The 72,089-nt window shown below is 44.5% G+C and overlaps 1 protein-coding gene and 1 pseudogene across 3 annotated transcripts in view; one reads left to right on the top strand and one right to left on the bottom strand.

The window, feature by feature from the left end:
* The window catches only part of LOC110771062 (ABC transporter A family member 1-like), a 27,335-nt gene extending 12,925 nt beyond the window's left edge, over nucleotides 1-14,410 (top strand). For all 3 annotated transcript variants that reach the window (XR_015837078.1, XR_015837077.1, XM_088255963.1), the window contains one exon: nucleotides 13,374-14,410. The gene's annotated coding sequence lies outside the window, so the exon portion shown is untranslated. The remainder of the gene's footprint in view (nucleotides 1-13,373) is intronic.
* Nucleotides 14,411-61,955: 47,545 nt separating this feature from the next.
* Nucleotides 61,956-64,505, bottom strand: LOC110745190 (receptor-like protein EIX2; annotated as a pseudogene).
* Between the last annotated feature and the right edge of the window lie 7,584 nt (nucleotides 64,506-72,089).

The raw sequence follows: 72,089 nt of genomic DNA, 5'->3' as shown, positions 1-72,089 counted from the left end.
CTGCCCGATTTGTCTGCACAGGTGGTTGGCCAGTTTCCCTGTTCCTGGTTGCCTTCAAATCTTTGCATGTACCTGTGTTTTGTATACAAGTGTTCAATCAAGATTTCTGTATCCACCTGCCCGATTTGTCTACATATGTGGTTGGCCAGTTTCCCTTTTCCTAGTTGCCTTTAGATTTTTGCATGTACATATGTTTAGTAGATAGTTGTCTGACCAAGATTTCCGTAGCCACCTGCCCGACATGTCTACACAGGTGGTTGGCCAGTTTCCCATTTCTCCAGTTACCTTTCAATTTTTGCAGGTAGTTGTGTTCAATGTAGAGCTGTCTTACTAAGATTTCCCAACCCACCTGCCCGATTTGTCTACACAGGTGTTTGGCCAGTTTCCTTGTTCCTAGTTTCCTTCAAATCTTTGCATTTACCGTTGTTTTGTGTACATGTGTCCAGTTAGGATTTGTCTATCCACCTGCCTGATTTGTGTGCATATGTGGTTTGCCAGTTTCCCTTTTCCTAGTTGCCTTTAGATGTTTGCATGTACATGTACTTAGGAGATGGTTCTTTGAGCAAGCATTCCTCAGCCACCTGCCCGATTTGACTACACAGGTGGTCTGCCAAGATTTGCTCATCCACTTGCCCGATTTGCCTGCACAGGTGGTTGACTAGTTTCCTTGTTCCAAATTGCCTTCCAATGAATTCAAGTACCTGTGTTTTGTATACAACCGTCCATCCAAGATTTGTCTATCCACCTGCCCGATTTGTCTGCACAGGTGGTTGTCCAGTTTCCCTGTTCCTGGTTGCCTTCAAATCTTTGCATGTACCTGTAATTTGTACACAAGTGTTCCGTCAAGATTTGTGTATCCACCTGCCCGATTTGTCTACATAAGTGGTTGGCCAGTTTCCCTTTTCCTAGTTGCCTTTATATTTTTGCATGTATATGTGTTTAGTAGATAGTTGTCTGAACCAAGATTTCCTCAGCCACCTGCCCGACATGTCTACATAGGTGGTTGGCCAGTTTCCCCTTTCTCCGGTTACCTTTCAATTTTTGCAGGTAGTTGTGTTCAATGTAGAGCTGTCTGACTAAGATTTCCCAACCCACCTGCCCGATTTGTCTACACAGGTGGTTGGCCAGTTTCCATGTTCCCAGTTTCCTTCAAATCTTTGCATTTACCGGTGTTTTGTGTACTTGTGTCCAGTTAGGATTTGTCTATCCACCTGCCTGATTTGTGTGCATAGGTGGTTTGCCAGTTTCCCTTTTCCTAGTTGCCTTTAGATGTTTGCATGTACATGTACTTAGGAGATATTTCTCCGAGTAAGAATTCCTCAGCCACCTGCCCGATTTGACTGCACAGGTGGTCTACCAAGATTTGCTCATCCACTTGCCCGATTTGCCTGCACAGGTGGTTGACTAGTTTCATTGTTCCTAATTGCCTTCCAATGAATTCATGTACTTGTGTTTTGTATACAACCGTCCATCCAAGATTTGTCTATCCACCTGCCTGATTTGTCTGCACAGGTGGTTGGCCAGTTTCCCTGTTCAGGGTTGCTTTCAAATCTTTGCATGTACCTGTGTTTTGTATACAAGTGTTCAGCCAAGATTTGTGTATCCACCTGCCCGATTTGTCTGCATAGGTGGTTGAACAGTTTCCCTTTTTCTAGTTGCCTTTATATCTTTGCATGTGCATGTGTTTAGTAGATAGTTGTCTGACCTAGATTTCCTCAGCCACCTGCCCGACATGTCTACATAGGTGGTTGGCCAGTTTCCCCTTTCTCCTGTTACCTTTCAATTTTTGCAGGTAGTTGAGTTCAACGTAGAGCTGTCTGACTAAGATTTCCCAACCCACCTGCCGATTTGTCTACACAGGTGGTTGGCTAGTTTCCTTGTTCCTAGTTTCCTTCAAATCTTTGCATTTACCGGTGTTTTGTGTACATGTGTCCAGTTAGGATTTGTCTATCCACGTGCTTGATTTGTGTGCATAGCTGGTTTGCCATTTCCCTTTTCGAAGTTGCCTTTAGATGTTTGCATGTACATGTACTTTAGAGATAGTTCTCCGAGCAAGCATTCCTCAGCCACCTGCCCGATATGACTACACAGGTGGTCTGCCAAGATTTGCTCATCCACTTGCCCGATTTGCCTGCACAGGTGGTTCACTAGTTTCCTTGTTCCTAATTGCCTTCCAATGAATTCATGTGCCTGTGTTTTGTATACAACCGTCCATCCAAGATTTGTCTATCCACCTGCCCGATTTGTCTGCATAGGTGGTTGGCCAGTTTCCCTGTTCCTAGTTGCCATCAAATCTTTGCATGTACCTGTGCTTTGTATAAAAGTGTTCTGTCAAGATTTGTGTATCCACCTGCCCAATTTGTCTGCACAGGTGGTTGGCCAGTTTCCTTGTTCCTGGTTGCCTTCAAATCTTTGCATGTACCTGTGTTTTGTATACAAGTGTTCAGTCAAGATTTGTGTATCCACCTGCCCGATTTGTCTGCATAGGTGGTTTGCCAGTTTCCTATTTCCTAGTTGCCTTTAGATTTTTGCATTACATGTGCTTAGTTGATAGTTCTCCGACCAAGATTTCTTCAGCTACCTGCCCGACTTGTCTACACAGGTGGTTGGCCAGTTTCGCCTTTCTCCAGTTACCTTTCAACTGTTGCAGGTAGTTGTGTTCAATGTAGAGCTGGCTGACTACGATTTCCCAACCCACCTACCCGATTTGTCTACACAGGTGGTTGGCCAGTTTCCCTGTTCCTAGTTTCCTTCAAATCTTTGCTTGTACCTGTGTTTTGAGTACATGTGTCCAGTTAGGAGTTGTCTATCCACCTGCCTGATTTGTTTGCATAGGTTGTTTGCCAGTTTCCCTTTTCCTAGTTGCCTTCAGATAATTGCATGTACATGTACGTTGGGGATAGTTCTCCAACCAAGATTTCCTCAGCCACCTGCCCGATTTGACTGCGCAGGTGGTCTGCCAAGATTTGCTCATCCACTTGCCCGATTTGTCTGCACAGGTGGTTGACTAGTTTCTATTTTCCTAAGTGCCTTCCAATCAATTCATGCACCTGTGTTTTTTATACAACCGTCCATCCAAGATTTGTCTATCTACCTGCCCGACTTGTCTGCACAGGTGGTTGGCCAGTTTCCTTGTTCCTGGTTGCCTTCAAATATTTGCTTGTACCTGTGTTTTGTATACAAGTGTTCAGCCAAGATTTGCGTATCCACCTGCCCGATTTGTCTGCATAGGTGGTTGGCCAGTTTCCCTTTTCCTAGTTGCCTTTATATTTTGGCATGTACTTATGTTTAGTAGATAGTTGTATGACCAAGATTTCCTCAGCCACCTGCCCGACATGTCTACACTGGTGGTTGACCAGTTTCCCCTTTCTCCGGTTACCTTTCAATTTTTGCATATAGTTGTGTTCAATGTAGAGCTGTCTTACTAAGATTTCCCAACCCACCTGCCTGCTTTGTCTGCACAGGTGGTTGGCCAATTTCCCTGTTCCTAGTTTCCCTCAAATCTTTGCATTTACCGGTGTTTTGTGTCCATGTGGCCAGTTAGGATTTGTCTATCCACCTGCCTGATTTGTGTGCATAGGTGGTTTTCCAGTTTCCCTTTTCCTAGTTGCCTTTAGATGTTTGCATGTACATGTACTTAGGAGATAGTTCTCCGAGCAAGCATTCCTCAGCCACCTGCCCGATTTGACTACACAGGTGGTCTGCCAAGATTTGCTCATCCACTTGCCCGATTTGCCTGCACAGGTGGTTGACTAGTTTCCTTGTTCCAAATTGCCTTCCAATGAATTCAAGTACCTGTGTTGTGTATACAACCGTCCATCCAAGATTTGTCTATCCCCCTGCCCGATTTGTCTGCACAGGTGGTTGGCCAGTTTCCCTGTTCCTGGTTGCCTTCAAATCTTTGCATGTTCCTGTGTTTTGTATACAAGTGTTTAGTCAAGATTTGTGTATCCACCTGCCCGATTTGTCTGCATAGGTGGTTTGCCAATTTCCCGTTTCCTAGTTGCCTTCAGATGTTTGCATGTACATGTACTTAGGAGATAGTTCTCCGAGCAAGAATTACTCAGCCACCTGCCTGATTTGACTGCACAGGTGGTCTGCCAAGATTTGCTCATCCACTTGCCCGATTTGTCTGCACATGCGGTTGACTAGTTTCCATGTTCCTAATTGCCTTCCAATCAATTCATGCACCTGTGTTTTTTATACAACCGTCCATCCAAGATTTGTCTATCCACCTGCCCGATTTGTCTGCACATGTGGTTGGCCAGTTTCCCTGTTCTTGGTTGCCTTCATATTTTTGCATGTACCTGTGTTTTGTATACAAGTGTTCAGCCAAGATTTGTGTATCCACCTGCCCGATTCGTCTGCATAAGTGGTTGGCCAGTTTCCCTTTTTCGAGTTGCCGTTAGAATTTTTCATGTACATGTGCTTAGTAGATAGTTCTCCGACCAAGATTTCCTCAACCACCTGCCCGACATGTCTTCACATGCGGTTGGCCAGTTTCCCCATCCCCCAGTTACCTTTCAATTTTTGCAGGTAGTTGTGTACAATGTAGAGCTGTCTGACTAAGATTTTCCAACCCACCTGCCCGATTTGTCTACACAGGTGGTTGGCCAGTTTCCCTGTTCCTAGTTCCTTTCAAATCTTTGCATTTACCGGTGTTTTGTGTACATGTGTCCAGTTAGGAGTTGTCTATCCACCTGCCCGATTTGTCTGCATAGGTGGTTTGCCAGTTTCCCTTTTCCTAGTTGCCTTTAGATGTTTGCATGTGCATGTACTCTGGGGATAGTTCTCCAACCAAGATTTCCTCAGCCACCTGCCCGATTTGACTGCACAGGTGGTCTGCCAAGATTTGCTCATCCACTTGCCCGATTTACCTGCACATGTGGTTGACTAGTTTCCTTGTCCTTAATTTCCTTCCAATGAATTCATGTACCTGTGTTTTGTATACAACCATCCATCCAAGATTTGTCTATCCACCTGCCCGATTTGACTGCACAGGTGGTCTGCCAAGATTTGCTCATCCACTAGCCGGATTTGTCTGCACAGGTGGTTGACTAGTTTCCATGTTCCTAGTTGCCTTCCAATCAATTCATGCACCTGTGTTTTTTATACAACCGTCCATCCAAGATTTGTCTATCCACCTACCCGATTTGTCTGCACAGGTGGTTGTCCGGTTTCCCTATTCCTGGTTGCCTTCAAATCTTTGCATGTACCTGTGTTTTGTATACAAGTGTTCAGCCAAGATTTGTGTATCCACCTGCCCGATTCGTCTGCATAAGTGGTTGGCCAGTTTCCCTTTTTCGAGTTGCCGTTAGAATTTTTCATGTACATGTGCTTAGTAGATAGTTCTCCGACCAAGATTTCCTCAACCACCTGCCCGACATGTCTTCACATGCGGTTGGCCAGTTTCCCCATCCCCCAGTTACCTTTCAATTTTTGCAGGTAGTTGTGTACAATGTAGAGCTGTCTGACTAAGATTTCCCAACCCACCTGCCCGATTTGTCTACACAGGTGGTTGGCCAGTTTCCTTGTTCTTAGTTTCCTTCAAATCTTTGCACGTACCTGTGTTTTGTGTACATGTGTCCAGTTAGGATTTGTCTATCCACCTGCCCGATTTGTCTGCATAGGTGGTTTTCCAGTTTCCTTTTTCCTAGTTGCCTTTAGATGTTTGCATGTACATATACTTTGGGGATATTTCTTCGACCAAGATTTCCTCAGCCACCTGCCCAATTTGACTGCACAGGTAGTCTGCCAAGATTTGCTCATCCACTTGCCTGATTTGTCTGCGCAGGTGGTTGACTAGTTTCCATGTTCCTAAATGCCTCCCAATCAATTCATGTACCTGTGTTTTGTATACAACCGTCCATCTAAGATTTGTCTATCCACCTGCCCGATTTGTTTGCACAGTTGGTTGGCCAGTTTCCCTGTTCCTGGTTGCCTTCAAATCTTTGCATGTACCTGTGTTTTGTATACAAGTGTTCAATCAAGATTTGTGTATCCACCTGCCCGATTTGTCTGCATAGGTGGTTGGCCAGTTTCCCTTTTTCGAGTTGCCTTTAGATTTTTTCATGTACATGTGCTTAGTAGATAGTTCTCCGACCAAGATTTCCTCAGCCACCTGCCCGACATGTCTACACATGCGGTTGGCCAGTTTCCCCTTTCTCCAGTTAACTTTCAATTTTTGCATGTAGTTGTGTTCAATGTAGGGCTGTTTGACTAAGATTTCCCGACCCACCTGCCCGATTTGTCTACACAGGTGGTTGGCCAGTTTCCCTGTTCCTAATTTCCTTCAAATCTTTGCATTTACCGGTGTTTTGTGTACATGTGTCCAGTTAGGATTTGTCTATCTACTTGCTTGATTTGTCTTTATAGGTGGTTGGCAAGTTTCTCTTTTCCTAGTTGCCTGTGGCTGTTTGCATGTACACGTGCTTAGTAGATTGTTATCCGACCAATATTTCCTCAGCCACCTGCCCGACATGTCTACACAGGTGGTCTGCCAGGATTTGCCTCTCCACTTGCCCGACTTGTCTGCACAAGTGGTTGGTCAGTTTTCATGTTCCTAGGTGCCTTCCATCTTTGCATGTACCTGTGTTTTGCGTATAGGTGTTCGGCCAAAATTTGTCTATTCACCTACTGATTTGTTTGCACAGAAGATTGGCTAGTTTTCATGGTCCCAATTTCCTTTAGATGTTTGTATGTACCTGTGCTTAGTGCACAGTTATCCGACCAAGATTTTCTATGCCACTTGCCCGACATGTCTGCACAGGTGGTTGGCCAGTTTTCCCCTTCTCAAGTTACCTTCCGATGTTTGCATGTAAACGTGCTTAGTAGATAGCTCTCCGACTAAGATTTCTTCAGCCACCTGCCCGAGATGACTAGCTAGGATTTGTCGATCCACTTGCCCGATTTGTCTGCATAGGTGGTTTGCGAGTTTCCCTTTTCCTAGTTGCCTTTAGATGTTTGCATGTACATGTGCTTTGGAGATAGTTCTTCGACCAAGATTTCCTCAGCTACCTATCCGATTTGACTAAATAGGTGGTCTGCCAGGATTTGCCTATCCACTTGCCCGATTTGTCTGCACAAGTGGTTCGCCAGTTTCCATGTTCCTAGTTCCATCCAAATCTTTGCATGTACCTGTGTTTTGTATATAGGTGTCCAGTCAAGATTTATCTATCCTCCTGCCCGATTTGTCTGCACATGTGGTTGGCCAGTTTCCCTATTCCTAGTTGCCTTCAAATCTTTGCATGTACCTGTGTTTTGTATACAGGTGTCCAGCCAAGATTTGTGTATCCACCTACCCCAATTGTCTGCATATATGGTTGGTCAGTTTCCCTTTATCGAGTTTGTTGGCTGCGCAAATCTCACGGCCTGGTGCTCCGGGCCGAGGGGATATGCGTCAACACATGACGTCCTTCTTTTGGATGTGGTGCGGTTGTGCGCGGGCGTGCCAACACGGCATACCGTGCGTCGAGATGGTGATGCGGTTTGGATGAAATGGGTAAGTGGTGCGCCTGTTTGAGTTCGACTCCTAATCAAACGATTGTGGCCAAGAGAGGAACTGATCTCGGCCGTCAGGTTCACGGCCTGAGCTACAAGGCCGTTTAGTGGTGGTGTTGATGGTGGGTTTTGGGCGGTGCTCCGGCGCGTTGAAAGTGCATTACATGAAAATATAATTTGCTCCGTGGGAGGCTTTTCGTTTGGTGTTTGAACCCTTTGAATGTAGTTTGAGCTTGGTATTTATAGGAGGAGCTCTGGAGGAGTAATCGAGGCTGAAAATCTGCATGGTGGAGCCTGATTAGAGCAAGTGGGTAGTCCAATCGACATTTGGGATCGTGAAGCACGGTGGTGTGACCCCATAAATCCCGGTAAATCTCGGCTGCTGCCCTGATCGTGGGTTCTGCACCTTTGGCCGTGGGAACGCATTAAATGCCCTGGTATGGTGGTTGATGACCTAACCTCTCAAGTTGTAAGAATATTTGAGAGAATGTTTGGGCCTAACTACTCTGATTCCCATCACCAAACCCTGACTTCAGTCACTTCCCATCTTCCCTCGTGCATTAAATGCTTTTTTGCGGCCAGTGGGTTTGCTGCAATAAACAGAGGCGTTATTTCATTAAATGAAGTGTGGGACCCTGCTGCCATGTGGCGATGTGACCTTAATATCTTTGGCCGTGGCTCTTGTGGCCTTCGGCCTCGGCCGATAATACCGCGGTCGAGAGGCTGAGAGGATTCTGCCTTCGCAGCTTTTCTTTTGTCTTTTAGGGAAGCAAATGCCTAACGAAACGCCACGTTTTAATTCATGGGCAGGTGCTAGGGCCGAAAGGAAGTCCCTTCGGTCAGTTTTACGACTGAGATTTATTAGGCACAAACATTGCCCCCCCATCCCCGGATTCTTCGGTCGCGGCATGGGTAGAGGCCGAATGGATTCCAAGGGATGGACCCTTTGCATTCCTTCTGAAGTGATTGATAGTTGGTGCCTTAAATGCGCAGGTCGGTCGGCGCATTTAATGCGCAAGCACGTCGTGCAGGCTATCATTGCCTTGATTTGCGCGAGCCATCGTTTTGCCTCGTCAATCGAAACGTCGGCCCCCAAGTTTCTGACATGTCTTCGCGTGCTCCGAGTATGTTGTCAGGCCGTTACGTCTCTCGAGAGCCATGCCCCGTTTTGAATTCTAGCGCCAGTATTAAAACCCTGCCCTCTTCATTTTTCTTCACGCTTTCAGAGTCCTTTCTCTTCCATTTTAATCTGCTCTAATGGCCCCCATCGTGGCCTGTCCAAAAATCGGGGTCGAGAACCACCTGCTGAACCTCGCGGTGTGGCAGTTTGGCCTGATCCAGATGGCCTTTCTTCCCCCGCTGTCCACCAATTGTCTCTCGTCTTGGAAAGCCGATGTGTGACAAGGCCATGATGTGGCCGAGATTTCTTTCCAGGCCTGGAGGTGGATGACCTTCCTCCCCTTAAGGCAGGGGAGAAACTGCAATGCGATTGATGAAGATGGGAGGGTTTGGTATAATGATTTCATCTTGGCCATATCTATTTGGCTGAGGACCCCGGCCGTACCCATGGCCGGAATGACGGCCTTGGTTTCACCCGGCTGCACACGTGTCTGGAGTGACGACCTTGGCCATGCTATGACCCCAATTCCCAGAGTAAAGGCCGTGGCGGGGCCGCGGTCAGTGAAGATATGGACGGCGAAGACATCGCCTAGGGAAGAATCATCTGCCAGTTCAGCGAGGGGATCAAGAAGCCGTTGTTCATAGACTTAGGATACAATCTGTTTTTCACATATGTACGTTTATATGTTTTAATCGGCCATGACCAGCCGTTCCTTTGTAAACGCGACCCCTTTCCTTTAATCTAAATGAAGTTTAACTTCCTTTTTCCTACTGACTGAATGCATGCTCTTCCTTTCATCTTCGTCGTGTTGTTTACTTCATTTATTTGTTAATTGTAAATCTCACAACTCGTTCTCGGCCGTCTCCCATAATGACGGAGTATATTTCTTTAAGTACTGGCCGTTTATCGGCAAGTTGTGCCGTTCTCCATCCCTATCTCTTAACTGAAATGCACCTCGCCTGAGAATTCGTTCGATAATAAACGGCCCCTCCTAGTTGGGTGAGAATTTGCCGAACCGAGGGTCCTTAGTCCCGATAGGAAGCACGGCTCGCCATACCAGGTTGCCTTCGGCGAAAGTCTTTTGCTTGACCTTTCTGTTGTAGGCCCTCGCCGCAATCTGCTTTAGTACCTGCATTAGGTTATAAGCGTCGAGTCTGGACTGCTCCAAATCTTCTAACTCCCGAGCCATGGCTTGCGCATAGTCCTTCCTTTCTTGCCCAGGCCGTTCGGTCACACGGAGGAACCGAACCTTTAACTCCATTGGAACGATGGCGTCATGACAGTAGGTTAAGGCATAAGGGGATGTGCCAGTAGCCGATCATTCTGAGACTCGGTAAGCCTAAAGGGCTTCAGGGAGTAAGTCGTGCCATGCCCTAGGTTTTTCCTCAATCATTTTCTCAAGGATGCCCTTGATTACCTTGTTGCTCGCCTCGGCCTGTTCGTTAGACTAGGGGTCGTAAGGTGTTGAGTGAACCAATTTGATCCCCATCCTTTCGGCGTACTCCCGAGTCTCGGCCGATGCGAAAACTGGGCCGTTATCGGCCGTGATAGTTTCAGGTATACCAAATCTGTGGACGATGTGATTTTCAAAGAATTTGATCATCTGTGCGCTAGAAATTGACCGATAGGACTCCGCCTCGACCCATTTAGTAAAATAGTCGGTTGCCACTAAAATCCATGCGTGTTGGTTGGACGCAGCCGGATAGATTTTGCCGATGATATCCACGGCCCATCCTCTGAACGGCCATGGTTAAGTAACCGGGTGGAGGGCTTCGGCCGGTACCCTTTGTATGGGGCCGTAGATTTGACACTTGATACACCCTTTCAAATATTCTATGCAGTCCTTTAAAATGGTCGCCCAATAATAGCCGTGCCTCCGAAGCAACCATCTCATCTCGACGCCAGACTGGTGAGCACCGCAAATCCCTTCGTGAGATTCGGACATGATAACCTTAATGTCTTCGGCGCTGGGACACAGGAGCAATAAGCCGTCTGATCCCTTTCGATACAGCTCGTTCTGATAAATCAAATAACACCGAGCCCGAAAACGCGTAGTGCTATCATGACTGCCGGAGGGGTCGCGCAGAGACTTCACTATGGGGTAGCGCCAGTTGGCTTCGGCCATGTTGACTCCGTCGGTGATTTCGGCCGATGACACCTGCGTTGCCATTCCTCGTTCGGCCAAAGCCGACAGGGTACGCCTCTCGATTCTTATCACGCGATCGTGGTCGCTGTCCGGAATATTCACGCCTGACGCTACCTGGGCCATCTCATTGGCCTCATGGTTTTCAGCGCGCGGTACGTGAACAAAGGAGATCCTAGAAAACTCGTCGGCCGTATTGAGGGCCGTTACGTAATACATAGTTAAATTCTCGCTCGTGCATTGGTATTCCCCGGTCAGTTGGTTAATTACCAGCTGAGAATCACCGCAGCCTGAGCAACGCGCCAGAGCACCGCCCAAAACCCACCACCAACACCATCACTCAACGGCCTTGTAGTTCAGGCCGTGAACCTAACAGCCGAGACTAGTTCCTCTCTCGGCTACAATCGTTTGATTAGAAGACGAGTTCAAATAGGCTCACCACTTATCCATCCTACACTCGTCAACATCTCGACGCACGGTAGACCGTGCTGGCACGCCCGTGCACAACCGCACCGCACCCAAAAGCAGGAAACCGCGTGTCAACGTATATCCCCTCGGTCCAGAACTCTAGGCCGTGAGATTTGCGCGGCAGACACTAGGTGCCTTCCAATCTTTGCATGTACCTGTGTTTTGCATGTAGGTGTTCAGCCAAAATTTGTCTATCCACCTACTGATTTGTTTACACAGGAGGTTGGCTAGTTTCCATGGTCCCAATTTCCTTTAGATGTTTGCATGTACCTGTGCTTAGTGCACAGTTGTCCGCCCAAGATTTCCTAAGCCACTTGCCCGACATGTTTGCACAGGTGGTTTGCCAATTTTCCCCTTCTCTAGTTACCTTCTGAAGTTTGCATGTACATGTGCTTAGTAGATAGCTCTCCGACTAAGATTTCTTTAGCCACCTGCCCGAGATTTCTTTAGCTCTCCGACTAAGATAGCTCTCCGACTAAGATTTCTTTTGTCTACACAGGTGGTCTGCCAGGATTTGCGTATCCACTTGCTTAATTTATCTGCACGGGTGGTTGGCCAGTTTCCATGTTCCTAGCTGCTTTCCAATCTTTGCATGTACCTGTGTTTTGTACACAGGTGTTCAACTAGAATTTGTCTATCCACTTGCCCGATTTGTCAGCACAGGTGGTTGGCCAGTTTCCCTTTTCCTAGTTGCCTTTAGATGTTTGCATGTACATGTGCTTAGTAGATAGGTGTCCGACCAAGATTTCCTCAGCCACCTGCCTTACATATATGCACAAGTGGTTGGCCAGTTTACCCTTTCCTCTGTTACCTTCCGATGTTTGTAGGTGTGTTTATTGTAGAGCTGTCAGACGATGATTTCTCCACCCACCTGCCCGATTTGTCTACACTGGTGGTTGGCCAGTTTCCATGTTTCTGATATTTGGTTCCCTGTATCATTTGGAGTGTGTAGGGTTAGGGTTAGGGTTGTTCATCGTGCGATCGGACGATGAACGGCCATCGGTTCGTAGGCAAACTCTTTGGACTTATTTAGTGGACTGTTTGTTTTTATTTCTATATTTTGTATTCTTGTTTTAGTGAGAATTGTTATGAAGAGGATTTCCCTACCCACCTGCCCGATTTGTCTACACAGGTTGTTGGCTAGTATCCCTTTTCCTAGTTGCCTTTAGATGTTTGCATGTACATGTGCTTAATAGATTGTTCTCCGAACAATATTTCCTCAGCGACCTGCCTAATTTGACTGCATAGGTGTCCTGCTAGAATTTGCCTTTCCACTTGCCCGATTTGTCTGCACATGTGGTTGGCCAGTTTCCGTGTTCTTAGTTGCCTTCCAATCTTTGCATGTACCTGTGTTTTGTATATAGGTGTCCAGCCAAGATTTGTCTATCCACCTGCCCGATTTGTCTGCACAGGTGGTTGGCCAGTTTCCCTTTTCTCAGTTGCCTTTAGATGTTTGCATATACATGTGCTTAGTAGATAGTTCTCTGACCAAGATTTCCTCAGCCACCTGCCCGAGATGTCTACGCCGGTGGTCTACCAGGATTTCCCTACCCACCTGCCCGATTTGTCTGCACAGGTGGTTTGCCTGTTTCCCGGTTACCAGTTGCCCTTAGATGTTTGCATGTATCTATGCTTAGTATACACTTGTCCAACCAAGATTTCCTCAGCTACCTGCCCAACATGTCTGCATAGGTGATTGGCCAGTTTCACCCTTTCCTAGTTACCTTCCGATGTTGCAGGTAATTGTGTTTAGTGTAGAGCTGTCTGAAGAGGATTTCCCTACCCACCTGCCTGATTTGTCTGCACACGTGGTTGGCCAGTTTCTTTATTCCTAAGTGCCTTCAAATCTTTGCATGTACCTGTGTTTAGTATACAGGTGTCCGGCCAGGATTTGCCTATCCACCTACCCGATTTGTTCGCACAGGCGATTGGCTAGTTTAATGATCGGTTCATAATTGTATATCATTTTGTACCCTTCTAGCTTATGATTGGGTTATGTTATTGAGTTAAACTTGTGCTTTTAATCCATTTTCTGTTTTGATAAGTCCATAATTTCATACACTTGCTTGCCTTCTTTACTTAGTGATTTTGCTTAGTTTCTCTTTATTTTGAGTCACTTACCTCTGTTTGTGTGTTTTGTAGGTTAAGATAGCAAGAGATCACATTTGATGCAATCCATGCATGTTAAGGGCTGATTGGGATAAGAGCAAGAGCTTAAAGACAAAACCAAAGTTGGGCCACACTTCTTGTCAGTCCAGTTTCGTAAGTCACCTTGCAGGTCTCATTTCAGCAATCTGCACAACTCGGATGAGGAGACATTCTTCATAGAAGTTGTTCAATTGGGTGTCTAGTATAACATATCCAAAATTCAGCCCAATTGAACATATGCGGAGTCCTTAGCCCGTCCAACACTGAACCATGCTCAGGAGGATTTGCAGCTGCCAGCTTTGAGCCTTGTCTCCTCCTTTAAGCCATGTGCCTCACCCATGCTGCAACTGACTTTGGATCCAACATAATGAGTGAAGTGGGGAGGCATTCCAGCTATGAAAGTCTAAAGGATCAAGTTGGTACATGCTGGAGTTATTATAGAGAAAGCATGTGCATGCATGTGAAGCAAAAAGAAAGAAAAGAAATGAAATGAAGTCAATTCCAGTCTCTGTTCGGCAGCCAACTTGCAAGGCCCAAAACGCACACTTCTACTGCTCCGATGGGAATACTTTCTTCATAGAAGTTGTTCCAATGGGTGTCTAGTATAACATATCCAAATTTGAGCCCCATTGGATACGTTTTGAAACCTCTGGCCTTCCTACACCAAGCCTGGTTCAGAAACCTCGTTTTTCAGCAACCAAAAGGCAACCACATGTGTTGGCAGCAAAAGGCAACCACATGGGTTGAGAGCAAAGGCAGCCACAATTGATCACCTTTGAACCCATGTGAAGATGCTTGAGGTGCAGCAGCAAAAGATGAAGGATGGTGTGGGAATCCATCATGATGTTCCTCCCTCTTAGCCCTATAAATAGAGAAGCCTTCAAGTTTCAAAACACACCCCAAGGGGGGGAGCTCTCAAACACTTCTCTAGAGCTCCCTTCCCTTCTCTCCCTCAAATTCTCTTAGTTTCCTTTCAATTTGTCAATTGTTGTAACAAAATGAGTTTACTAAATTTTCCTTCAAGTTTTCTTAGTTCCACTTTACTTTTATTTGTAATGTACATTCTTTCTTAAGTATTCAAGTTTAATTAGTTTCCAAGTTTCAATTATGGTTTTTGTTCTTATTCATTATGCTTATAAGTTAATATGCTAGTTTGAATGATTGATCACCATTTAGGCTTGCATGTTAGCTATCTTGGTTTGAATTAAGAGTAGACACCATGCTTTAATTCGAATTGAACTATGAATAGGAAGAGTATGTATGGACATTCGACAACAGGGATTAGATACATGCTTGGTTGTTTAAATTGTTCTTCTATGCTTAATGGGTTCCTAATGCTTAATTTTAGGTTAGACAACAAATGATCAAATTAGGGAATTAGGAACACAAGGTTATGACCAAACACCATGGCTTAATCATACTTTAGCTAGAATCAATCCGTTAATCTAATTGAACTTGGGAACTTATTTGCTTGAGTTATTTCCTTTGTTCTTGTTTTATTTATTTTCTTTTTCATTTCTGTTTTGTGTAGGGGAAATGAATTGGATCATTCAATCACCAATCCTCGTGGGATCGACCTCGCACTTACATATGCTATACTACCAAACGGCTCGTGCACTTGCGAGTATCACAAGTTGAGGATGCAGCTGAATCCATTTTGATGCAGCTGAATCGACGCAACATTTAACCTTCCCCCTTTGCCTTCAAAAGTTTCCCAATATATTTTTTTAGTATACAAAGGTCTGACCTGGATTTCCTCAGTCACCTACCCGATTTGTCTGCGCATGTATGTGGACAGTCTCCGCCTTCCCCAAGTGCCTTCAAATGTTTGCATGTATCTATGTTTAGTATACAGGTGGCCGACCCGGATTTCCCATGCTACCTGCCCGATTTGTCTGCCTAGGTGGTTAGCCAGTTTCCCTTTTTGCTAGTTGCCTTCAGATGTTTGCATGCACCTATGATTAGTACACAGGTATCTGACCATGATTTCCCTGGCCACCTCCTCGATTTGACTGCATAGGTGGTCGTCCAGGATTTGCCTATCCACTTGTTGGATTTGTCTGCACAGATGGTTGACAAGTTACCCCGTTCCCAGTTGCCTTTAGATGTTTGCATGTACCTGTGCTTAGTACACTGTTGTCCAACCAAGATTTCCTCAGCCACCTGCCCGACATGTCTGCATAGGTGGTTGGCCAGTTTCACCCTTTTCCAGTTACCTTCCGATGTTTGCACGTTGTTGTGTTTAGTGTAGTGTTGTCTGAAGAGGATTTCCCTGCCCACCTGCCCGATTTGGCTGCACAGGTGGTTGGCCAGTTTCCCTGTTCCTAGTTGCCTTTAGATGTTTGCATGTACCTGTGTTTAGTATACAGGTGTTCACCCAGACACCTGTCTGATTTGACTGCATTGGTGGTTGGCCAATTTCCCCGTTCTTAGTTGCCTTTAGATTTTTGCATGTACCTGTGTTTAGTATATAGGGGTCCGGCCAGGATTTGCCTATCCACTTGCCTAAAGCTTGTTTTAAGAACTACGTGTGGCTTGATTCCTTGAAAAGGGTACGTAGGCAACCTAGTTTCGACCTAGGTGCAACCACCAAGTTAGGCTTTTAGTAGTATGTTTAATTATGTCTAAATAGATCTTCATAACTTGTCAATGTTGTTCTAAGGGTTTGAGACCCGATTTGGTCTGAGGTCCATTGAAACTTTTGTTAATTGATGTGGCTTATAGTTTGTGTATGCTGAATGTTTGGTAAATTTAATTGTTTCTTCTTTGCAAGTGAAAATTTTGGGTTCAGAACCAATTTTAGGGAAGACTGCCAATTTTCTGGTAGAAGTCAAACCCTAAGGTTGTTTTAGGATTAGAGGAATGATATTTTAGTAATTTGGGCACGACACCTTCCAAGTGTCGGACATGCACAAGGTCTGTCATGGATTCCAAGGGAGGATTCGGGGCGGGTCCTACCAATTGGTATCAGACCATAAGTTAGTGATTCTGTAGACTTGCGCGTTATGTGCACCCTTTGTAAGACATTTGAGGATGTACTCAATCAATTAGTCTTTAGATGTTTGCCCGTACTTGTCTTTAGTATACAGATGTTTGCTAGTACTTGTCTTTAGTATACAAGTGTGTGACCAGGATTTCAACAACCACCTTTTCCATATGTCTAAAGGAAACCTTTAGAAATTCATGAGTTTCATTTGAACATCAACGTAGAAAATAAAATCATGGCAACGGAAGCTTAAGCATGCATCTATGAGTTCAAAAACAAAAACTTTTTCCCTTGAATCTTTTAAGCAAAGTGATAGCAGTACTATTTTTTTAGAACAAACTTCTAAGAAGATTGGAAGGAGGAGTTACCCTTGGTGCGTGCTTTCAACCCTATGATTGAATTCAACCAAAGTTGTTGAAACTTGAATGGCTCCTTCAAAATCTCCACCTTGAGAGGTTCTCCAAAAGGTCACCAAAGTAGGTAACCTTTAAGTCTTTTCACCAACTAGAGCTTGAGAAGAAGATAATGAGCTTAGTGAGAAGATGATGCTAGTAATCCCTCACTAAGATAGTATGAAAAAGGAGAGAGAGTTTTTCGAAGACTATAGCTGACAGGACCTGACCCAAATTCCACTTTGGAATCCGAGCCGAACCCTGTGTGTGTCCGACACCTAGCAAGTGTCGTGGCACAAATGGCCAAATTGCCCTTCTAACTAAAATCCAAACTTATTTCAAGTTTGACTTCTGCCGGAAATCCGGCAAGTCTCTCTTGTAAATTGCTCATGTCCCAAAAAATTTTACCTGTATAAAACATAATTTTATAATCACAAAAATAGGGTTCATGCAACCCAACATCACATCATTTTGGCCTCATGCCTCTTAAAATCAAATAAAACATTTCACCAATAGAAACTGATCCATACTTTGAAGCAAAGTGAATGCATCTCCAATTCCAAAGTAACTAAACTGAACAACTTTTCATTATTTGGTCTCGTGGCTGCACCTGGTAACTCTAGGTTGTCTACGTACCCTTGACAAGGGATCAAGCCACACGTAGTTCTTTCGATGGGTTTACAAAACCATTCTTCACAAGCTCTAAAATACATACTTCTCAACTCTCCCAAATCCTCAGAACATAAGTAGGCCACCCAATGAATTTCCTCTAGTTCATAAATTCATATATATATATAATTTATATGTTATTGGCTTAAATTATATATATAATATAATAATAAAAAGATAAAGATCAAATAAAGTAAAAGTAAAATAAAAATAAAAAATAAAAAAAACCAACTCCGACGGCACTTTTATCTTTGCTTCAAAACTCACGTAAGGCTCATACATAAATATATGTATCAATATATATATCAACAACTTAATTAGAAGCTATATATATATTTTCTGCTTTCACTTGTAAAACAAAATTGTCATTTAAGAAAATAATGGTATCTGTATAAAATCCTCCATTTTAGTTTAAAAGCATCTCAAAACTTAAATTCTCTCAACCTAGGCGTACCCCCATTCCTGATCCGTCAATTCCATTATTACTGTCAATTCTGAATATCCCGTCAATTCCATCCTCGCAAGCCTCGGAAACACAAAGTTAACCGAGCCACATTCCTCGCAAGCCTCGGAGACACCAAGTCAACCCGAGCCGCAATCCTCACAGGTCTCGAAGGCATCAAGTCAGCCCGAGCCGCAATCCTCGCACCACATGGTTCAGGCGTCCCTGAGACTCGTGGGGCATTATCAGAAATAACCAAATTGTTTCAAGGTCACTAGGGGGTTCTCCTATGGTGGGTTTGAAAAATCATATCCAAAACTTATCAGAGACTTTCTCTTTAGTTCACAATTCTACTTTCTGACCTTTATATCCACTTTCCAATAAATTGATTGTCAACTGCACTTAAAATATATATACCACATTCTGATAAAAACCAAGGCCCATGATTCATCTTTTCCAGCTATTGAATATATATATTAAATATAGAAACACTCTTAAATATTTAGTTAATTTATTAACTACATCGAACTCCAACTAACAAACCATCCCAATACTATAACAATAATCTTAATGGCAGTAAATACTAAATAAACAAATAACCAAGCAGAAAACTAAATAAATAAATCACTTTCCTAGAGATTCCATCAGTTCCAATAGTGTATTAACTCTAAATATCAAGAATAACATTCAAGTATACCATCAATTTCTACAAAAACTTTAAAATAACAATAATAGAACTTTGCACCATTTAGCTATTTATAAATATCTATCTATGCTCATCCCAAAATCATAAAAATCCATAATATGATGCGCATAACTCAATTTTCGATCAGGACTCGTCTGCATGGTCATTCTAACCCTTCTCAAAGGATATAACTACCTCGGAAGACTAACGGTCAACCGAGGGGTCAAACCGCCTAAACTTGGTCAACCGGACTCACGGGGCCCACGAACTCAAATTTTCTACCTGAGAGTTCCTAAAGGTTCTACACATTTTAATAACCATATCCTGCAAGTTTAGTCCAAATAGAACGGTTGGATTAATCTCGATCGCTCGATCGGACGGTTATCGTTTATCCAAAATTTTGAATTATTGAATCGGAATATCCGGGGCTCCGATTCACGATCCGTCGAATCCTACATGATCCTAGAAATACGGGGTACAACATACATGAATTTGAGTTTGATCCAACGGTCCGAACCTATTGCAACGGGAAATCGTACAATAGGCGAAATCCGTTCAAGGCTCAAATGGAATCCAAGCACACTGATGCGCTCGTGACAACTAGAGGATCGCATCGGGACACAATGCTCCTTTGATACAGTGCCCACGCGCAGACAGCGCGTGGTTATCCTAAACAATAGTAGTTGCCGAAAAAACCTTCAAATTGAAGGCCAAGATTCCTACCCTAAGTTCAGAACATCGATTGGAGACGCTTTTGTTCTTGGACCTACCTCAAAAAATGCCCAGAAGTGGCCGGAATTTCAATTCAAAAACCGGCCAAACTTTGGGTTCTAAATCGAACCACCTAGGCTAGAAATTGATCAAATCCTACCCAACCATCAGCTAGAGCATGAAAAATAGGTGGAAATCCATACCTTGATTGCCGGATTTGGTGGCTGGACGACGGTGAACAATCGTCGGGAAATTTCTGTCCAAAACTGGCTGATTTTCGAGCTCTTTCCAGCGAAATCCGGCAGTTCCAAGGGCGGAGACCAGGCGGGAAGGGAAGAGGGGAAGGCGGCGGTTCGAATAGAACTCGCCGGACGGGGTGGCCGGAAGTAAAAAATCTGACTTTGAAAAATTATTATTTTGCCCCTCATCGTATTTTCATCGTATTTTCTTCAATACAACTCGGATTTGAGCTCACTACATGTCTACAGACTCATTTCAACGTGCTCTACGCAATGGTGTGGTTAAAATTTCCAAATTCCTTCCCGATCAAAAAGTCAACTTTAATCCTAATAAAATATTCAAGGGCAAAATAGTCTTTTTCCAGAATAAATTAATAATTAAAAATTAATTAAAGTTCGGGTTGTTACAATAGCTTTCTTTCTCTTTCTAGTTTTTCACTTATGACCCTTTGGCTTCAAAATGGTGAAAGTCTTTTACTTGAGTCAATAAGTTCTCTCTAGCAACCAAAAGCCCATTTGAACTCTTCGTAATTGATTGTGAATTAAAACCCCCTTTTAATTCTCCTTATTAGTTAGAATCATTAGTCCTTAGGGCTTCCACTATCCATGAGTGACACCTAACAGTATATCATGGATATCCAAGCTAAGTTGAATAAGCAGAGAACCTATTTAGTTGAAATTACAATGCAATACGATCCTCCCTTATTAAAATACTCTGAATCTCATTATTAGGGCATGGTGCATATCAAGCCCCTAATGAGATTGTCACGTCTTATATGATTTGTATTAGTATGACTAGAACATCTTTCTAGGTCATACCGAATACTATGATCAGAGATTTGCTTAATCATATCTTCTGAGCATTCTCCTTCTTTTACTGAAGGATAGAGATTCTATGTTGTACACTCACATGTCTCCATGAGTTAATTGAGAACCCCAACTATGCTTGTACCACGCTCGTGATTAGGATATGTCTTTATAGTATCATCAAAGATCCACAATCTTCCCACAAGACAACAATGGTGCCTCGAGTCTAAGGACTAATTTGCATTGTTGAAACTTGGAGTTTCTTGTTTGACATATAAGTAAAATTTTCATACAAGAAACTCTCATTTGATCATGTTTAGTGAACTCATTCTCTATTGAGCACCTACATACTTGTCTTAGTGTCGCCACATGAATGACTTGAGACTAGTCATCCTCCCAATCGAGAAGACATAGCATGTACCGGTCTTTCCAGATTGTCAGTGCCCATTTGACAATCCTATGACTAGGAACATTTAGTATATGAGGATAATAGAGGATAAGTCTTATGAATCAAACTTCCTTAGATTACTCTCTCTATCTCACATCCCTTGGACTTATTGTTTAAGCATATGTAACTGTTAATGAGACATTTACCAATAAACAATAAACTTTCCTTTTAAGAGAATTAAGCATAAGTCTAGCTAATACATGAAATATCCTTAAAAGATTACATCATATGATTGGCGTTTAGGGCATATTTCCATCAATCTCCCACATGCACTCTAAAGCCAATCAGCCATGTATCTAATACCCATCTTCTCAAGATGCTGATCCAATTGTAGCTGAGTCATTGGCTTAGTTAGTGGATTTGCTATGTTATCTGTCGAAACTACCTTGAGGATGCTGACTTCTCTGAGAGATATATATTCTCGAATTTTATGGATGCTTTAGTCCATAAATGGACTTCTCCAGCTTGCATACTTTCTGAGACTCAGTTTTAGACACAAACCCTTCAGGTTGATCCATATATAGTTCTTCCTGAAGGTAACCATTCAGAAAAGCCGTTTTGATGTCCATTTGCCAAATCACATAGTCGTAATGTGCTGTTGTTGCAAGCAAAATCCGAATGGACTTTATCATGGCCACGGGCGAGAAGGTTTCTTCATAGTCTATCCCTTTTCTCTGCTTGTAGCCCTTAGCTACTAATCTAGCTTTGTAGGTTTCCAATTTACCGTCCGAGTCCATCTTCCGCTCGAAGATCTATTTATTTCCAATAGGTACAATGCCTTGTGGCAGATCGACTAGAGTCCAGACTTGGTTGGCATACATAGAATCCATTTCAGATTTCATGGCTCCCTACCATTTCTTTGAGTTAATGTTAGACATAGCCGCAGTGTAATTAAAGGGATCATCCTTTTCTTCATTGTCACCAATGAGATGTAACTCACCAATGATGTCATGAAGCAACCCATAACTTTGGGGTGGTTGGATCACCCTACTAGATCTACGCGGAGCTTGTGTTACTTGAGGTTCAAGGATTGAATTGTCAGATTGTTGAGTGGTGATTTGTGGCTCATTAGACATTTCTTTGACTTCTATCTCTGTTCCGCTTGACCTATCTAGAGCAAATTCTCTATCAAGTAATTTGGCAGACTTTGCGACAAACACATTTTGTTCGTCAGGTTGATAGAAGTAGTATCCACAAATCTACACTTAACAAACCTAACTTTAAGCTATCTTGAAAGAACCCGACCCAAATTCCACTTTGGAATCCGTGTCGAACCCTGTGTGTGTCCAACACTTAGCATGTGTCGGGCACGAATGACCAAAATACCCTTCTTGCCCTAATCCAAAAACTGCTTTAGGGTTTGACTTCTACCTGAAAACCAGCAAAGTCTCCCCTGAAAAAGGCTCAAAACCCAGAAATCTACTTACGCAGCAAACTCAATTAATTCCCAAGCATTCAGTAAGCACAAGGTATAAGCCACACTCCAATTAGTAGAAGTTTAAATGGGCTTCATCCCCCTCTTTACCAACATACGAAAGTCAGCCAAATAATCTTGTCATAACTGAACATAACAAACAAATCATAAACTTGCGGTTGCACCTAGGTTAGCCTAGGTTGCCTACATACCCTGACTGAGGGATCAAGCCGCACGTAGTTCTTTCTACCATGAATCACAATTAAGATAGTACATAAATAATCAAAGTCAAACTAACGATGAACTCCTAGAATCATTCTTTACCTTGATTTCAACAAGCTATATAATTGAATATCATGCCATGAAATTATGTACTTAACTGTTCAATTAGTATATCATTGTACACCCAAATACTTACATAACCAAACCTTTTACTTGAAAGTCATACCTGCAATCATCCACATAGTGCATATATCCTGTAATCATCCACCAAGGGGAATATGGGAACACTTTCAAATCCGAAGGCAACAGAGGAAAGGGAAACTAGCTAACCACCTGTGTAGACAAGTCGGGCAAGTGGCTAGGGATCTTGGCCAACCCTGTGCAGATAATATGAGCAGGGTGGCAAAGAATATTCTGTTAATTGTACCACACGTTGGTACTACAATATTCTCCATATAGATGTACCTCGAACATAATTTGTCAATTCCAAGTACCACACATGTGGCCACATGTGTGATACCAGCTCGCAGAACTCAGGGGACACGAGGTCAGCTCGAGATGCATTCCTCGTAGAACTCAGGGGACCCACGGTCGACCTGAGACGCATTCCTAGCAGAACCCAGGGAGATATACTAAACTTGAGAACACAAATCCTTTGCACCACATGGTTCAGGCATCTCCAATGCTCATGGGGCAATGTCATATGCGCGTACACAAATTCATCAATTCCCCTCGCAGGACTCAAGGAGATATACTTAACTTGAGAACGCAAATAATCTGTCAATTCCCCTCGCAGGATTCAGGGAGATATACTCAATCTGAGAACGCAAAATAATCCGAAGGCAACCATATGTCCGATGACATTCAAAAGGCAACTGTATGTCCGAAGACATCAATATTTCCAAAGGCATCTAGGGTGTTTGAAGACATCACTATTTCCAAAGGCAACTAGGATGTCCATAAACATTAATATTTTCGAAGGCAACCAGGATTCAACAAGACATCAATATCTCTGAAGGCAACACAATCCAATTATTAATCCATTTAACACATATATTAAAATAAACATAGATATATCATGCTTGGAAAAAATAAAAGCTATAGAATAATAATTCATAACAATTAATAAAACTCTCAAAGTAAAATACCAATTTAAAACAAATAACCAAAAACACAACACCTCATAACCAAAAGGATCTCGATTAGGCCAACGAGGCCCACCAACTAGATCAATTAGGCTAGTGGGGCCTAGACCTTTGAACAAGTCCCAAAAGTTTGATCTCGATTGAGCGGTCGGATCTAAGCCAATTGCACGAAGTTTAGGCGATCATTTCGCCTAAACTTAAAATCATTGACTCGGAGTATCCGAGACTCCGATTCTCGATTAACAAGTTCCTACACAATCCTAAAGGTACAGAGAACAACATATTGAAATTGGGACCAATCGAACTGTCCGAACCTATCGAACCCGGATATCGCATAATAGGTGCAATATCTGTTCGATTGTCAAACGATAATCAAATTCAAATTCGAGTATATCGTCGTGCTCACAACGACAAGGAAAACAACTTAGAACTCAATGGGCCACCACACAGTGGCCTACGCACCGCCACCCACCGTCGGCAACGCATAGTTATCTTGAGAAATTTTTGACGATGAAAATTTCTCGAAACACCCTACAATACCTATACCAATATATTCAGACTAACTAGAGGATCAACTTTTGTTCTTGGACCACAACAAAAAACTGGCCGGAAGTTAGCCAAATATAGATTTAAGAATCGATATGCAAAACCTCGAAATCAATCCATTCTAAGTACATAAACAAGTAGTGCGTGATGAGTAGATAAAGTTTCATACCTCATTCGACGAAAACCATCGCCTGAAAATGCAAGAACACTTCCGGAAAAACCTAACTCATTCTCAGCTTCGATTCAAGCTGACCGTCAGCAAATCGAATCGGGTCTTGGGTGGGTTTTGTAGAGGAGGACAAGAGGAACACTTTCCGTGAAGGTGGTGTGGCCAACCGGTGCACGACATTGATTATTGGCCGAGAAGTCGAACAATCACTATTGCTACAGTGACTGTCGCATGAGAAGAGAGGAAGAAGAAATGTCGGAAGGGAGAGACAAATAAAAAGTAGGCCCAGTTATTGTAGTGGGTACTGTAGCAGTAACAAATTTGAAAATTCCCATTACGTCCTTTTCGTTTCTAGACCTTTTCTCGTTCGTTACAACTTGGAATTGGGCGTGCTGCATGTCTACTAACTCGTATCTTTGAGCTTTACGCAACAGTGCCACTCAATTCCCCAAAATCCTTCCCGAACAGAAAGTGACTAAAGTGCCCCTACACCCAAGGGCAAAAATGAAATTTCACAATAAATAATCAATTGAACAGTGATTTTTGGGATGGGGTGTTACATATTTGCATCGGGTCTTTTGACATATGTAGGACAACCCCAAATCTGAACATGTTTCATATGGGGTTTTCGAGATGGACTTGGAAGGCACTAGACTACAGGTAAACTGCAGTGAGTAGTGCATATCCCCAAAAGGATATAAGTAAATCCATATAACTCATCTTGTTACGAACTATGCCCATCAAGGTTTGATTTCTCCGTTTAGAAACTCCATTGAGTTCTGGAGTCCCCGGTGGAGTCCATTGAGAAATGATGTCATATTCCTTGAGATAATCAAGAAACTCCGTACTCAAGTATTCACCTCCTCGATCCGATCTTAGAATCTTTATACTCTTTCATGTTTGCTTCTCAGCCTCATTCTTGAATTCCGTAAACTTTTCAAAGGATTTCGAATTGTGCTTCATGAGATACACATAGACCAACCGAGAGTGATCATCGGTGAATGTTGTAAAATATGAGAAGCCTCCTCTTGATGACGTGGACATAGGGCCACAAACATCAGAGTGGATCAACCCCAACAGTTTAGTGACTCTTTGATCCAAAACTTCTAGTCGATAGAACTACGAATTCCTAGTTTATAGGAAAAAGGGAACGAGAGGAATTTTAAGACAATTAGAGAAAGAAAAGAAAGAAGCTAAGGAACTTCTTTGAGTTCTACTTTCAGAATTGCTTGATTCATTTTAATGAATTACTTACGTATTTATACAAGGTTTGGTTTCTAAAATTAACTAAACTAAAATAGTAAATTATTTTAAGCCATTAAGAATGAATGGCCTAAAATCTCACTCATTTAAAACCATTAACTTTTTATGGTTTATAACAATTCGTTATAAACCATTAGTTTTTACGGTTTTAAATAATTTAATAATATAATATAATAAAATTAACTAAAATTATATTATATTATGTTTATTTTTGTTGGTAGATCATTTTGGATCATGGCTCCCCCATTTAAGATGCTTGAGTTCCTGGTCAAGCTAAATTGTGAGATGAGGAAACTCTGTTATTGCCTTGTCTTGAATATACCACTTCAACTTGCTAGGAAGTTGACCTTTTCTGGCAATATGGAAATACTCATACTTTCCATGTCGAGTCTCATGAACCTTCTATTCCAAGATACAATCCTCCTGCAAAGGATCTTCTCGTTCAGTCTTTAAGTCATCAACTGATGGAAGGTGTGTGTCTTCGTTAAGATCATCATCAAGTAGAGATGGCTCAACAAGTTTAAGATTCTCGGCATTAATGACCGAGTACATATGCATGTATGGTGGTAATTCAAGTTGAAAGGCATTATCACCAATTTGTTTGATGATCTTGAATGGTCAATAATGAATAGGCTTCAGTTTCTTGCCTACACCGGTTAGCCGCTCCTTTCCAAGGTGTAACCATACTAGGACACCTTCTTTGAAGTTACATGGCACACGATGCTTATCATGGCAAGCTTTATATCGTTGTTGAGAACGTTTCAGTTGTGCCTCCACTTCAGCATGAATCTTTCTAACTCGTTCGAGAAATTTCTGTGCTCGAATATGTTCTTCTTTCCCACTTAATGGCTAGTCACTTATAGTGAATGATAAATCAAAGGGACTTTGGGGTAAATAACCCAAACAAACCTCAATGGAGATTTGAGTGTAGAGGCATGAATTGCTCGGTTAAAAGCAAACTATAAGTAAGGGAGACTTTCATCCCAAGTTTTCGGATGCTTGGAATTGTGTACCATAGTCCGGTTAACGACCTCTGTTTGCCCATCTGTCTATGGATGAAATGCAGTGCTTCTCTTCAATCTTGTATCCATCATTCCCCATAACGAACTCAAGAAATAGCCTAAGAATCGACTGTCTCTGTCAGAAATAATCGATGTAGGTAAGCCAAAATGCTTCCATACATGTTGGAAAAATAACTTAGCAGCTCCTTCCCTAGTAACGGTCTTATTGCAGGGAGTGAGAATCGCCATCTTATTGAAACGATCTACCACCACAAAGTAGTCATTTCCAGACTTGGTTTTAGGCAATCCACCTAAGAAATCCATCGAGATACACTCCCAAGGTCGGCTAGGTACTGGTAATGGAAGATACAATCCTAACTTTCTATTGGAAGGCTTTGATGTGTTGCGTAGAACACAACCTTTAATGCATCATGAAACATCGAGATGCATCTTTGGCCGATAAACATAGCGACAAAGATTCAATAAAGTCTTCTTAACTCCAAAATGTCCTGCTACTTTGGAAGTATGAACCTCACGAATCCACTGCAATCTGTTGCCATCTTCTGGAATGCACAATCGTGTTCCCTTTTACATTAGTCCAACCTTCAATTGGAACTCACTAGTCTTTCCTAGTAGCAGCTTGGCAGAGGCTGAGTTGAAATCAACATTTGTGTCATACCCTTTGGCATATTCAGAAGGAACAATGGGTTGGATTTGCATATCCACCAGCAATGTGGAACTAACTGGTGTAGGTGGTCTAGATAACATATTTGCCAACTTATTAGTTGCTCCCTTCTTGTACTATATCACAATATTGAATTGTTGTAGGTAAGACATCCATTTCATATGTCCAGCTTGCTGTAACTTAGACTGTGTAATTAAAAACTGAAGAGGTTTATGATCTGAGTGAACTATGACATATTTTCCCAACAGGTAAGCTCTCCAATGCTTCACTGCTTGATGCATTGCATACAGCTCCTTGTCATAAGTTGGATTGTTCAATACCAATCCACTAAACATCTCAGAATGGTATGCAACTAGTTTCCCATCCTAAAATAATACAGCTCACATGGCATAGTTCGATGTATCTACTTCCACTTCAAGTGGTTTATGCAGATTCAGTAATGCTAGTACTAGGGCCTCTGTAATCTTTCGTTTCAACAACTGGAAAGATTCTTCATGGTTTCTCGACCATTCAAACTTTTGATTGGCCTTTGTAAGAGAATGTAAGGGTGCTACAATTTGTGAAAAGTTGTCTGCCGCGCAAATCTCACGGCCTGGAGTTCCGGGCCGAGGGGATGTGCGTTAACACGGGGTTTCCTGCTTTTGGGTGCGGTGCGGTTTGTGCGCGGGCGTGCCAGCACGGTCTACCGTGCGTCGATGTATTGATGAGTGTTGGATGGATAAGTGGTGCGCCTGTTTGATCTGTCTTCCTAGTCAAACGATTGTAGCCGAGAGAGGAACTGGTCTCGGCTGTTAGGTTCACGGCCTGAACTACAAGGCCGTTGAGTGATGGTGTTGGTGGTGGGTTTTGGGCGGTGCTCCGGCGCGCTGCTCAGGGAGCGACGGTCGTGTGATATATGGGGTGAGTGAACGAAAAACAAGGATGGTGCTCCGGCGCCTTGAAAATCAAGGGTCGTATGATATATTGATGAATGGATTTTCCTTACAATCTACCACTACTCCTAGGAAAGCAAGTAAAGATATTGAAAGTGCATTACAGGAAAAAATAAGTTGCTCCAAGGGAGGCTTTGTTTTGGTGTTGAACGCTTTGAATGTAGCTCGAGTCTTGTATTTATAGGAAGAGTCCCTGGATGAGTAATCGAGGCTGAATTTACGCATAGTGGAGTCTGATTAGCGCAAGTGGGCAGTCCAATCGACATTTGGGATCGTGAAGTATGGTGGTGTGACCCCAGAAATCCCGGTGAATCTCGGCCGCCACTCTCGATCGTGGGTTCTGAACCTCTGGCCGTGGAGATGCATTTATGGCCTGGATAGTTGGTGAACCAATATCTTAAGCTGTCAGAATTCTTGTGAGAATGTCCACGTCTAATCACTCTGATCCTCATCACCAAATCCTGACTTCAGTCACTTCCCACCTTCCCTCATGCATTAAATGCCTTTTTGTGGCCAATGGGTTCGCTGCATTAAACAGGCACTACTTCATTAAATGAAGCCTGGGACCCTGCTGTCACGTGATGATTTGCCTTTAATGCCTTGGCCGCAATTTTGTTCGGCCTCGGCCTCGGCCTACGCTTGAGGCCGAGATGATCATGCCTTAGCATTTCTTCTTTTATTTTTAGGAAGGCGAAATACCCTGGCGAAACGCTGCGTTTCAGCTTCTGTGAACAAGTGCCAGGGCCGAGAGAAAGGGCTCCTTCGGCCAGCTCATGGCCATGATTTATCAGGCACAAACATTGCCCCCACATCCCTGGATTCTTCGGCCTCGGCATGGGTAGGGGCCGAATGGATTCCAAGGGATGGACCCTTTGCATTCTTTTCTGAAGTGATTGACAACTGGGGCATTAAATGCGCAGGCCAGTCGGCGCATTTAATGCCTCAAGCACGTCGTGTAGGCCATCATTGCCCAGGGCGTCGCTTCGCCTCGTCAAATGAAACGACGGTCACTGTCATAACTTCGCGTGCTCCGAGTGCGCTGTCAGGCCGTTTCATCTTTCGAGATCCTCTGTTTTGAACTCCAGCGCCAGTATAAAACCCAAACTCCTTCACATTTCCCTTCACGCTCCCAAGATTTCTGAGTTCGTTTCCTTCGAAGGTTCATACTGTTCTTCCCCAGTTTCTTAAACCTCATTCCTCAAACTTAAAATTATTATCCAGCGAACTTCCTTCTTGCTTTAATCGCTCTGGAACCCTTCTTCAATTCCTGGGCTTCGCCCTCCCTTATTTCCAACTGCCCTAATGATCCTTATTGCAGCTTCCTCAAAAACCAGGGGGCCAAACCTGCTGAGTCACATGACTTGGCAATTTGGCTTGGTCCAGATGTCTTGGCAGTTTGATGAGGGTGAGAAGATCTGGGATAATGACCTCGACGTGGTCGAATTTATACGGCCGAATACTCGAGTCACATCCATGGCCGGAGTGACGGCTCTCACCAAGGCTGAAGTGATGGCTCCTACCATAACCGGAATGACGACCGCTTACCATGTCCAGAGTGATGGCCCCTATCATGGCCTGAACGACGGCCGCTGCCACTGCAGGAATGGCGACTGCTTACCACGGCTGGAGTGGCAGTGGCCTTCCGTGTCCAGAGTGACGGCCCATGCGCCTTCCACGGCCTGGAGTGAGGCCCTGGGTGCAGGCTGGTCGTGGCTAATGACGATATAGGTGGCAAAGGTCCTGCCTCGGGGGAAGGCGTCTGATTGTCTTACAAAAGGACCAAGGAGCCGAAGCGCGTAAATTTTAGGATGTGATTTTTCTTATGTGTGTTTGTACTCGGCCAGGACCTGGCCGTCTCCTTGTAAACGCACCCCCCTTTTCAACCTAAATGAATAAAATGAAGTATGATTTCCTTTAGTTTTGTCTTTGTTATATTGCATACTCCACTTTGATGTTTGCAAATCTTATAACCTTTCTGCGGCCGTCTCCCACAATGACGGGATATACCTCTTCAAATACTGGCCGTTGATCGGCAAGTTGTGCCGTTCCCCATCTCTATCCCTTAACTGAAATGCACCTCGGCCAAGAATTCGTTCGATAATGAACGGTCCTTCCCAGTTGGGCAAAAATTTGCCGAACCGAGGGTCCTTTGTCCCAATAGGAAGCACGGCTCGCCATACTAGGTCGCCTTCGGCGAAAGCTTTTTGCTTAACCCTTTTGTTGTAAGCCCTCGCCGCAATTTGCTTTTTTGCCTGCATCAGGTTATAGGCATCGAGTCTAGATTGCTCCAAATCTTCCAACTCCTGAGCCATGGCTTGTGCATAACCCCCCCCTTCACGCTCAGGCTGCTTGGCCACACGGAGAGACCGAACCTTTAACTCCATCGGGACGATGGCGTCGTGACCGTAGGTTAAGGCGTAAGGAGATGTGCCCGTGGTCGACTGTTTTGAGGTTCGGTAAGCCCAAAGGGCTTCGGGGAGTAAGTCGTGCCACGCCCTAGGTTTTTCCTCGATCATCTTCTCTAGGATGCCCTTGATTACTTTGTTACTTGCCTCGGCCTGTCCGTTAGATTGAGGGTAGTAAGGTGTTGAGTGGATCAATTTGATCCCCATTCTTTCGGTGTATTCCCGGGTCTCGGCCGATGCGAATACCGGGCCGTTGTCGACCGTGATAGTTTCTGGAATACCGAACCGATGAACGATGTGATTGTCAAAGAATTTGATCACCTGCGCGCTGGATATCGACCGATAGGACTCGGCCTCGACCCATTTGGTGAAATAGTCGGTCGCCACCAAAATCCAAGCGTGTTGGTTGGATGCGGCCGGATGGATTTTGCCGATGATGTCCACGGCCCACCCTCTGAATGGCCACGGTTTGGTAACCGGGTGAAAGGCTTCGGCCGGTACCCTTTGTATGGGGCCGTAGATTTGACACTTGATACATCCCCTAGCATACTCGATGCAATCTTTCAAAATGGTCGGCCAGTAATAGCCGTGCCTCCGAACCAACCACCTCATCTTAACCCCAGACTGGTGAGCACCACAAATCCCCTCGTGAGATTCGTTCATGATGACCTTGATGTCCTCGGTGCTGGGACATAGGAGTAACAAACCATCTGATCCCTTTCAGTACAGCTCATTCTGATAAATCAAATAACACCGAGCTTGGAACCGTGTAGTCCTTTCATGGCTGCCAGAAGGGTTACGCAGATACTTCACTATGGGGTAGCGCCAGTCGGCTTCGGCCGTGTCGATCTCGTCGGTGATGTCGGCCGAAAACACTTGTGCTGTCATTCCTCGCTCGGCCAAGGCCGGCAAGGTACGCCTCTCAATTCTTATCACGCGATCATGGTCGGTGCTTGGGATGTTCACGCCAGACGCTACCTGGGCCATCTCATTGGCCTCGCCATTTTCGGTGCGCGGTATATGAACAAAGGAAATTCTAGAAAATCCATCGGCCGTGTTGAGGGCCGTCACATAATACACGGCCAAATTCTCGCTCGTGCATTGGTATTCCCCAGTTAACTGGTTAATCACTAGCTGAGAGTCGCCGTAGACCAAAACACGGGTTGCCTTCATTTCTTTCAAAATCTCGAGACCGATGATGAGCGCTTCGTACTCAGCTTGATTATTAGTGCATTTGAAATCGAGTTGGAAAGCGAACTGCCACTTCTGCCCTTGAGGAGATTCAATCACAACTCCGGCTCCTGACCTGGCCTCGGTGCTGGAACCGTTAAAGTACATGGTCCAAAAATTCTTTTCCATGCGGGCCATACCGATCTCGACCTCCAACTCCTCTTCTTGTCCCTGGGCCGGGTGATGAGCCAGAAAATCAGCCAAAGCCTGACCCTTGACTGATTTCTGAGCCACGTATTGAAAAGTAAATTCGGACAATGCCATCGTCCATTTCCCAATTCGGCCGCGTATGATCGGCCGGGTAAGCATATATTTGATGAGATCGGTCTTAGAGATGATTTGAACAACCGAAGGAAGCATATAATGCCGCAACTTGGTGGCCGCGAAATAAAGGTCTAGGCATAGTTTTTCGATCGGTGAATAGTTCAATTCGGCCGTGTTGAGGGTGCGGCTTAGATAGTGCACTGCTTGCTCGCGCCCTGACTCGTTGTTCTGAGCCAGCAGACAGCCGATAGAGCCCTCTGAAGCCGAAATGTAAAGCCTCAATGGTTTTCCCCTTTTTGGCGGCATAAGGACCGGCGGTTGGGACAAGTATTTCTTGATGTCATCGAGGGCCGCCTGGTGCTCTGCCCCCCATACGAACCGTTCCGTGTCTTTGAGTTTGAGCAAGGGAGACAACGGCCGTATTTTTCCCGCCAGATTGGATATGAAACGCCGTAAAAAGTTCACTTTACCGAGGAAGGACTGGAGCTCCTTCTTAGTTCTCGGCGGAGGGGCCGCCATAATGGCCGTAGCCTTATTTTTATCCACCTCAATTCCTCATTGGTGAACCAAGAAACCGAGGAAATTCCCGGCAGTGACACTAAAAGCACATTTCTTCGGGTTCATTTTTAGGCCGTGCGCTCGCATCCGGTCAAAAGCTTGTCGAAGATGTCCTACGTGGTCAGCTCTGGATGAGGACTTTACAACCACATCGTCGATGTAGACTTCAACGGTTCGGCCTATAAGGTCGTGAAAAATAAGGTTCATGGCTCTCTGGTATGTTGCGCCGGCATTTTTCAGGCCGAACGGCATGACCACCCACTCATAGGTTCCGATTGCTCTTGGACACCTGAACGCCGTTTTGTGAACATCTTCTTCGGCCACAAAAATCTGGTTGTAACCCGCATGGCCGTCCGTGAAAGACAGGAGTTCGTGCTTTGCGGCTCCGTCCACCAGGAGATCTGACATAGGCATGGGATATTCGTCCTTGGGGGTCGCGAGGTTCAGATTTCGGTAATTGGTGCAAACCCTCAAAGCCCCAGACCTCTTCAAAACTGGTACAATGTTGGCCAGCCATTCAACGTACCGGGCCGTTCGTATGAAGCCGGCTTTAAGGAGCCGTTCAATCTCCTCCTTGACCCTAAGCTGTACCTCGGTCAAGAAACGCCTTGGCGGCTGTTGGAAAGGCTTGAACCCCTCCTTGATTCTTAATTCGTGCTCGACCAAACTTCTTGGCAACCCAGGCATCTCATGATAATCCCAAGCAAAGCAATCCTTATATTCATGGAGTAAGCCGATAACCTCGGTTGCTAACTTAGGATCCAATAGATGGCTTACAAAAAGAGGCCGTGGTTCGTCCTCGGATCCTACATTAATTTCTAACAAAGGGTCTTGGACTTCAGGGTAGTCATCCTCCATTTCGGCGGGCGCCGTTTCTAGGTCGTCCAAAGTCAGTGCGTCCGTCTCGTCCGCTTCGTGGAGGAATTCGATTAGGTTAATTGGTGAATTTGGCCGTAAGGATTCCGCCGCCCAGTGTTCCAGCAGTCGCTCGACCAAATCCCTCACGGCTGCTGCCCCTTCTTCTTTAGTGGCCTTGTCTGTCATTTAAAGACTGGTGAGGTCGATCAATACTTCGCGCGCCGAATCCTGTCGGATATTCTCGGCGCCTAACTCCAGCACTTTCTGGGCCGTCGTTCTGGTTGGTCGGCCGTTTGCATCGTGGCCAGTGAGGACAACCCATCCAACATCGTCGTCGTAAATCCGAGCTTGCACGGCGTTGGCCTCGAATGGTTTCTCGTCGGCCGGGTGTATGGACACCTTTTGGCCGTCCCAGAAGAATAACAATTGGAAGAGGGAAGACGGTATACACCCAGATTGATGGATCCAATCACGGCCGAGTAATACGTTGTAGTCGACGCTTGATTCGACCACGTAGAAGGCCGCGACCCTCGTCTGATCGGCCACGGTAATCTTTAAGGGCAATACGCCAATGGTTTTTGACTTATCGCCGACAAAACTACTCATGACCACGTCGCTGGGGATGAGGTCCTCCTTCGACTTGTCCAGCTTTCTCATTAAGGAATAAGGAAGGATGTTGACCGTCGCCCCACAATCAACGAAAACCTTGGATATGGGCACACCCTCTATGTGAGCCGAGATATACAACAGCTTCAAGTGCCGGTATTTGTTCGGCTCGTCTCTTGGTATTACTTCGTTAAACGCTACGGCCAGCAATTCCTCCTTAGTTTTTGGTCTCTGATCAAATTGCTCCTCGGGCACGTCATCCTCTAAGCCGCTGGTTTGCCCCCCTGGGGCTGAAAACTCGAATGGCAGCACCAGGACCATGTTAATGCCGACTTCCTCCGGCTCCTGCGGGTTTCCCCTACCGGCTTCTTCTTCGGTCTCAGAGCCGTCTTTGGCGAGAGTCGTTTCCTCGACCATCCCGAGGATTCCCTCATATTCTTCATCGGAGATTCCTATTGTGGGGTCGTCCTCGGCCTCATGCCCGAAGAGAGGATCTCCGAAACCCTCGTCCATAAGCCTCACGGCCCTCGGACTATCGGTTGCGGACGCTTTGACCTAAGGGGGTTCTGAGGTTTCGACCTCCTTTTTGAGGGCCCGTCTAGCCTCTGCCAATGCGTCCCTGGCCGCTAGATAATCGTCCAGGCGGCTTACTCGGCCCTTTTCCTCAGTCGTCAGACCAAAGAACGTGTCTGCCGGCGTCACGGCAAAGTACCGGCGGAGATATTCCAAATCGCCCCTGCTGAAGGGGATTTTAGCCTCTAATCCGCCGAGGTCGGGCTGGTAACTTGGCAGGCCTCTTGCTCTGAACTCCCTGTTTGCTTGGTATACGGCCTTAATGGCCGAGTCAGAACCGCTGGTGATGAGGAGCGCTTCTGCCGTTGTGTTCTTGAGGGCCAATTCTACGATTTCTCGGCTCTCAGGGGTCATACCGTACAGATCCACGGCTGAATGGTCCTTATGGAATTCTCTGAGGAAGGACAGACCGTTGGCCGAAAAAGAAGGATCCCTCCTGTGGTAGATGTCGACGACACCTTCGTCCGTTCTTTCTATGACCGCGGCCTTTGGCTGGGCTGAAATGGTTGACGAACCACGGGGCCTTTCGTCTTGCCTAGGGCGCCATGCCCTCAAAGGCTTGGTGCTGGCTGCCCTCACGGCCGGGGAGACAATTGGTTTGGATGACAGCTCGTCAGCGGTTGCCACTTTCTTTTGGCGTTTGAAGCCCTCGACCTCGGTTGTCTGCATCCTGGCCTGCTGAACCTGCCTCTGCATTCTTCTCAGCTGGGTTTTCGTCAGTGGTTCGGCCCTGCCCCTAGGCCGTGCATGGTACCAACGGTCATCCTTTATGACTGGTGGTTTGAACGTTTTTATTGACCTTGTAGCGGCCTCTTCTTCGTGGCTGGCCGAGGCGCTGGGCTTTTGTGGCCCTAGTCGGCTGAAAACAGCTCTGTTGGTCGGCTGACGACCGTACTGACCACCGAATCTTTTTACGGTCGTTCGAGATGGCCTGTGGCCCGGGCTGGCCGATCTTACACTTGCATCGTTTGCAGAGGGCCGGCTCATGTTCGGTCAAAGGCTCCTTTCCTTTTGCCGAACCGCGAACTCCTCTATCCTCGGCCGGGAGTTGGGCGTCGACCATATTAACAACAGGTGGAGGGAATGGCTTGGAGTCGACCTGCATGGCCGCCTTCTCCGGAAACTGGAGCTTCTTCTCGTCTATCAATTTCTGGATAACGTCTCGCAAGACAACACAGTTGTTGGTGTTGTGAGACCAAGAACTGTGGTACTTGCAAAACATTTTTCCCTTGAGTTCTTCGGGCTTCGGAGTCTTATGGCCGAAGGACAATTTTACCTTCTTCTCGGCCACCAGCAGGTCGAAGATAGCCTCGGCCCTTGTTAAGTCAAAAGTGTAGGCCTTCGTTTCCCGCGTCGCGAACTTGGCGTCAGGGACCTTTGTGCTGCTATTGTCGGTTTTAACAAGCCCTCTGCAAACGAAGGGTTTGTCTATGTTGACTTCGGCCGAACTCATCTCGACCTCATCGCCCTCGGCCTCTGCGGAGCTGTCTGCTTCGGCGTAGCTGACGATGGGATTCCTATAGTAGGTTCCCTTTGAGGCCGTCTTCTTCTGCATCTCCTCTTTCAACAAGGACGCATATCTGTCCACCTTGTTGGTCAAGTCATGCATGTCCCGAAATTCGATCCCCTGGAATTTCTTCCGGTATTCGAATTCCAATCCTTCCTCGGCCATCTTGACGAACTCCCTCTCTGGTAGGTTCGTGCAGCAACAATTCCTACATGTCTTGAACTGCTGTAGGTAATCGCGAGGTGATTCGTCCGATGCTTGGCTCATTCTTGCCAACTCGGCGACCGTTATTTCTCGGTTGGTCTGGTAGAAATGTTCGTGGAACACCCTTTCCATATCAGACCAATCCCTTATTGAGTTCGGCGGAAGGTTTTGTTTGTGCCTGATAAATCACAGCCATGAGCTGGCCGAAGGAGTCCTTTCTCTCGGCCCTGGCACTTGTTCGCAGAAGCTGAAACGCAGCGTTTCGCCAAGGCATTTCGCCTTCCTAAAAATAAAAGAAAGAAATGCTAAGGCATGATCATCTCGGCCTCAAGCGTAGGCCGAGGCCGAGGCTGAACAAAATTGCGGCCAAGGCATTAAAGGCAAATCATCACGTGACAGCAGGGTCCCAGGCTTCATTTAATGAAGTAGTGCCTGTTTAATGCAGCAAACCCATTGGCCACAAAGAAGCATTTAATGCATGAGGGAAGGTGGGAAGTGACTGAAGTCAGGATTTGGTGATGAGGATCAGAGTGATTAGACGTGGACATTCTCACAAGGATTCTGACAGCCTGAGATGTTGGTTCACCAGCTATCCACGGCCAGAGGTTCAGAACCCACGATCGAGAGCGGCGGCCGAGATTCACCGGGATTTCTGGGGTCACACCACCATACTTCACGATCCCAAATGTCGATTGGACTGCCCACTTGCGCTAATCAGACTCCACTACGCGTAAATTCAGCCTCGATTACTCATCCAGGGACTCTTCCTATAAATACAAGACTCGAGCTACATTCAAAAGGTTCAACACCAAAACAAAGCCTCCCACGGAGCAACTTATTTTTTCCTGTAATGCACTTTCAATATCTTTACTTGCTTTCCTAGAAGTAGTGGTAGATTGTAAGGAAAATCCATTCATCAAATATATCATACGACCCTTGATTTTCAAGGCGCCGGAGCACCATCCTTGTTATTCGTTCACTCACCCCATATATCACACGACCGTCGCTCCCTGAACAGCACGCCGGAGAACCGCCCAAAACCCACCACCAACACCATCACTCATCAACACTCATCGTTTGATTAGGAGGACGAGTTCAAACAGGCGCACCACTTATCCATCCAACACTCATCAACACATCAACGCACGGTAGACCGTGCTGGCACGCCCGTGCACAACCGCACAGCACCCAAAAGCAGGAAACCCCGTGTTAACGCACATCCCCTCGGCCCGGAACTCCATGCCGTGAGATTTGCGCGGCAGACACTTTTGGCACGCCCGGTGGGATTACTGTCAAAAACTTATGGTGGAAACTAGGGCACAGGCAAAGCTCAAAAACAAAGCAGTCGAAATGACTTCTGAGACTCCTGAGTCCACCTCACCAATCACAAGTATCGAGACCTAACATACGGTGGGATCTCGGCCAGCGTTCCAGTGATGACGAATCGTACGGCCGAGTCCATACAAGAACAAGCAGGAATGGAGGATTTGATGTCCAGGCAGGCTCGCAGGATGGAAACATCCTTCATGGCCACGATGGACAGATTTTCTTCAGAGCTACGAACGCTTTTCCAGGAGAGAATGCCGGTGGCCTCGCACGCAACATCCCTTGGAGTCGGACATAGAAGCCAGGGACGTGAAAGGATTGAGCCTGACGGCGAAAGCAGCAACCTCGGTGTCTTTTCCCGTACCCAAGCGTTAGGCTACGGCCAGCGTTCTTTGCCGCCGACCAACGGCTGGGGGCAGTCCCAGCCCTCAAGGGCGAGTCCCGAGCCAAACCAACCGGCAAAGAGAGCATGTAGCCCGCTCCACGCTCTAGCCAAAGCATTCAGGAGGAGTCCTGCGGTACCTACGGCCGAGCAATTCAGCCCAACCCATACTTTGGCCGATCAAGCACAGTCCGGCCAAAGCAGTATGACCGAAGCGTTGCCACAACAGTGCGAGCAAAAAGGCATGACTGTTGCACTATCATTGCAAATACACGATTCGGCCATTCAGACGACAATGCAAACGCGCCTAGGTTCCCTTTATGATACAGATCAGCAGGACCAGGTGACTATACCTCGATGGCTAGCCGACCGAGATTATCTCGGCCAAACCCACGGCGTTCCACTGAAACTACCCGGCTCGGTCATAACGGCCGAGCCCGTTGCTCAGACGGCCCGGCAAGATTGGCCGCAAAACAAAGCGCAGCGAAGTAGGCCGTGTCAAGGGTTTCGGTTTGGAGACATTCGGCTTATCGTGAAAGACGATTTAATAAAGGGAGAGCTGGGGGCACCAGATTACCCAAGGCCGCGCTTGTCAAAGGAGCTTAGCAATGCGCACGATTTATTTTCTAAGGTTTGTTGGGCACGCCGTATCTCAGAAATTTCGGCCGTGGGTATAATCCCTTATGTCTTGGCCAACGGCCATGACCCTGGTAAAATATCAAAGCAGAGGGTTCGATTTCCTCAAAGTATCGGGCAGCATGGCCAAGAGAAGAAGGCCCAGGAGGCCCAGGAGTTCAGAGAATTCAGAACAGTCGGAACTCGACGCCTACAACTCGGCGCAAATTCAAAAGAAGATGGCGCCGAGGACCTACGACAAAAAAGTCAAAAAGAAGAAAAGAGGAAGGTAGGCGACCAAAGTAAGCGAACGGCGCGGTCAAAATAAAACAACAATATACATCTAGCTTTTCAGAAAAGAAGGCCCTTGTATTTAAACAAAAAAAAGGGGCATTACTTACAAACAGAGAACGGCCAGCCACGGCCGAAATAAAACAAAAGATAAACTATGTAAATAATTTAAAATTGTATGTGGTTGTTTATTTACATCCCAAAAAGAAAAAAGAAAAAAATAGTTGAGGTGGCCGATCTTCGCCCGCTTAGACCCCTTCGCTAAACATCCCCCAGATCAGGCAGGTGATCCTTCTCCAAGCGATGTCCCCACTGTTGATGTCCGCCTGCCATCTCGCTCGAATCAGCTTCTGCTCGGCCAGGGCCTTCTTCGTCTCAGTAGCTGCTTTGAGGATTCGCTTGGCCGAGGATTTCAGCTCGCTCCCGGCCGCGACCGCGCCATCTCTGCGTTGGAGGATGAGATCTCGGCGAGCCTGGAGCTCGGTAATCTGGGCCTCAACCTGCGCAAGCTCTTCATTCTCTCGTTGGACGACGAGGTCTTTTTCTTTCAATCGAGCCATTGCAGGATGAACTTGTTCTTTAATCACCTCCAGATCCTGCTCGAGCGAGCTCCCCTCGGCCATCCGCGCGGCGGCTTCAGCATACCGGCCGATCATCTCCTCGCCTTCGGCCAGGCGGGCTTGCAGTTCATCCAGTTAAGCCAAGTCGAGCAAACCGAGCGCCATGGCCGTATCCAAGCACGACCTAAATTCCAAAATCGCCCCAGCAGCGGTCATCTGCCGAACATCAAGGAGAAGGAACTCCCGGAGCCGTTCAATGACGGTCTTGGAATCCTCGTCCAAAGGAGCCGAGGTCGAGCTTCCCCCTTCCTCATGGAGGCTGGCGTATAACTCATCAAGATCGTCGGAGGAGGTGGCTTCCTGAACATAAGAGGGAGTAGGGGTAAGAGATAATTAACTAAGACATAAAGGGATAAACAAAAAGGAGATCGAATACTCACGGGGAGCGAAAGGTCGGTCATCACCGCCGAAGTAGTCCGCAGAAGGCTCGGCACACTCACGACCGTGGCTCTAGTCAGCACTGGCTCGGCCACGATCGTTGAGTCTTGGGACGACGGCGTAGGAGGCATGGTCGCGGCAACCATGGCCAGCGGCGGCGACGATTGGGGAGGCTAGGGACAAACAAATTCGGTCAGGAGTGTAGAACAGATCAAAAGAGAACGACAAAACCAAGTATATCGAAGGCGGATTCTTACCGAGCGAAAGGAGATGCCGCTTGGGCGACGCGGGGTGGACGTCAAGGGCCCACGTGGCACGTCCACAGCAGGTTCTTCGTTGGCCTCGTCAGTTACTTCCTCAGCGGCCTCTTCATTGGCCTCCTCACCGCCCTCGTCAGCTCCCTCAGCGGCCTCTTCGGTGACTTCCTCGGCGATCTCTTCGGTCGTCCCCTCTGCGGCCTCCTCAACCGTCGCCTCTGCGGCCCCCGCCTCCTCGACCACCATGTGGGCAACGGCCGCCTCCTTTACGGACGACACCTCAACCGTAGCCTCCTCCTCAACTATTACCACATCCTGAGGAAAGAACCAGATTACCAGAATGCACAAGAGAGGAAAAAGGATGCCAGGGAGTAATACTTACGGTCGCAGGGGGGGCCTCACTCACAGTCGCGGAAAGAGCCTCCTCTTCACCTCTGCCCTCCGAGGAGGTAAAGAGGGTCCTCTTCCTTGGCCGCTGCACGGCCGCCATCTCGGCCGCGGCACTCTGGGCCGGTGCGGCCTCAGTACCCGACGCCTCTCGGCTCCTTTTGCGACCCGAGGCTGCGTATACAAAGAAAAGAGACAAGAGTAAGATGACCAGAGACAAAACTGGTTCAAAAAGGGCGGTGAGGAATAAACGATAAAAATTAGGCGAGGCTTACCCGCAGCAATGGATGGTCGAGGCGTTGGGGAGGCTGGCACGGTCCTATGCGCCAGCGTCTTTCGTCGCCCTACCGCAGGCGTCGCCCTGGGAGCTGGGGCCACGGTCGATTTTGGGGCCGCGGTGGAGGCTACGGCCGTTGACTTAGCCAGGGGAGGGGCCGGCACCCTGGGGGCGACTGTGGCCGGGGCGGCCTAGCCGATACCTTCTTCATTTTGCTGCCCTTGGGGGTGAGGGGGTCCCAATCTGCATTCGTCAAGGCCGCCCTCACGGCCTCTTCAACAGGCCGAATAAATCTGGCCGAGATGCACTCCTCATACCAGATCCTTCCATCCTCGTCATACGCATTGCGGCGCGACCAAGGGGTCAGAGTCAGGAAGGTCATTCCCTTTTGGAGCTGGAAGGTGATCTCAGCCACACCGTGCTGCTGGGAGACGTCGGCCCTCCAGGACGATAGCCGGTTGGTTGACAGAGGAAGGAGTGGGGCCGTCTGGATTAGGCCAAACTGCCGTGCCACGAGGTTCGACAGATACACCTCGGCCCCGGCTTTGGACAGACCGCAATGGAGGTCGCGCGAAACCAGGAAGGAGCCCCAGATCTCCTTCAGATCGTTCTCCGTCTCAACATCAGGAACGACGGAGAGGTCGTGGGTCAGGAACAGAGGGAACGGTCGAGCAAGGCAGACTCGGAACTGCGTACCAGTTCTCTCGGCCAAGCTGTAGAAGAATTTGTAGCAGAAGGCCGTGGTGTTATGCTTCTTGGGGGCTCGAGCAAATGCGTTGGCCAGCGGCTCGTTGTCTTAGGGGGCGGCCACCCCCCTCAGCTCTGGGAAGTAGGCCTGCAGCCAGAACTGGAAGGCCCACAGTGGACCACCGTGCTTCGGCTTCATCCCATCGGTGACGATGTCATGAAGCGCTAACCTACCGCCCTGCGCTAGGTAATCGGCCAGGTGGGCGAACTCCAGGGTGACCTTGTTCGCCTGGGTGCAAAACACGAACTTGCACAACCAGTACAGCAAGAATGCAGCGTGTTCAACCTCGCCGAGAGGGGCAACGGCGTCGTCTTCATCACTGTCTTCTACGCCGAAGTTGCTGTAGAAACTGGAGTAGTTGAGCATGTTCTTCGCCTTGCTCCCAGCGACTCTCGCAAGAGTAGGCCACGTAGCCTTAAAGCTCCCTTCCACCTCGGGAGCAACCAGGGCGGCGTTTACTTCCACGCCGAGGGGGGACAGGCCGAATAGGGCGGCCATGTCTAGGACGGTCGACGTCATCATGCCGAACCGAAAGTTCATGGTGTTGGTGGCCGACGACCAGAAGCACAGGGCTGCGGCCAAAAGCGACCGGTCCATGACGAGCGACCGATCGAATAGCTTGATCAAGTGGTAGATGCCTTGATCTTTCCATTGCTGACCGAAGAACTGCTCCATCCTCGGCAGCCATTTTTCCCAGTCTGGGGTCACGGTTGGCCACTGTTGCTGCGGCCTGAGGACATTCCAGTCCTGGAAGTCTCCCCCGTCAAAGGCCGAATGATCCACCAGATTGTTCTTCAGATGGGCCACAAGCCTCTCTGGCATTCCGCCATTAATGGAGGGGCCGAGAACGCAGGAATCAGTGGGGGCGCCATCGTCGTCGGCCCAGGGCGTGATGATGTCAGGGAGGATCGAGCCCTGAATATCTCGGCAGATAGCCTCGAATTCGGTTTGGAAGGTTTGAGACCGGACTTCAACAGAGGTGGGAGTATTGGAGGCCATTTGAGCAGGTTTAAGGTGAGTGTTTAAAAGGGGGAATGAGGTCTGTAGTTTCTGGAAAAATCACGAGCTCACGAGGGGTTTAAGACAGGAGTTCGTGCTTTGCGGCTCCGTCCACCAAGATGTCAGACATAGGCATGGGGTATTCGCCTTTAGGGGTTGCGAGGTTCAGATTTCGATAATCGGTGCAAACCCTCAAAGCCCCAGTCCTCTTCAAAACTGGTACAATGTTGGCCAGCCACTCAACGTACCGGGCCGTTCAGATGAAGCGGGCTTTAAGGAGCCGTTCAATTTCCTCCTTGACCCTGAGCTGTACCTCGGTCGAGAAACGCCTTGGCGGCTGCTGGAAGGGTTTTAACCCCTCCTTGATTCTTAATTCGTGCTCGACCAAACTTCTTTTCAACCCAGGCATCTCATGATAATCCCAAGCAAAACAATCCTTATATTCATGGAGCAAGCCGATAACCTCGGCCGCTAACTTAGGATCCAACAGATGGCTTACAAAAAGAGGCCGTGGTTCGGCCTCCGACCCTATATTTATTTCTAACAAAGGGTCCTGGACTTCAGGGTAGTCACCCTCCATCTTGGCAGGCGCCGTTTCTAGGTCGTCCAAAGTCAACGCGTGCGTCTCGTCTGATTCGTGGAGGAATTCGATCAGGTTGATTGGTGAATTTGGCCGTAAGGATTCCTCCGCCCAATGTTCCAGCAGTCGTTCTACCAAATCCCTCACGGCCGCTGCCCCTTCTTCTTTAGTGGCCTTGTCCATCATCTAAAGGCTGGTGAGGTCGATCAATACTTCACGCGCCGAGTCCTGTCGGATATTCTCGGCGCCTAACTCCAGTACCTTCTGGGCCGTCGTTCTGGTTGGTCGGCCGTTTGCATCGTGGCCGGTGAGAACGACCCATCCAACGTCGTCGTCGTAAATCCGAGCTTGCACGGCGTTGGCCTCGAAAGGTTTTTTATCGGCCGGGTGTATAGACACCTTCTGGCCATCCCAAAAGAATAATAACTGAAAGAGAGAGGACGGTATACACCCGGACTGATGGATCCAATCGCGGCCGAGCAGTATGTTGTAGTCGACGCTTGATTCGACCACGTAGAAGGCCGCAACCCTTGTCTGGTCGGCCACGGTAATCTTTAAGGGCAATACGCCAATGGTTTTAGACTTATCGCCGACAAAGCTGCTCATGACCACGTCGCTGGGGATGAGGTCCTCCTTTGACTTGTCTAGCTTTCTCATTAAGGAATAAGGAAGGATGTTGACCGTCGCCCCACAGTCAACGAAAACCTTGGATATGGGCACACCCTCTATGTGAGCCGAGATGTACAACGGCTTCAAGTGCCGGTATTTGTTCGGCTCGTCTCTTGGTATCACCTCGTTAAACGCTACGGCCAACAATTCTTCCTTAGTCTTTGGTCTCTGATCAAGCTGCTCCTCGGCCACGTCATCCTCCAGGCCGTTGGTCTGTCCCCTTGGGGCTGAAAACTCGGATGGTAGCACCATGACCATGTTGATGCCGACTTCCTCCGGCTCCCGCGGGTTTCCCCTACCGGCTTCTTCTTCGGCCTCAGAGCCGTCTTTGGCGAGGACCGTTTCCTCGACCATCCCGAGGATCCCCTCATATTCTTCATCGGAGATTCCTATCATGGGGTCATCTTCGACCTCGTGCCCGAAGAGAGGATCTTCGAAACCCTCGACCATAGGCCTTGCGGCCCTCGGGCTATCGGTTGTGGATGCTTTGATCTCAGGGGGGGTCCGAGGCTTCGACCTCCTCCTTGAGGGCCCGTCTAGCCTTTGCCAATGTGTCCCTGGCCGTTAGGTAATCGTCTAGGCGGCTTACCCGGCCCATTTCCTCGATCGTCAAGCCAAAGACTGTGTCCGCCGGAGTTATAGAAAAATACTGGCGGAGATACTCTAAATCGCCCCTGCTGAAAGGGATTTTAGCCTCTGATCCGCCGAGGTCGGGCTGGTAACTTGGCAGGCCTCTTGCTCTGGCTTCCCTGTTTGCCTGGTATACGGCCTTAATGGCCGAGTCAGAACCGCTGGTGATGAGGAGCGCTTCTGCCTTTGTGTTTTTGAGAGCCAACTCCACGATTTCACGGCTTTCAGGGGTCATGCCATACAGGTCCGTGGCCGAATGGTCCTTAAGGAATTCTTTGAGAAAGGACAGACCGTTGGCCGAAAAAGAGGGGTCCCTCCCGTGGTAGATGTCGACGACACCCTCGTCTGTCCTCTCCATGACCGCGGCCTTTGGCTGAGCTGAATTGGCCGATGATCCACGGGGACTCTCGTCTTGCCTAGGGCGCCACGTCCTCAGAGGCTTGGTGCTGGCTGTTTTTACTGCCAGGGAAACAACCGATTTGGATGACGGCCCCTCCGCAGTCGCCACTTTCTTTTGGCGCTTGAAGCCTTCGGCCTCGGTTGTCTGCATTCTGGCCTGCTGAACCTGTCTCTACATTCTCCTCAGTTGGGTCTTCGTCAGGGGTTCGGCCCTGCCCCCAGGCCGTGCATGGTACCAACGGTCATCCTTTATGACCGGTGGTTTGAAAGTTTTTATCGACCTAGGGGCGGCCTCTTCTTCGAGGCTGACCGAGGTTCTGGGGGTTTGTGGCCCCAGTCGGCTGAAAACAGCTCTGCTGGTTTGTCGTCGGTCGTACTGACCACCGAATCTCTTTATGGTCGTTTGAGATGGCTCGGCGACCTTCCTCTTGTTTTCCTGCGGCCTGGGCTGACCGATCTCATACTTGCATCGTTCGCAAAGGGCCGGCTCTAGTTCGGCCAGTGGCTCTTTCCCTTTCGCCGATCGACGAACTTCCCTATACCCGGCTGGGAGTTGGGCGTCGACCATGTTGACGACAGGTGGAGGGAATGGCTTGGAGTCGACCTGCATGGCCGCCTTCTCCGGAAACTGGAGCTTCTTTTCGTCTATTAATTTCTGGATAACGTCTCGCAAGACAACGCAATTGTTGGTGTTGTGAGACTAAGAACTGTGGTATTTGCAAAACGTTTTCCCTTTGAGCTCTTCGGGTTTCGGAATTTTATGGCCGAAGGAAAATTTGACCTTTTTCTCGGCCAATAGCAGGTCGAAGATGGCCTCGGCCCTTGTTAAGTCAAAAGTGTAGGCCTTCGTTTCCCGCATTGCGAACTTGGCGTCGGGGATTTTTGTGCGGCTATTGTCAGTTTTAACAAGCCCTCTGCAAACGAAGGGTTTGTCTATGCTGACTTCGGCCGAACTCATCTCTACCTCCTCGCCCTCGGCCTCCGCGGAGCCGTCTGCTTCGGCGTAGCTGACGATGGGATTCCTGTAGTAGGTCCCCTTTGAGGCCGTCTTCTTCTGCATCTCTTCCTTCAACAAGGACGCATACCTGTCCACTTTGTTGGTCAAGTCATGCATGTCCCGGAATTCGATCCCCTGGAATTTCTTCCGATATTTGAATTCCAAGCCTTCCTCGGCCATCTTGACGAACTCCCTCTCTGGTAGGTTCGTGCGGCACCAATTCCTACACGTTTTGCATCGTTGTAGGTAATCGCGAGGTGATTCGTCCGACGCCTGGCTCATCCTTGCCAGCTCGGCGACCGTTATTTCTCGGTTGGTCTGATAGAAATGTTCGTGGAATACCCTTTCCATATCAGACCAATCCCTTATTGAGTTCGGCGGAAGGTTTATGAACCATGAGAACGCCGCGCCGGTCAAAGAATGAACAAATAGACGGAGCCTCTGGGCGTCCGAATCGGCCTCTCCACACTGGGCCGTGAAACGGCCTCTGTGTTCAATGGAGGAGGCCTGCCCATCCCCAGAAAAAAGCATGAATTCCGGCAATCGATAGTTCTGGGGAAGAGGGGTCCGGTCAATTTCTGACGGGTACGGCCTCGTATATCTTGGCGCGTCCGGCCGCCTCTAAGCTAGGCCGTCTTCGATCTCCCGCCGAACATCTTCGAACTGGATCCCTTGAGGTGGTGCCTCCTACTGGGCTGCATACGGCCGCGTGACCTGTGGCACCTCGTTCTGTGGCCTTATCTGCTGGGCCACTTGAACTAGGGGCTCGGCCGGGATGACTGCACTGGTTGACGCCAGATGAGCGCCGTGGGTCTGGCCAAGGTGCGTATGCGTTGCCGGTGGATTGGCCGAACCGTAGTGAAGGTGAGAACCCAATGAAAACAACGACGCCTGCACTGGTGGTGAAACGGTCGGATTGCTCTGACCGTACTGCTGTGATGATACGGCTATCACGTTGCTTGGGCCAGGATGGGTGTGGACGGCCGCAGTGTGAACTGGGCCGAGTGGATGGAGCGCAGGATGCGCGAGGCTGCCGTGCCCTAGTGATACGGCCAAAGCATGGAGTGGTCCGCACGCCGTTTCTATCGAGTAGGTTGGTCCCGAATTCGCCCATATGGGCTGGGACTGCCCCCAGCTGTTTGTCAGCGGCAAAGAATGCTGGTCGTAGCCTGATGCTTGGGTGTGGGCCGATACGCCGAGGCTGCTGCTTTCGCCATAAGGCTCGATTCTCTCGCGCTCTTGGCTCCTCGGTCCGGCTCTGGGAGGTGTCGCGGGCGAGGCTACTGGCATCCTCTCCTGAAAAAGCGTTCGCAGTTCTGAGGAGAACCTGTCCATCGCAGCCATGAAGGATGTTTCTATCCTGTAGGCCTGCTTGGACATCAGCTCCTCCACTACTGCCTGTTCCTGCATGGACTCGGCCGTACATTCCGTCGTTACTGGAACGCTAGCCGAGATCCCGACCGTATGTTCGGTCTCGGTACTTTTGATTGGTGAGGTGGACTCAGGAGTCTCAGAACTCATTTCGACTGCTTTGTTTTTTAGCTTTGCCTGTGCCCTAGTTTCCACCATAAGTTTTTGAAAAGTATCCCACCGGGCGTGCCAAAAGTGTCTGCCGCGCAAATCTCACGGCCTGGAGTTCCGGGCCTAGGGGATATGCGTTGACACGCGGTTTCCTGCTTTTGGGTGCGGTGCGGTTGTGCGCGGGCGTGCCAGCACGGTTTGGCGGTGCTCCTGCGCGTCGCTCAGGGAGCGACGGTCGTATGATATATGGGGTGAGGGAACGAACAACAGAGATGGTGCTCCGGCGCCTTGAAAATCAAGGGTCGTATGATATATTGATGAATGAATTTTCCTTACAGTCTAACACTACTCCTAGGAAAGCAAGTAAAGATATTGAAAGTGCATTACAAAAAAAAATAAGTTTCTCCATGGGAGGCTTTGGTTTGGTGTTTGAACCCTTTGAATGTAGCTTGAGCCTTGTATTTATAGGAAGAGTTCCTGGAGGAGTAATCGAGGCTGAAAATCTGCATGGTGGAGCCTGATTAGAGCAAGTGGGTAGTCCAATCGACATTTGGGATCGTGAAGCATGGTGTTGTGACCCCATAAATCCCGGTGAATCTCGGCCGCCGCTCTTGATCGTGGGTTCTGCGCTTCTGGCCGTGGAGACGCATTTATGGCCTTGACAGCTGGTGACCTAATATCTCAAGCTGCCAGAATTCTTGTGAGAATGTCTACGTCTAATCACTCTGATCCTCATCACCAAATCCTAACTTCAGTCACTTCCCACCTTCCCTCGCCCATTAAATGCTTATTTGTGGCCAGTGGGTTTGCTGCATTAAACAGGCACTACTTCATTAAATGAAGCATGGGTCCCTGCTATCACGTGATGATCTGACTTTAACATTTCTGGCCGCGATTTTGCTTGGCCTCGGCCTCGGCCCGCAACAGAGGCCGAGATGAACATGCCTTAACGTTTTTCTTTTGTCTTCAGGAAGGCAAAGTACCTTGGCGAAACGCTGCGTTTCAGTTTTACGAGTAAGTGCCAGGGCCGAGAAAAGGGGCTCCTTCGGCCAGCTCACGGCCGTGATTTATTAGGCACAAACAATGCGAGGTGTGTGTGTGTGTGTGTGTGTGACATGCATGTGAGTGTTGGTTTGTCCCATAAAAGAGTTAAGCATGCCTTATCAAGTTTCAAGGAAACATTTCTAAGACCAAGAGTGTGGTCTCCCAAGCTAACAAGTTCCTAGGAAAAGAAGAGAGGGCAAAGGAATATTTCTTCAACCAAAGACTGGATTAAATAGACTGGAGTAAATAGACCACACCCGGGGGGTGTTGGCCAAAGGCCCTCCGATGCCTAAGTTAGTTTGAGTGTTTATAGGAAAACAGTAGCTAAGCAAAGGGTACGGAGTTGTATGTATGGTGTGAACCGGGCGGCCGAAGCTGTGTGTGGTGGCCGGGGCCGTGTGGAGAAAATATGGAGAGTGGAGAGTGGAGAGGGAGAGAGAGCTTCGGGTATTTTTCTCGGGTATTAGGAGTGGGTTTAGATGTACCTTGAATGATGAATGAAGTCATCTATTTATAGGAGCCTCGGGGCTAGGGTTTTGTAGAGATTGAGTCGGACTTGATTACATCCTTTTATTATGATAATATCTGAATTAATGATATTATCTCATTAATTATGAGATAATACCCTGTAATTAAGATATTATCCCCTTATTAGGATAATATCCAAATTAATGATATTATCTTATTAAATAAAGATAATATCTTATAATTAAGATATTATCCCTATTAATTAATTAACCAAATAAATTGGTTTAACTAATTAATTTAAGGGATAATCTTCTTTTCCATGTGGCATGCTGTGATTGGAGACGAAAATATTTGCTCCCACAAATGCCCCCCAGCTTCTGCATGGCGCTTGTGTGGCATGTAGGAGATGAAGTTATTTTTCGAGCTCTCCAACTGTGTCTGGGCTCTCTTCTGTGAGTTGGACTCCTTTTGCAGATCGGATTCCCAATTGGAATAGGCTTCTGACTATTCTTGGAGTTGGATTCCCAGTAGGAATGAGCTTGCGATTCCTTCTTAACTTGGGTTGTCCAACTTGTATAAATACAGGGCTTCTCTTCACTCTTTCTCACATCACAAACTTAACTTCTCTACTTTCTAGCTTGAGAAAGATCTCAGAGAATTTGTACTGCTTGTTGAAGAGAGGAGTTGCCGTGCATCCCAAGGTAAGTCGAGCACGTATATTTTTTCTTCGTCTTCTCTTCTTCGCTACGAGGACCAGCTGGGTAGGACTAGGCTAGTCGTTGTCGTGACTGGTGGTCGAAGACGGTTGGAGAGGTGGTGGCCACTGGTGGCTGCTAAGCAAGTATCGGGAGGAAGTTGGTGGTCTGCCCCCTGCCCAAGATGTTGAGAGATGGAGGCAGAATGGTCTACACTCTGATGATCTATCGGTTGGGCAGAAAGAGTGTTCTACCGGACCCCCCTTAAAAAAGGAAGGCTGATGTTAAGTCTTCAAGAAATGAAGCTGGGACTTCGCAGGTGAAGGTTGTGTCTCTATTTGGGGAAGAAGCCAAGAATCCATTTTACTAAGAAGGCCCAAGTAGGAGTTGTTCCCTCGTCATCTGCCAGGGTTAAACATCTCGTTGGCGCAGATAGCAAGAAGATTGGCGGTATACACAACATTAGGGATGTTCCACTTAAGCCTCTTGTTGATGAGTTTGGAGATCGTAATCTACTCCATGAAGTAGTCCATGCGCGATCTAGTTCATCTATTGAGAGGCAAAGAGATGCAGATATTCCTCTTCGAAGTTTGGGTCGTCTGCACCAGTTAAAGGATGGAGGTCGATCTGGGAGGTCTGCTCATCCACCCAACCATCATGATCCAACTACTGAGTCATGAGCAGTCAAGTGTGGAGTTAATTCAGCGTCGCCAATTCCTTTGAAAGTGAGGTTGGCAGAGGCTAAGAAAGCAAGAGAGTCATATGCTCGGGTGAAAGGTTCTTCTACAACGTCAGGGGCTGATCCCAAGGTGGACAGGTCCAGCCCTGCAGGGGATGTAGGCACGTCTGATCTGCTGGAGACGAACTTCCTGTCAAGCCCATCTGCTTGCTTCAAGCTGGTTGATCATATCCATCAGGTTGGCGATCTTGATACTGTTTGTGCCTAATAAATCACGGCCATGAACTGGCCGAAGGAGCCCCTTTTCTTGGCCCAAGTACTTCCTCGAGAAGCTAAAGCGCAGCGTTTCGCCAAGGTGTCTTGCCTTCCTGAAAACAGCGGAAAGTTGCCAAGGCATGATCATCTCGGCCTCGATTGTAAGCCGAGGCCGAGGCCGAGCAAAATCACGGCCAAAGATGTCAGAATCAAATTGTCACGTGATAGCAGGGTCCCATGCTTCATTTAATGAAGTAATGCCTCTGTTTATTGCAGCAAACCCACTGGCCACGAATAAAGCATTTAATGCATGAGGGAAGGCGGGAAGTGACTGAAGTCAGGTTGTGGCGACAGGAAACAGAGTGATTAGACGTGGACATTCTCACAAGAATTCTTGCAGCTTGAGAGATTAGGTCACCAGCTATCAGAACAATAAATGCGTCCCCACGGCCAGAGGCGCAGAACCCACGATCAGGGCGGCAGCCGGGATTCACCAGGATTTATGGGGTCACACCACCATACTTCACGGTCCCAAATATCGATTGGACTACCCACTTGCTCTAATCAGACTCCACTATGTAGGATTTCAGCCTCGATTACTCCTCCAGGAACTCTTCCTATAAATACAAGGCTCAAGACTACTTTCAAAGGGTTCAAACACCAAACCAAAGCCTCCCACGGAGCAACTTATATATTTCCTGTAATGCACTTTCAATATCTTTACTTGTTTTCCTAGGAGTAGTGGTAGACTGTAAGGAAAATTCATTCATCAATATATCATACGACCCTTGATTTCCAAGGCGCCGGAGCATCATCCTTGTTATTCGCTCATTCACGTCATATATCATACGACCGTCGCTCCCTGAGCAGCGCGCTGGAGCACCGCCCAAAACCCACCAACGCCATCACTAAACGGCCTTGTAGCTCAGGCCGTGAACCTAACAGTCGAGATTAGTTCCTCTCTCGGCTACGATCGTTTGATTAGAAGACGAGTCTAAACAGGCGCACCACTTAACCATTCTATCCACATCAATCATCTCGACGCACGGTAGACCGTGCTGGCAGGCCCGCGCACAAACGCACCGCACCCAAAAGCAGGAAGCCGCGTGTCAACGCACATCCCCTCGGCCCGGAAACCCAGGCCGTGAGATCTGCGCGGTAGACAGATACCATCTCAAGTCTTTCCTTAGAAAAACAAAAGGAAGCAACATTTCATCTGCTTCAAAAATGAGTAGTTTTTGCTGCTGAAATTATCCAGAACGCGTCTGCTGTTGCCCTCTCTTCTACTTCTGACTTGGTTAGTCAAAAAGATGCTTGCTTCTGTCTTGAGTGCAAGAATGCTGACATCTCTCTTAGTTATGACAAGCTCTTGGCTAGATCTTGATAAGTCCATAAAATTACATATTTATGTACTCTTTATACTTAGTTTTTGTAGGAGAATTTGGTTTAAAAAGGACTTTTACTTTATTTTCTCAATTTTCAGCTTTCCAGAGCAAGTAATTTGTTTTCAATGGAAATACAACTTTTTGGTGGAGTTTTAGCGCAAGACTAATTGGAGATGAAAGCTAAGATCTTGCAGATGATTGTAGAATTTTTCTAGAATTTTCGGAAAAGCCAATGAGAACAGTCTTTGAAGTTAAGTCAGCATAAGATGCAATCCCGTCAAAACTGTGCTGCTGTGGAAGAATGACCATTTGAAGACTTTCCTGATTTTTCCTCAAGGCGTGCGATATATGGATAGAAAGATAAGACAAAAATATACAATTTACATATTTTTCTCGAATTTTCTTGGAGGAGGAACAACCCCAAACGTGCAAGAAAAGTAACTGACATGTTATCCCAGTCCAAGTAGGAAGAGGAGTCAAGTACTTACCCATCTTGGATTTATGTTTTAATTAGGTTTTTCTTTATTTTTGGGCTGCCGTAAAAGCCCAGCTATTGGGTAAGAATAGATGGGTGGTGTCTTATTTAAGCATGAGAAACAACTCCTTAGGGGGGATGTAAAGACTAGGAGAAATTGGCCAGCTATTGGATACGCCGGAAGAGTACCACCATTGGCTAAGTTTTACTGTTTCTTCCTTATGTTTTTGTTTATGTCGAATTCAAAGATTATGTGTAACTAATTTTCTTTGCTATGGCATGATGTAGCCCTAGTATGATAATCTAGTTTTCTTATTTTACCTATCTATTGATTGTCGTTTGATGTTGGATTCTTAATAACTGTGCTTAATAACTTGGTTGATTATCTTGATGCTTGATCATCATCTAGACTTTTAATTGAGTTAATCGGATGCAAATTAGAGTAAATACCATACTTAATTTGAGGCTTGCTTCTTGTGATTAGGATTTGTAATTCATCTAGGGTAATTACCATACTCCTAAGGTTTACATGCTTGTTCGAGGTTTTCACTGATCTTAATGAGTTTCTACGTGTTGATATTTGACCTAAATACCATAGGCGAATTGCTTGTAGGAATATACGAGTTAGCCTAAATACCATAGGTAATTCATGAAAAAGGAAAACTAAGCGACGACATCAAATGGTTAGTAAATAGGTAGGTGAATAAGAGGCTAGATCGGATTACTAGTGGTGAATTCATTGTCCTAGTGCTTTTATCAATTTGAATTTCTCATCCTTGTGTTTCGTGAGTTTCTACTTATTTTGTCTTTTAATTTCGTTGTTAATTAAATCATTCTTTCAAAAACCCCTTTTGTGTTTACGTGAGTATGCTACGGGTTTAATTTTTTGTTTGTATAATTAGAGTAGTTAAAGTATTTTGCGAAGGAAATTAGGTTAGAGTAATTGGAAGTTGAACTCAATCCTCGGCGGAATGATGTAAGATCCCACATCGACCAACGGAGAGGGGGTTGATGTGCCTTATATGTACATGCCCGCATCCATCTAGCACGAGGCTTTTTGGAAGCTCACTGGCTTCGGAGTCATGGGAACTCCGAAGTTAAGCGAGTTGGGGGCTAGAGCAATCCCAGGATGGGTGACCCACTGGGAAGTTGGTAGTGAGCTCCCAGAAACAAAACCATGAGGGCCATAGAGGGGAGCCCAAAGCGGACAATATCGTGCTACGGCGGAGCCGATCCAGGATGTGACAATTTGGTATCAGAGCCACTCTGCCGTGTGGTGCGAGTGTGCCGACGAGGACGTCGGGCCCCTAAGGGGGGTGGATTGTAAGATCCCACATCGACCAACGGAGAGGAGGTTGATGTGCCTTATATGTATATACCCGCATCCATCTAGCACGAGGCCTTTTGGGAGCTCACTGGCTTCGGAGTCATGGGAACTCCGAAGTTAAGCGAGTTGGGGGCTAGAGCAATCCCAGGATGGGTGACCCACTAGGAAGTTGGTAGTGAGCTCCCAGAAACAAAACTGTGAGGGCCAGAGAGGGGGGCCCCAAAGCGGACAATATCGTGCTACGGCGGAGCCGATCTGGGATGTGACAAATGACCTCGTATTTGCCATACTATATTACGATTGACCTTGTGCACTTGCTAGTATAATTTGTGTTTAGACTAATCTTTATAATCTCAATTTTTTCAGGTTGTCTAAAATTCACAACAAGTTTTTGGCGCCGTTGCCTGGGATTGGCTTCGTCAACTACAATTTAGTTCAATCTTAATTTTGATTTTCAGTTTTTATTTTATTTTATTTTATTTTATTTCATCTTTTTTATTTTATTATTTATATTAATAGATAATTTTCAATTTTTTTTTTGTTTTTTTAAATTTATTAATTTTGTTTTTTTTATTGGAAAATTTCAGATTATTGGAATTGACTTGTGTTTCTTGTTTGTCTTGTTTATTAGGTTTGACTGAGTGTATGACTGGAAGACGCTCTCAAGGTCAAGACCTCATACCGTTTGATCCTGAGATTGAGAGAACAGTTAGGAAACAAAAAGACAAATTCACTCACTCACTGGATCCTGAGATTTCATACGGAGGTTCTGTCGAAAATATAAACGAGAAGAGTGACAAGAACGTTGGGGAACAACAATTAGCGAAAGAGGAGTACTCCATCATGAAGGAGTACAACCTGCTCGAGCTATGAAGGAGTACTCCATTCCAACTCTTTCCAACACTCCATCGTGTATTGTAGTACCAGCAGTTGAAGCAAATTCATTTGAACTCAAGTCTGGAATGATTCACTTGTTACCATCTTTCTATGGAAAGTCGAACGAAGATCCTAACATGCATATTCGGGAATTTTTCAACATTTGTGGCACGATCAAGATCCTAAATGTCTCTGATGAAGTGGTTAGGCTGAAATTGTTCCCGTTTTCATTAAAGGATAGAGCCAAAGCTTGGCTTCACTCACTACCAGCTGAATCCATTAATTCATGGCCCGTTTGGCCTACGTTCGGAAACATGTCGATGAGAGTGGCCCGTTTGGCCTACGTCCGGAGACGTGTCGATGAGTGTGGCCCGTTTGGCCTACGTCCGGAGACGGGTCGATGAATGTGGCCCGTTTGGCCTACGCCCGAAGACGTGTCGATCGGGCCACACCCGAACACGTGTCGATGAGTGTGGCTCGTTTGGCCTACGCCCGAAGACGTGTCGATGAGTGTGGCCTGTTTGGCCTACGACGGAAGACGTGTCGATGAGAGTGTGGCCCGTTTGGCCTACGTCCGGAGACGTGTCGATGACAGTGACCTGTTTGGCCTACGTCTGGAGACGTGTTGATGACAGTGGGCCGTTTGGCCTACGTCCTGAGACGTGTCGATGAGTGTGGCCCGTTTGGCCTACGTCCGGAGACGTGTCGATTGCTTTTGTGAACACTTCATTGGAAAGAAAAGCTTGAACTTGTATTGATGTCTATGTGACTACATTGCTTTATTGAACAAAAGAGAGGAGTTACACGGGTAACATCAAAGGTAACTTGGCTTCAATGAAGGTGAGGGAGGCTCCGCCGCCTGCTTGGAGGCGAGCTGATAGGTGAGAAGCTTTGTGGATAATACCCCTGGAGGTGATGGGCATTCCATTGTCTTAGAATTTCCTTCCCTTAAAAGATGATGCCAGGATCGTCTTCCATGACTAGGTAGCTGGTGACGGCTTGGGAGACGAAAGTCGCTTGCTTGATCTTTCTTTTCTGCTCCTTGGTGGTCAGCCCAGACTCTTGGAGTCGGCTAGAATCGTGTTGATCCATATGACTTTTTTCGTGGAGGCTCATTAGCAGCTGCATCACAATCCTTGATTTGCCGGATAAACCCCATTGCAATGAATTCCATGCAATGGCCATCTCTGACCAGCTCGTGGGATCGGGGGAGGAGTGACTGCGGGTTCACGGCAGCGAGAGGTGGAGGTGCTACCATGTCGATCGTGGGATCGGGGGAGGAGTGACTTTGGGCCGTCACGGATCGAGCCATCGCGGCGGTCTTGCTCCTCTGCGCTTGCTTCCAACCAAGGTTGTTTGGAAGGCTTCGGTGGATAGAAAAATAGGAGGAACGGATTCCTTGAGCACGCGTTGAGTATAACTCACGCTCTCAATGAAAGCACCAAATGTTTGTGCAAATAATCCCACGGGAGAATATTCTCTCTTAGATCCTTCAACCTTCGATCTTCCTTCTCTCTCTTCCTCGATTCCAGTAAAAAAGACTAGAGTAAATAGACCACACCCAGGGGGTGTTGGCCAAAGGTCCTCTGATGCCTAAGTTAGTTCGAATGTTTGTAGGAAAACAATAGCTAAGCAAAGGGTACGGAGTTGTATGTATGGTGTGAACCGGGCGGCCGGAGTCGTGTGTGGTGGCCGGAGCCGTGTGGAGAAAATCTGGAGAGTGGAGAGTGAAGAGTGGAGAGGGAGAGGGAGCTTCGAGTATTAGGAGTAGGTTTAGATGTACCTTGAATGATGAATGAAGTCATCTATTTATAGGAGCCTCGGGGCTAGGGTTTCGTAGAGATTGAGTCGGACTTGATTACATCCTTTTATTATGATAATATCTGAATTAATGATATTATCTCATTAATTATGAGATAATACCCTATAATTAAGATATTATCCCCTTATTAGGATAATATCCAAATTAATGATATTATCTTATTAAATAAAGATAATATCTTATAATTAAGATATTATCCCTATTAATTAATTAACCAAATAAATTGGTTTGACTAATTAATTTAAGGGATAATCTTCTTTTCCACGTGGCGTGCTGTGATTGGAGACGAAAATATTTGCTCCCACATCGACCCCGTATGTTCATTTTCCTTCCCTTGATTTCTTTTTCCAAAATTGGTACTGAACCTTGTTGTGAAATGGTAGGCAGGATATGAAAATTAGCTCTTTTAGTTCCCAATATTTGGGTATTTGGTTGATCTGCAGTTGCTAGTTGTGGATCAAACTTGGGTTGTTTCTTTGTTTCTGGCTTTTTTTACTGTGATGCTTGTTTAGTCACTCCTCTATGGCAAAAACGTTTTATGTTCATTGCAATAGGCTTAACATGGTAGGTCCTATGAAAGCAAAACTAAAGATTTTGGTTATCTACTGATAAATAATAAATCTCTTCTATTTTGGTAATCTGCATGGTGTGTTTTACCTTTGCTAATTTTGGATGGAGCACAAGTTCTTTTCGAAAGGGCTGATAAGAACACAATTTTAGAGTTTCCAGTTCTCCGACCTAGCAATGTAGAGATCTTATTTCATATAGAAAATTAAGAATAATTGCTTAAATGGTTGCTGAATACATAATATATTTATTTATTTTTATTTTTGGTAAAGATGATTTAATTTTTTCAAATTAACTATATAGATTGACCATCAGTATGTCATAGGGTTGGATCACAAGGTCATTCCTGGGTGGGGGTCACTGGGTCAAGTACGATGGTCATCAAGTTTAGTCCAATGGTCACTAGGTTAGATCAAGACAAGGACACAAAAACAAAAATAGTTACCAATCTTACTTAATTTTCAGTTTTTAAAAACTGAAAAAAATACAATAAAATAATGGGTCATGGTTTGTTTCCTTGGAAATTCAGGGAGGGCTGCTTTCTGGCGCGGACTTGAGGTCCTTTCATGGAGGGCTGCTCTCTGGCGGGAGTAGCTGTTATGCAGCTTTCACATGAGTTTTTCTGTACCTTAATATATGATTTGAGTTTCCTTGTTGATGTGTTTTCATAAACAGAGCTATTTTTCCTATCATGTATATAATATGAATGACCTTTTGTTTCATCAAAGAAGAGGAAACAAAAGGTCATTCATGTATTGATTCAAACAGTTGGTGTGCACCTCCAAGGTAGAGTAGAGGGCAACTTTTGGTGACTCCAAACCTTTTTCCGGGGAGGGGAGGTCTACACCTACTTACACTTCTGTGGGTCCGCCATTGTATTCATGTATATGTGGGCTAGGTCAGTTGGCCAAACTAGTGTGTCCGGTCCTTTGCACTCAATTTCAAACCCTTCCACGTACATTAGAAAGTAAAGTTTTTTTTTTCTCATTTTTTAATAAGTATATAGACAACAATACTCCAGCTCTAACTGATTAGTAAAGTTACTCCACATTTTAATTTTATAATTCGATCAGTTCAATTTTTAGGTTCTTATTTGAAGATCATTCATACATAATTTCATCCAAATTGAAACACTTTTACTCCCTTAATTAGTATCATAAACATTTCATTGTTTATTGAAACACAACTACAAAAACCGAAATAGACGACGGGGATCCACCGTCGTTGTAATGCTTTGAAAACCGTCGTTAAATCGACCGCCATCTATTTGGGTGTCAAACTACGACGGCTTTTCACCGTCATTGTTTATCTGTAAAGACGACGGTTTTTAAATCGTTAATTATAGGAGGAAAGACGACAATTTTTAATAAAACCATCGTGTATTGTATGTAAAGATGACGGTTTTTTATGAAAACCGCGTGGATTGTTTGTAAAGACGACGGTTTATAAAAACCGTCATCTTTACATACAATAGACAACCCTTTTTTTAAATAAAAAAAACGTCATCTTTACTTCACAATAGACGACCCCTTTTAAAAAAACCGTCATCTTTACATATAATAGATGACCCTTTTTGAAAAAAATCGTCATCTTTACATATAATAGACGACCCTTTTTATAAATAAAAAAAACCGTCATCTTTACCTATAATAGACGACCTTTTTTATAAAAACCGTCGTTAATTATCTGTAAAGACCATGATTTATTATAAAAATCGTCTTCTAATAAATTCCCAAACTGCTACATTTTAGTTCTTTTTGATTTCCTATGATGCTATACAACGATTTTAACTAGAAAACCAACCATAATGCTTTATTAATGAATATATACACTCAAAAATAGTTTCTTTCATAAAACTTGAAGATTCAATAGTTATTACATAGTTAACCAATCTTTATTCTACAACAAACATAATTCCTAACAAGACCTACGTACTCCTAATCCAAGCCTTCCTCATCCAAACATACAAATGATGCACAACTGAAGTCTCCTCCATCATCCCTGTAAATAAATCAAAATGACAAAGAGAGAAAAAAAGCTAAGATTTTAAACATAAAAAATTAGGTGGAAGAGAAATTTTACCATTGGACCATATTTCCATAGAAAACTTGTAAAATGAGCATAAAAAAGACCATCGAGAACCTGCAAAAGGAAAAATATATAAATAAAATTATGGTGAAAAGAGAAGGTAACAAATTTTCAACAACAAAAAAACATACGACTCACATAGAAAACCTGAAAAAGAAAAAGTTATAAATCTGCAAGCTTCCTCCTCATCTCCTGATAACCAAATTAGAAAATCTAAAAAGAAACCAGAAATATAAAAAAAATATGTAAACAAACCAGACAAATCAAGAGAGACAGAAAATCTGAAATCAGGGAGACAAAGAACATATCAGAAACGCAAAGAAACTAATCTAGAATTCACTAGCAAGATATAGAAGGGTATTGAGAGATTAGGTGACTTTCAAATCAAACCTTTCAACCAGCTTTCATTCTCAAATACAGAACCTCCCTCTACATCTTATGGATCTGCGAAGACCTCAATCTCTCAACTCCTTCATTGATATCGATTTTTTGATGATTTTGTAGAGAGTTTCATGAGGGTGTTTTAGAGAGTGCAGGAGGGTTTCAAGGAGGGAGAGATAAAGTTTTCAGAGACGGGGGAAAATCTGAAAATTTGTCGAGCGCGAATTCACTTAAGTAGCCTTTTTTTAGCGTGTTTTAAAAGACGACGCTTCTTAATGAGAGATAAGATTTTCAAAGACGGGTGAAAATTTGAAAATTTGTCGAGCGCAAATTCACTTAAGCGGCCATTTTTTAGCATATTTTAAAAGATGATGCTTTTTATAAAAAAAACCCGTCATCTTTACATATAATAGACGACCCTTTTTTAAAAAAAATCGTCGTCTTTACATATAATAGACAACAGTTTTTTTTATAAAAAGCGTCATCTTTACATATAATAGATAACCCTTTTTTTAAAAAAAAACCATCATCTTTACTTCACAATAGTCGACCCTTTTTAAAAAAAAACCGTCATCTTTATATATGATAGACGACCCTTTTTAAAAAAAAACTGTCATCTTTATTTCATAATAGACGACCATTTTTTTTTAAAAAAACCGTCATCTTTACATATAATAGACGACCTTTTTTTAAAAAAAAAACCGTCATCTTTACTTTATAATAGACGACCCTTTTTAAAAAAAACCGTTATCTTTACATATAATAGACAACAGTTCTTTCAAAACAACCATGTCTTTACCAAAAAAACGAACACTTGATTTTTAAAAGACGACGCTTGTCATATCTGTTGTCGTTGTTTTTTGGTCAGATTTTAACTCTGAAGAAAACCTTTTTAATAAGACGACGCTTTTTTATTTGTATGCGTCGTTATAAAAAAATATTCAGCAGTACCTCCGTTTTTTAGTTGTTTAAGTCACTTATCCACAACGGTTTTTTGTTACCGTCGTCTTTTTAAACACAACGACGGTTTTTTCTTCTACCGTCGTCTTTTTCACTTTTTGTAGTAGTGAAAATGTGTGTTTGTCTAGGTATTTGATCCGTTAGATAACTAACGAAAGCATGTTGTTGAATACTAACATGCATATTATATTACACATGGATACCATATTAGAACATGAACACCTAACTTAAAACCGATTTGCTATAAATCAAAAGGCCCTATAATCTTTGAAGCACTAATGCAAAGCTTCCATCCTCTCCAACTCGTATCCATAATCACTTATAAGTCGTCCCACTCAGCTAAGTACTTAAAAGAAAGAGATAGTGAGCAACTCCTTTATAACAGTCATTAATTGGAGTTTATCCAACAGCACATTTGATTGTGATGGAATTGCCTTTTCTCTCAATTCAGAGCTCGGTTCCTAACAAATTCTATATGCTTGTAAAGCTAATTAGTCACTTCATGTCAAATGCAAGGTACGTGTTTATGAATTTTGTGAGGCGACAAGAAATCAGTGTGGAACACAAATTGACCAACACATTCAAGCTAGTACCACCATATGTGTTATTTGTAGAATATGGTAGTTGTGGGAGTAAGATTTCTCAAGCCAATGACATAATTACATGCGTACAAGACTCGAAGTGGTCAGACGAAATTACCCCTGCACAATGTGGGAATGAGATCTGCACCTCATCATACATTGAAATAGGTTAGGATGACACCGTTTCACCTGAGAGGAAGTCAATTCTTCTGACTTAAGGAGAAGTTAGACCACAGATAGGCCCAAACGTGCGTCCCAATGGCTCATAAGGAAAGACCTAACGAGGTAGTTTTTCTTATTGTTTTTGTTTGTTGTTGTTTTCTCTTTCCTTTGTTTTTTTTTTTGGGACAAAGTCGTTTTTCCTTCTTCTGTTTCTTCTGTTTTGGTGTTGTGATTTTCATTTCTGGGCAGTTTCGTCTTTCAATAAGAAACGACAAAAGTCCCTGTGATAAATCATACCACCTCATTATATTCTAATCACAAAATTCTCAATTATAAATGATAGTTGAAAATTAATACTTTCAGTGATAAATCTGGCCAGTTTCTCTTCATAAACCATTCTTTATTCTTTAACATATATCAAACGAAAGTTGGTATTGCACACAATCCAGGCAGTATTTGTGCGAACTTTTTTTTTTTTTTTTTTTTTTAAGTACAAGCCAATGGATGAGTGGATTTACAAAATATTTATCGAGTGTTTGGAGGGGTGGAGGTGGAAGAGCTCAACCAATTGAAATATATTAAACAATTGTTGATGATAAAATACAAAAACCAAATTAATCTTAGTGACAATATATATATATATATGATGATGATGATCGAGGCATATGTTAATTCAAGAGTATGATGCTAATTTCTTTTGTACAACTAGAAAATGGAATACATATCATGCTAACTTCAAACGTTATATTCAATCTTTGAATACATATCATACTAATTACCCTTTGCCTAATGATATTGCTGGCCTCAGGTTGAGTCATTCTTTCCAAAGTATGAAGAACTTGAACTATGTGGATCTGCCTGACTCGTGGAACATCAATGTGCCAGAAACTCCCCAAAATCCAAAAGCAAATCCTAGCCCCATACTGATGTAAAATCCACGACTTACAAGCCCACCCTCATGGTCTTGATTCCCTAAGCCAGTTTGTTGAACACTGCCTTTCTATTTCTCTTGATCACACATCCTTTGAAGTGGAAGTCCACAAAGCAGAGGGTTTTCGGCAAAGGCTGACGGATCAAAGTTTTGGAGCTGAGACCCCATTGGAATATTTCCAGACAGGTTGTTGTTTGACAAGTCCAAGTCACCAAGACCATATATCTGAAAAAGACTTGTCGGAATTCTTCCATCGATCTGGTTTCTTGATAAATCAAGAGACTGTAATAACTCCAACTTCCCAATGTCTGGATTTATTTGACCTGTTAGATGGTTTCGCGACAGGTTTAAAGAAACTAAACCACCAAGATGAATGATTTCTTTAGGAATCTCCCCCGTCAATTGATTGCTTGACAAATGAAAGCTCTTCACAAGTCCCAGAGTGCTCTTGTATTCAGACATTATTCCTTTCCATACTAAGGTTGCTACATCATCATAGCTCTCTGAAAAAATCCCATTTCCAAAATTACATGCATAATGATGAGTGATGGTTAGAATTGAATGTCCTTTATCAACTAAAGCCGTCAAATTGCTGAGACACTTGGGTATAGTTCCAGAGATGTTGTTAATTGACAAATCCAATATTTGGACGTGTGTTAGATTGCATAACTGTAAAGGAATTCTTCCATAAAAGCGATTAGAGCGGAGGATAAGGATAACCAACTTCGGAAGTTCAAACCCTAACCATCCAGGTATCAATCCTGACAGTTGATTTTCTGCAGCATCAATAACTTTCAAGTGTTTACAGTTCATCAAGGATGAAGGCAACTCTCCCACAAATCTGTTGTGTTTGAATTTCAAGGTTTCAAGAGAATATAAATTCCCCAAGGTGGTAGGAATTTTGCCAAAAAAACCATTGCCACACAAGCCAAGAAAGACTAGATTTTCTAAATGCGTCCAACAATCTGGAAGTTCTCCAGATACATGGTTGCTTGTGAGATCAAGAAGGGTTAAATTACTGGCCTTGATTCCACACAAGAAAGAAATGAACCCGGAAAGTTTATTGTAGGATAGATCTAGAGATGATGATTTTGACAGAAATGAAGGAATTGGACCTTCCAGTTGGTTCCAACTAAAATTTAGCTTAGGGGAATAAGCAAACTCCATTGTTGAACTTGGAAATGTTCCTCTAATTTGGTTGTGGGAGAGATTTATAAGGACAGCTGTACGTGACAAACCCCAAAACCAACTTGGAATGATGTCAGAAATTGTAGTGTTAGAGATATCAAGGGATGAATAATTTTTCTGAGTTTGAAGCCACTGTGGGAAATATGGACCCATCTTGCAAGACCTCAATATTATGACACTCAATTGAAAAGGAGGGACCCAATCAGAATGGAAGTTTAAAACCAGTGAGTTGGAGGATAAATCCAAATATTTTAACTTGGAGAGTTTTGAAAAATGAGTTTCAAAAATCACCCCTTCCAGAGAATTCTTACCAAGATTGATGTACACCAGATTGGACATTTGTCCAATACTTTCAGGTATTCTCCCGCTTAATCGATTTCCGTAGAGAGATAATCGTGTCAATAATTGCATTTGCCCAATACTTGCAGGTATTCTTCCGCTTAATTGATTTCCATAGAGAGATAATTCTGTCAACGATGATATTTGCCCAATGCTTTCAGGTATTTCTCCGCTTAATCGGTTGTTAGAGAGATACAAACCTTCTAGTTTCTTTTGAGAACATTTAGACAATACCTGAACGAACTTGGGAAATTCTCCACTGAGATTATTGTTTGAAAGCCCTAATGATCTCAAACTGCATAGCTCCGAAAACGAATTTGTTATGTCTCCTTCAAGTTGGTTATCAGTGAGATTAAGGACTGCAAAGAGAGCTCATGTTGCCCCAAACATCCATAGCTGAACCTGCAGTCCTTAAAAAGTCATTAAATAAAGAGTCTACATAAACTTTGTTTAATTAATTAAGGAGCTTCTTAATTAACTACTTTAATTATTACATAGCTTTTCTGCATATATAATTAGTAATATATAGTACGTAGTTAAAGTCATGCTGCAGCAAGCCAATCATTTAAATTAGAACTAATCGTACCTTGCAAAGATTGGGATCCAAGCTGAAGTTCAACAACCTGGCCAGTTTGGTTGCTGCAATAGACTCCTTTCCATGTGCAACAATCTTTGTTTTGGCCTTCTGAGGTGCCCCATGTAGAGACTATTTGACCGCGGGTATCCACGACGAGGCCTTGTTTGAATGCAAGGAGGGCTTGTCTTTCCCTCTCTATGTATACATTTATTGAAGGACTCATGTGTAGCAAAGGCACCACAAAAGAATACCAGAGTTTGAAGCACCTTCTGAGGTCAACTATGGCCATCGAAGTGAGGAAGGGAGAGGAATAGTTGAGAGAGAGACAGAGAGATAGAGCTGGAGAGAGAGATGGACGGATTGAGGTTGTGGTTTCTATGTTGCAGATAGAATTATGGAATAGTAAACGTTTAATCCCTTTACAGATACAAGAGATGAGCTTTGTCTAAGGAATTGCATGGGTTTATATACTAATAGTACGTATCGAAACCTAGTAGCCCAATCTTAGTGTAGTGGTACTTTTCTTTCTAATGTTAGAAGATGCCAAAAATTTGGATACCCTTTCCTAAGAAAAATATAAGTATAGCAAAAAAGCTAATTATTAATTTGAAGTTTACAATTTGTCGAAGAAATATCTTGCTTTTATTTTGATCAATGTAATTCTATTCAAATAAATTGGCGAAATTGAAACAGTTTGGTGCGTATATGATTTGTGAAAGTAATTTGTAAATCGTGACGGAGTTAGAATTTCTCTTTTTTGTAGGGTAATGCCAATTTAGTCAGTTGCATGGCAATATATTCCACTGATGGAGCACGCATTGTAGGAAACTTATGCCATTACATTTTGTCACCCGTTATCAATCAATAGCTGCATCATAGGAAAAAAGCTGAACCAAACTTGACTAATTCGTAAGTTAAATTTTCATTGTGGGAAACTTATGCCACTACATTTCGTCACCCGTTATAGCGTCAAAGGAGAAAACCTGTCCATGATGATCTCACAAGTAGCCAGGTATTTTGACTTACATTGTCGACTTCTTTACAACGTGGACCTAAGCTTTTCATTTTGTCTTAACCAAACTTGACTAATTCGCAACTTGAATTTTCATAGTGGGGATACCAAAATGTTAACTTGTCTTGATAATTGTCGTCTTTCAAATCTTGGAACTATTGAATTCGATGGAAACCCTTGTAAGAAAGAATCTGCTTAGTAATCCACATTTGTGCCTATATCACTCATCACGTGACACGATAGCTAAAATTATTTTATCATGTAATGTAAACATAAATGAAAAACTGAGTTGATTATTTGCAAACAATACGAATTCTTACCGTGTCACTAGCTAAGATTCTTCATGGTGAGCAAATGTAATTGATGTGTGTAATTTTTTCAATGTCGGATGTTGGACGTAATTGATGTTTCCTTGTAAGAATTGCTAATTAGGCTTGCAAATTGAAATATGGTTTAACGCTACTGATATTAATTGGCATACCAAGTTCTAAGACAAGACAACATGAAACACATCCTATCTCTACGTAGGTACTGTCAAAGAAGTCCCCCTATGATCTAGAAAAAGCATCATAGTTATTCGTACATAGTAAAAAATGTACTATGGGTATCAGAATAGATCCAGCCAATCACCCAACCACAAAACCATTGAAACACATCCTATCACTACGCAGATACTGTCAAAGAAAGCCTCCTATGATCTAAAGAAAGCATCATAGTTCTTCGTACAGAGTAAAAAACGTATTGTGAGCATCATAACAGATCCAACCAAACACCAACCGCCACCTCCAATTTTCTTGATCCAGAACCCCAGCTAACAAGCAAGGGAGACCGAGATTGGCTTCTTAACTTGAAGAAAATTCCGAAAAAATATCTTCATAGTAGGAACGTTCATCGGTTGCCAAGCCCACGAACGTTCTATAGGAGAATTATTAGGGAGATCTTGGAAACCCCTCAAAGTTGGTCTCCAACGCCTTGTCAACAAAATCCTCGATACAAAAACTATGCTTACCAGAAAAATCCATGCCACTACCCAACACCATTTTTCGCACGCTTTTGATTCCCTCTTGGTGCCACATACTTGTTATCCCCTTAAGCAGAAGAGGTGGTGGCCATCTCCATAGCATTAAGATGGAGACCCTCACCATCGACTGGCTCCTTGGGAACCCAAAAAGGAAGCCAACGTAGCCACCCCAAGGAGAATAAAAGAGCAAAAAAAAAAAACGTTATACCCAATTCATCAAGAAGAACCCAAAGAGACAATCAAAGAAGACTCAGAGAGACGGCGTAGAGAATGAGTAAAGAAAACTGGAGAAACACTAACCTTAGCCATTAAGGCTCTCCTTGCGCGAACGAGAGAGTGACCCAAACCCTGTGTTTTTCTAAAATATGGATCCTTATTAATCCAATTAGGGCTGATTTTTGGGCTAATCGAATCGGAATTAGGGGATTCCAAATTCATTCCAAAAAAATTTGGAATGACAATTCTTTTCTAATTCTGTTCCAAAAAAATTTGAAATTTCAACATCCATTCTAATTATAAAAATAAAATAAAAAAACTCTGAATTATAGGAAAATTTCGGTACATGTTTCGAATTTTTTTTTGGGAAGTTTAGGAAAATCATTGACAATTTTAAACATGTCTAACAATTTGAAAGGTTAAAATTGGCTCAAAATTGAAAAATCATACGAAGAAGCTCGAAAAACTATTATGTACTATCACTTATGTGTTGTTATCCTTTATGAAATAGCTCGTCTATGTCTATTTAGTTATTATGTCATATCAAATTCAACATGAAACTAGTCATTTTGTGTAGTCTAAGCTTGAATCCTCAATACATTTCAAAATTCAGAATTTTCAGAATCTTGAAATACATTCCAATTCTAATCCAATTTTTTTTCGCAATTTTCGGATTTCGAAACTTTTGGATGTTGGAATTAATTTGGACGCACCAAAATCGGAAATTTTCTAATTAAAATCGGTCAGAATTAGAATTTCCATTCCTACTTGCGCCCCTAAATCAAAAGATGTTGTGGCACATCAGCTAGCAGAATTTTATTTAAAATTTTATTATCCTTCCTAGTTTCCAGTCCACTCCTCCCCCCTCTGCTTTTTGTCCTGTTCCTATTTCTCTTTTCCTTTTCTTTTGATTTGGATGGGTGTTTTGTGGTTGGGTTTTGGTGGTTTAATTGGGTTTTGGCCCTTTGTATTTGGTTTTGTTTCTTTTGCAGATCTGGGATTTGAATCCCCTGTTTTGACCCAGTTCCCTCCCCTTCCCAGCCTGCGCTGGGATCTGGGGTTGGTCTTAGTGGATTCAGTTGTCTGCCCAATCTATAGTTGCCATGTGGTCTTGTAGTGGTGGCTGATGCTGAGAGCTCTTTTCGTCTCCAGGGATTGCCCATTGGTTTTGGTCGTTCTGGGTGGTTTTGTTGGATATGTGCATTTCCTGGAGTCTTCGAGCTTTCTGTGCTCTTTACAGGTTTCTACAATGCATTTTCTCTCCTCAATGTTGAAGGTTGCGTCACATCGTTTGGTCTTAACCACTATCATCGGCTTTTTGACTCCATGGATGTTTCTTCCGTTGTTTATCCTCGGTGGAACTTATGGAGTTTGGGATGCCCTTAAAGTGCAAATAGCACTTATTGCTTGGATTATGGTAGCGCTACTCCTACTAGGTGTAGCTTGGGTGACTTGCTCACCACCATTTTATGTTGGTTACTAGTTTCTTTTTAGTGGTTGTCGGCTTGCTTTAGTGTCGCGGCTTGTGGTTGTTGGATTGTACGGCACATACCTGTTATTGGTGTTAGGGTTTCCTAATGTTGTGTTGTGTTTTGTGGGCTTTTGCCTTTTGTGGGCTTTTTGCCATTATGTGGGCTCTTTGCCTTTATGTGGGTTTATTGTCTTTATGTGTGCTTTATGCATTTGTTAGTTTTATTTGTAGTGGGCTCTATATCTGTTTGTATTGCATTTTGTCTAAACTCAATTATTTGAGTTCATTTTGATGTAATCTGGCTTTGACCTTCTATTTAATGAAACTCGATTCCGACCAAAAAAAAAATGTTAATCATGATTCTTATTGTTGATATATTTAACTATTGAGATCATATTCCTTATGAAAATCAGTGTTTTCAAAGGGATGACTAAGCTCGCCTTGGAGCAAGGCAAATGGAAATCGCCTCGTGCGTTAATTTATTTAGCTTGCTGCATGTTTAGTGTGGCGAGATGGGGTGACACGTGTCGACATGCAACGGCGCTGTTGTGTGATCTGCAAGCCGCAGCGCAAGGAAAAAGATGAAGTCGCGTGAAAGTTTTTTTTTGTTGTTAAGGTTTTCTTCAATGAAACACTACCAAAAAAAAAGGTTCATTACCGACCAACTTTTGCCGAGGGCCCCCAACTTTCCTCGATAAAAGTGTTTTTTCCGATGAAAAAATGTTGTTTGTTGGAAATATATCACAGGGTTGGAATTTATTCCGACAAAGGAACGGCCCTTGAAAAAAAGTCTCTATGATCATTGAAAATGTAATTTATTTGGTGGGAAAACTTGGCCCCAACTTTATTAACGACAAAAATATAGCACTATGTGATGACATGTTTCTTGGTACTTTGAATTGTGATTTCTCTGAATTCAGAGCTTGGTTCCTAACCCATTTTATATGCTTGTTGTAGGGGCCTTTTTCTTCTGGCAGCAAGTGGGCTGGGCTGCTGTAAGGAGCAATCTGATGCAAGTGTCCCCTTGTATCTGAGTTCAAAGATTAAGCTCCAAAGATGTCTCGAAAGGGTGATGACGCCTTAGGAAACTCCTTGGTTACCTTCACCAATGAAAATAACAACAAATTACAGATAAATCTTCTAGCTTTGCATGAGAAGATTATGGCATGGGAGCAAAATTATCATGGGTTTAGCACTTGAGGAGAGAGAGTTGTGGGTTCCTATTAGGGACAGAGATTCTAATGGAAAGAGAAAGGGGTTCTACGGAGATTTGCTGAAGAGGGAGAAGGGTGGTGAAGAATTATGGGTGATCTTAGCAGTTTTCGGCAGCTTGACAGTGACTCTATCAAAGGTTCTATCAATCTACCAAAACAGGGGAAATGGGTAAGGATAGCACGAAAATTACTGGGTTTACATGTGAGAGAGGAAGCTTGCTCTCTGAAGATTGTGGGTTGTGTTGTGTTGGGTAGAAGGGGTCCTATTTATAGCTGCTGGGGATGGTTCTTCTCCAAGAAACCCTAATGGTTTCTTCCCAATCTAGCTAAGCTTTCCTCTCCCTTTCTTCTCCTCCTTCTTGACTTACCTCATGGTGGCAAAATCAGCTCTGCCCAATCCCACAAAATCAGAGACTTTTGGGAGCTCAATGCTTCTTCCCGCGGCTACTTCAGAGGGGAGCTTCCATTTTCACCCATCTTCTTTCTCTTCTTTCTTCCTCTTTCCATGGCCAAATCTGATGAAGGAAAGAAAATGGGTGCGCCTGCTGGTTTAAGGGATAGCATCCTTCCCTGCGTGCCAATACCCCTTGGTCTCTTTAATGCTTGCACTTGGAATTTGTTCCTTAGCCTCCCAGCAGCCCCTCACATGTGGATTCCCCAAGCCCCTTCGTGATTTTGTCTTCCAGCTAAGTGCCAAGGCTTGTACTGCTTTTTACTCTAATTGTATGGGCCTTTTAAGACAACCACATGATCTATCCAATGGATGAGATGGCTTTATCAAATGTTGGGCTTTTTGGTTGGCTTATTCTAATTGGAGCAATGGGCTATTTTGGTTGGGCTATTCTAGTTGAAGCAATGGGCTATTTTGGTTGGGTTACTCTAGTTGAAGCAATGGGCTATTTTCTCTCTTTTGCTTACCCACGTTTGGGCCTAAGAAAATGGGCTTGAGTCCCGAGGCCCCCAAGCGACCCGAGACTTCCATTTCTCGACCCATCGATGGGCCTCATGACAACTCGTTACCATCCATACCACAACCCACTCAAGCAAGCCCCGGGCATTTGAGTGGCTTGGGCCCACTTAAGCTTGTAGTGCGATTGGGTGTGAAATAATAATTTCCCGCTTAGCATGGCATGTCGCTTGGCATGCTCTTAATTATGACACTTGATAGGATAATTGGCATGGATTTGCAGAGCTAAAATGCATTTTTTGTTGTAAATGCATGAGTTGGTGGATGACCACCATACCTCTTAGCATTCACCCTTTCTAATTCTATGTAACCTATACACTAAATACCATAGTTATGGGCTTGTAACTTATGAGTTGTTAATGTCTTCTTACCATTGTAAGCCTATAAATAAGAGGTCTTATCAAGATGAGAAATACAAGTTGATTGAACAATTTCTATTGTCTTCCTCTACTTTCCAATTCTCTATACAATTTCCCTTTAGTTATATAACACGTTATCAGCACGACATTGCTCTTGGTATGTTTTCTTTCTCTGAATTTTCTTTCTTCTTATATGGGCTAGAGTTATCACATAATATAGAGTTTCTTTGTACTCACCATCAGATTTCATCATGCTCGTTTTAGGAAAAAAAAAATTCTTATTCTTATTACACATGAATATAATGCCATGTTTTTTTTTATTTGTTTGTTTATTTAATCTTAAGTATGATCTTAATTATTATAATGAGTTTGCATTATACAAAAGATCAGGGCCCGAAGTTCCTCGATCCTCATCATATAACTTGATTAGGACCTAGAGTCCTTTTGATAGAATCAAAACCTGAAGTTCTTTGATTCCAAATAATTGAGGTTGTGAAATTCCGTGAATTTAAAGAACACATAAGGACATGAAACTCCTTGATTTTGTATTAATCAAAATCAGAATCCCATGAGGTCTACATATGTCAAGAACCCAAACCAAAAGTTTCGAATGCATATACATCGATTTGAGTATGAAGTTCAAAGCACAACTATTAATTCAATTTATTTAGATCTACGTATTTGAACCTGATGTTTCGAATATATGTTGATATGAACCTGAAGTTCATAGTTTTTCATGGATCTTAATACTATATATGAACCTGAAGTTCATTACTTATTTGTGCTTATATGAACCTGAATTGGTTGGAAATCCAATTCTTAAACTTGTAGTTTTATCTACATATTGAATCCACATTAATATTAGATTATCTTGGAATTTCATAGTCTTTAATTTATTTATTTTATTCCTCGTTTATACCACTTTACTCATTTTATTTTATTTTATTTATGTTGGGTTATTAGTTAATTTCGTTTTATAATGGTAATATAATATTGATACTTACAGTTATATATATAATATAACTGAAATCATGATTGCCAGAAGCAATCAATGCCCATTTATTATAAATGGTTCACATTTATACGAAACGAAAAGATATTATTGGTTACACTCTTTGTGTATTATGATGGAGCTGGAAAAAAAGAGGGGAATTAAGACCCGAAGATCTTGATCCTCAATATATTTAATGAAGGACTTGAAGATCCTAAATTCTATACATGTGAAGGAATGAGCTAGAAGCTACAATTTCTATACATATAAAAAAGCCAGAAAATCCTTTTATATATGTGTATGTACATATATAATTTCATGGTTCACAAAGTGAAAAGGTAATTAAATGTTAACGTGAACCATGTTGATCAATACCAAATATTAGTTGATTCTCTCATTGTTATGGTTTTTAAATTTGAAGACACTCATAAGTTGTGTAGTCTCGTTTGAGCTGTAAATCCCACTGTACAGTAATGTATTGTGAACAACTTTAGCACCATGTACCTGAATGAAAAAGGGATTTCGTTAATTTAGATATTGGAACCCGAAGTCCATATCATAATAATTTAAACCTGAAGTTTAAATATTGAACAAATGTGATCATTATAGAACCAAAAGTTCT

The sequence above is a fragment of the Prunus avium genome, chromosome 7, assembly GCF_965620075.1.
Source record: "Prunus avium chromosome 7, drPruAviu1.hap1.1, whole genome shotgun sequence".
NCBI lineage: Eukaryota > Viridiplantae > Streptophyta > Magnoliopsida > Rosales > Rosaceae > Prunus > Prunus avium.
This window is presented reverse-complemented; position numbering and strand designations above follow the sequence as displayed.